This window comes from Anopheles moucheti, chromosome X (assembly GCF_943734755.1).
Source record: "Anopheles moucheti chromosome X, idAnoMoucSN_F20_07, whole genome shotgun sequence".
NCBI classification, from domain to species: Eukaryota; Metazoa; Arthropoda; class Insecta; order Diptera; family Culicidae; genus Anopheles; species Anopheles moucheti.
In genome coordinates this window covers 1753542-1825630 of record NC_069142.1, presented here as the reverse complement: position 1 = coordinate 1825630, position 72089 = coordinate 1753542, and the positions used below count along the sequence as shown (strand labels likewise).

General features: G+C 42.8%; 3 protein-coding genes across 5 annotated transcripts; 1 reads left to right on the top strand and 2 right to left on the bottom strand.

Annotated features, from left to right (window-relative positions):
- The first annotated feature begins 45901 nt into the window (after positions 1 to 45901).
- Positions 45902 to 52453, top strand: LOC128306894 (tektin-3-like). 3 transcript variants are annotated; one of them, XM_053044532.1, is made up of 6 exons: positions 45902 to 46021; positions 50398 to 51225; positions 51311 to 51420; positions 51500 to 51671; positions 51754 to 51890; positions 51965 to 52453. In XM_053044532.1, exons 1-6 carry the CDS (start codon positions 45902 to 45904, stop codon positions 52191 to 52193), a joined length of 1596 nt encoding a protein of 531 aa, XP_052900492.1. In that variant the 3' UTR covers positions 52194 to 52453. The 3 variants fall into 3 exon arrangements, with proteins under 3 accessions (XP_052900492.1, XP_052900493.1, XP_052900494.1); XM_053044533.1 differs by lacking the exon at positions 45902 to 46021 and adding an exon at positions 48808 to 48869; XM_053044534.1 differs by lacking the exon at positions 45902 to 46021 and adding an exon at positions 49105 to 49187.
- Positions 52454 to 53118: 665 nt separating this feature from the next.
- On the bottom strand, positions 53119 to 57173 carry LOC128307046 (xylulose kinase). Its single transcript, XM_053044762.1, has 4 exons — positions 56861 to 57173; positions 56000 to 56121; positions 55115 to 55939; positions 53119 to 54202 (listed from the first exon to the last, which is right to left on the bottom strand). Exons 1-4 carry the CDS (start codon positions 56909 to 56911, stop codon positions 53530 to 53532), a joined length of 1671 nt encoding a protein of 556 aa, XP_052900722.1. The 5' UTR covers positions 56912 to 57173; the 3' UTR covers positions 53119 to 53529.
- A 202-nt stretch (positions 57174 to 57375) lies between these two features.
- LOC128307266 (uncharacterized) lies at positions 57376 to 58234 on the bottom strand. The gene is made up of 2 exons (XM_053045027.1): positions 58101 to 58234; positions 57376 to 58037 (listed from the first exon to the last, which is right to left on the bottom strand). The coding sequence occupies exons 1-2, from the start codon at positions 58111 to 58113 to the stop codon at positions 57679 to 57681; spliced, it is 372 nt and encodes a 123-aa protein (XP_052900987.1). The 5' UTR covers positions 58114 to 58234; the 3' UTR covers positions 57376 to 57678.
- Positions 58235 to 72089: the final 13855 nt, after the last annotated feature.

Sequence of the window (72089 nt, the reverse complement as noted above, 5' to 3'; positions counted from 1 at the left end):
CGGAAAACTATAGCGAAAAGCGAACAACACCAACAAAACTTACAACAGCATAAAGCCCTCCTGCCCTAACCCCCAACCCCTAACCCACTCCTGAGACCTCTTCCCCTCCCCCGCCTGGTTTCATTCGTAATTATTATTAATCGTTGTGATTATTGTTGCCATTTTTCTCATTAGCAGGCGAAGCGGAATGGAAATGACTGTTCGTTCATTTCGCCTGTTCATCCGTCCATCCTTAGCTCTCTTTCTCTCGCACACTCTCCCCCTCTCTTTCTCTCTCTCTCGCATCAAATCGAAAGGGAAAAAGCACTCCGACACCCCATTTGAAAAAAAAAACACCATCGCCGACCCTGACCGAGGGTACTTGACGCGCATAAAAACGAATAAAACGCGAGACGAAAACCAGGCTGGGAAAGTGACGATCGCGCAAGTACGGACATGCTTTTCCGAGTTGGAATTATGCTACTGAAATTGCCGTCCTCCCTACCCTTCACCCTTCCTCCCCCAGGTACTCCTCGGCTCATGCCAAACGTGCGGAAAAGTTTGCGCATTTGTAAGGAACAACAAAAAAAAAACAAGATCGCATGAATGTTGCAAAAGTGCGTTGATGTGTGGCTACTTTGGTGCCCTCTTCGCTCCGTCCGCAGTCAATCCTTCGCAGCGTTCACTTACAGCGGTAGGGAAAAAGGCGAACATCAGCTTTCAGCGCGCACACACACACGTAATACAACCGAGCCCACCACGAGACCCCGAAAAACACACGCTTTAGTAACGTGACCCGAAACCCGGAGGCTGAAAGCTTTTCACCGTATTTGCGATGGCCGATTCGACCGGTGGGTCTTATCACTCCCACGGTTCCCATCACGCACCGCACACGAAACGCGCTTTATCCGCAATGAGTGGTTTATTATGTTGATTGATTATTCGCCAGAGCTTCGCTCGCTGTCGGTTTCCCTCGTGGGCCGAGGACCCGGGACCAAACGGCTCGGTGGTGACGACCCCCGCCGACCCCGGGAACTCGGGTGGCACCACCGCACGGAAGGAGGAACATAATTACAAATTAAAATGACCATTGTTGCGTGACAGAAACGAAACAGTCCTTACGCGGCGACGGGATAGCAAAAGGAACGCGACGGGAATTTTGCGGACGAGGGTGCGAAATACCTTCGATCGGTGGGAGTTAACCGTGTGTGATGCACCTGTGAGACTTGATGGGGCGCACTTGTACACGCTTGGTGGGCACATTGTGTTACGTGCTACCTGGTGTTAGCGAGTATGCGATTTGGTTGCGGCTGGCAAACATAATTCAAACATGATACTTCAAGAACCACCTTGAAGTGTAAAGCGAGTAGCGAATGATATGGATACCGGGAGGTTTAGTGTGTGTTAAATACTTTACGCCAAACGGTATGGAAAAAATAATTGTTTTTTTAAATAAAAAAATAATATAAAAAATAAAATATTTTAATTTTGAATACAATAAATTTTTATTACAATTGAAAATTTTATTATTATTTTTTTGGAATAAAACATAAAAATTGTTTTTTTTATGGACAGCGATTTTAAAAATACTCGAAAGCGAAATAAAATACTTTAATTGCTTAATAATGAGGTTGTAAGTGCTTGCTTTGAAATAGATATGATATAAATTAACGCCACAAACGTTTCAGCTTTCACGCAACAAAAAAGGGTAATTTTTGCATTACGAAAACTCCCTTCTTTTCCACGTAATTTACCTACACATTATAGGAACGTTTTAAATTAAACCATTTTTATGTGCCCTACCTTCCCCCCGCTAAAACGCGCCTCATTTATTCGTCGATTTAAATCAAACGTTTATTATTTTAACTTCCTCTAGCGCACTGCACCTCACCCTCCGTCCGGCGCCGGCCGCTTCGGCACACTAATCGTTTTAAATGGTTGCAGATGGGTTTAAAAATAAAATAATGCTAGTTTGAGTGTGCTTTATGGTAATAGTCTGCGGCACCATCCCTTGCGGGTACCCTTTTTAGCAGCGGGGCATTGCTTAAATATGCAAAACGCAGCTTACTGCAAATAGGAGCAAAGTTAATGGATGATTTACCGTATTCATATCGTTTTGTCTGCAAACATGTATTTTTTATGCACCATATAATTGCCTCAAATAACACTCACGACTAGGTCAGTCTCATTTGCACTTGCATGCAATTACATTTGCTCCTTGCACCGCTTGTAACTCCGTGCTTCCTCATCCGCCTTCCCGCATCAACCAACGAAGGTTCGCTGGTATAGAAACCGGCACTCACACCGAGCGAAAAACCCAATGGAAACGATTCGCATGCGACACTTTAACCCCCGAACGAGCGGTGTCAACCCGCTGGTTCAACTTTTTCTTTGAAATATCGTTGATGCTGATAGTGCCAATACAGAGACGACCATGGCCGTTTTTTTCGTGTTGTTGTTGTTTGAAATGTGTCTTGGTGTACGTCAATGCGAAAATGTGTGCTTCGAGATCAAAAACATATTTGATGGAAAGGAGCTATACAATGTGAAAACGGTACACACAATCACATGGGTGAACCGCATTGAAGCAAAGCCACGGTCGCACGCAGCAAACACCGTACCGTATTGCAAAACCGATGGACGTATCTAATCGGATTTAGCAATCCAGTTACGGTTGTTTTGCTTTGCAAAGCTATACAGCGTGCAACATATTTAGTGTGTTGCATGGATTAGAGCAATGCAAATGAAAATTGCTCTGACTGCTTCGACTGGCGATACGCTGAGAATAAACATATGGAGACGCCTGGTACGTTTGACAAACATATGGAGGCGCCTGGTACGTTTGAAAAAGATATGGAGGCGCCTGGTACATTGTAAAATCTGCTTATAATACTTACTTTTAAACGTATTTTATAATTGAAATAATTCAAATATTAATTGAAATAATAAATAAATATATTTTTTATTTATTTATTTATTCCATGATTACGGCTCTCGCCGTATTATGAAATAAATATATATTAATAAATAAATATTTATTACTAATAAATAAACAATATATTTTTTATTTATTAACCCATAATGATGACCGTATATAGCCAATGCCACTAGCGCGAACCTTTAATATTTTCTACAAAATAATTCCTCCGTGTATATTACCATGCTCCCAGGGTTCTAATTCTTTAATTTGTTTATCATATTTTTTTAAGTTTATATTTTCTGGTAATCTTTTATATTACTATTGAATTATATCTTTAAAAAAATTTTGTTGATTAAGCCGCATGAAAACAAAAATCATCTTAAACTAAAAGACCAGTTGCAAATTTAATCAAATTATATAAGGATTTATTATACTAAACTAACATTCTTATTGAACTAATTGAACAATTATATACCAGAAATCCACACGTAAGAATACACGGTAATCGCTATACCACTGACACTAATCAATCATTCTGAAATCCAAAGCAATACACAAACACAGCTCTCGTCAAATTTGTGCTCTGATGATAAAGTAAAACTCCAAGCAATCGGAAACTATTGCCGTTTGAAGTTCCTATTCCACCCATCGTTCGTACTAGCTTCAACGATCTTTCACAAAACCCCGATGGCAGGGGCAATCTTCCGGCACCAATGAAATGTTTTACTCGATCAAACCGAACACAGGTTCGCAGACCTCCGACCTTTCCTACCTTGCCGATCCCCGTATCGGAATTACCATGGCGACGGGGGGCCTGACCGTTTCACCTCGGTCCGACGATCGAAAGACCACAAGGACAAAATGCCTCACATCTGCAATGCGGAAGTTGTTTGTGCTTAAGGATTTGTCGCGTAAGAGTGTTCGGAGATTTCACGATTCCCGCTTGCGGTTTCGCTTCCTCCATTGCTTCGCTGTCTGCTTTGTGAGCACAAGAAAGCAAAAAGAAAAACAACATTTCCACCAAAGGAAAAGAAAACAAGACATCAGGAAAGCTATCGGGTGATTGAGCCAACGGATGGAACACAAAAGGCGAAGGAGAAAGACAACCATTTAAACAACCTTAGTTGAAAGGTATTTTAACCCGAACTTTGACCGGTGCGCCCGATTGTAGGCCCTCGTACGGAAGCGAACCCCTTTTTCATTTTTGCAGCATCCCCAAGCCCAACCAACCCCTCCCGGAGGCGGGAGACTGTTTTCAACAAACCGACAATCACCGGACCCAGAAGGATCATGCCAAAACAGCAGGAACGATGACGCCGAAGTTGGCAACCTACCAGTGCCATGCATCGATTTCGCTGCGACCAGGTCACCGGCCGCTGCACTTTTTCGCACCAGACTACCGGCACAGTATGAAGCCGAGCCGGCATGCCAAGGTTTCCCGGATGTACATAAAAGAAACAGAAAACTGCAAGCCTGAGGTGAGATTGGATAAATTAATTTCTTACCTTAGCCACGACCACCGGAAAGGGCGCTCATAAATATCAAACTGGAACGGTTTGAACCGTTCCTTTTTACGATTCACGCTCTGCTGTGTTTAGGAGGGCTAAACATGATAAATTTATGCAAGCGAAACGGGTGACAACTGTACCTAATTTACCGAAGCAATTCCGCTAGATCTGTTCATTTAACGATTCTTTCCAAAAACTTTTCAATCAACCTGTCTATTTCAATCACTGATTAATATTGTTCTATGTTGCTAGATCAAATCACGACTAGAATGGGAAAGAAATTAATTGAATTTCCAATAAAACTAACGTGTATTTAATGATCTTTATTTCATTAAATCGAAAATGGTAGACTAATACATTTGAAATATTTAAATGATATTTCTGGGACGTAGTACTATCAAATAACTCAACACCAAACTATATCAAACTGACCTTAACTCAAAAATAACTTTCTAATGAAGGAAAGGCATATGTACAACGGTTGTAGAGAGAGAGAGTAAAGTCAAGAGTCAAGTTCAAGAAAATTTCATGTAACAGGTCTTTTAAAAGTTTAGGGCAACAACTGCAATATTTGTCGGAAAATCAATTTGAAATGTTTAACTCATATTCGTAAGACTTATTCATTTCTAAATTAAAATAATCTTATACAAAATACAAAAACAAATAAACTACCCCAAAATCCTACAACTACATGCAAACGGTTCGCGTGAACCTTAAAATCAGCGATACATGTAACTGTAATACAAACAACTCAATTACGGCTAATGGCATGAAATGAATAGCGGTATGTTTACTCCCAAACGCAGCTGGATCATTGGTTCCATTCTGTGTCTCTCTTGCAACCAACACACAACAGTATCACATTTTTATCTTTTTAATTCATCATCGTGCTTCCGGCCGTTGCTCGCGTAAACCTCGCACATCAAACGCTGCCGCAACATCGCCACAGCAATCGTTATTATTCTCCACTCGTCAAGGTTTAGTATTCAATTAATTTTACTCAACGGGCATCTTCTGTTCTGGCGTTTGATGGAAGAGAGAGAGAGAGAGAGAGAGAGAGAGAGAGAGAGAGAGAAAAAAACCATCGTCAGTTGATGGCACCGAGGTGGAGTTCCACTTTGACCGGCAACTTCGTAAAGGAGAACTCTGCACCCTGTGTGTCCGTGTGTGGGATTCAAACGAGACAAAGTGATGGTATGTGAGTAAACCGAGAAAATTCAATCTAGACACCAACCGGATGAAAACTCGTCAATGCCTTCAACCACTAAATCCATCTCGCATCTCGCATTGCCAGAGCAGTCGGGAAATCTTTTACCGGGCGTAAAACAGTAAAAAAAACATGACTCCCCACCCAAGATTGTCGACGCCAACGGCCTTCCCGAAGCCATCAGTAACAGATTACGAACACCAACTGTGGGTGGCTCTCGCCGGCCTGTCATGGTGGTGCGGGAAGATGATACAGTAACACGTGGGTTGAATTTTAAGGAAAATTCACCCACCATTCCCCGGTGTGCACCCTGATCGCTCACACATTTCCTCCCAACGATTGTTCTCATTTGAACGCCGCGAAATCGGTTTTTGATCTGATTCTTGGGAGCCTTCCCAGGACGATTGGTTTGTGGAGTATTTATATAGATTTGTCGACGTTCTTTCATGCAATGACGAAAAATGCAATGGTGAACGAAGCCTCGAACCCGAAAGAGCGAAAGAAAAACGACGCAAAGAAAGAAAATAAAACACATTCGTCAATCTTGTCCAAAAATCGTGGAAAAGCACTGCGCGCTGGGTAGAACGCGATGCCCACGTGTGGCCTCCATCTTTGTTGTAATATTATTTCTTCGCCTACTCATTTCTCTCTCTCGCTCACACTTCCGCGTAATGCTTGATCGCCAGTGTGTCCAGGTATGCGTGTACGTGTGCTGTATGCCAAATGCCATTTGTTACAAATCACATTAAATATATTCCCTCTTGGATCATCTCGGTTTGCTTTACCACGCGCGGCCACGCTTTGTTTCCATCATCCGGTGGAGGTAATGTGCTAGTGTTGCCGAAAAGGAGCGAGAAACTTCCCACCCCCGTCCCCGAATTTCGGCAAAGGGCGTTTACGGGTGCCGATTTCCTTTGCACAATTCCGCCCGCTTCGGGGGTCTGCGAGTTGTGGTAGAATGATTGATATCAGAAAATTAACTCAACCTAACCGGGGCCCCGGTGGCTTATCAATCCTACACCAGGAAAGGACCATAAGGAGGATTAAGCAAAAAAAAAAACATCCAAACCGAAGAAATCGAAATGAATGAAAAACGAAGCTTGAGGCGTGTATGTGTTCTATAAGTATGAGTGTGTGTGTGTGTGTGTGTGTGTCAAGCAAAACCCGTAAATGGGTGGGATAGAATTCAACACACGACTGCTTAGCAGCTTACCGTCACCCTTATGCAGCCTCCGAGCAACATCGTACCGAAGCGTTCATCCTTTGAGCGCTGAAGACCGGAAGTTTATTCCGACTCACTTACACACTGTCCATTCTACCTGCCCCAACCCTCCTTACCCACCTACCTACCCCCCCCCCCCTCCCCCCCGTCCAATGTTTTCACTAGACTCTTCGCCGATCTCACAACTGCAACTGCCCTTTCCTTTTGCTTTGGTGGGAAAATCGAATAAATTATCCCATTTTCACGGGCGATTGATGTTTCCGTATCGGTTCGCTGGTTCCTAATTTTCCGCTGTGTAAATAAAAACTAAACTAGGGTGCTGCTGTCGGGTGTCCGGTTTCCTTCTTTCGCTCACGTCCTGCTGGATTACACCGGGTTTGCCCGGAAGGCAACGATCCGAACAGCAGGCAGGTGAAAGCTGGAATGCCGGCAGAAACCCGGGCAAAAAGGATGATGGAAAAACAACTCACGTGCTAATCTATATATTCTCGGAAGCCCCCAGCAGCAAGGAAATATTTCCGATCCCCTTTTCCGACCGGCTTATGATAAGCTAGAATTTCGGCCGGCCTCGTCTATCCGTGCCGTATCCGTGAGCAAACGTAGTGTGCCGTCTGGAGCTTTGATTTATCCACATTTCCACATGGTGTAGGCGTCCTGCCAAACCTACCGATCATCAACAGCTGGGTTACATACACAAGCTAGTTTGTCTGGTGTGTGTGTTTTTTTTTTGCTTTCCATCCTCTTGTCCAACACCGTCCATCCCAGTCACACTGGCCAGCTGGCAGCATGTATGCACAGTCAAACGAGCAAACGATTTATATTAAATTATAATACTTACACCGATTGGATCGACCGGAGTGCTTGTGTGTGAAGCGAGACGGGTCACGAAATCCGGGGTTGTGAACACGAGCTTAATCAACTAACTTTATTGCCCCTTCGGACATCCTCCTCGCTTCCCGTTCCATCCTGCATACGCTCACCAAACAGGACGAACGCCAATCGACTTCAGCAGAGATCGATAAGAGCGTGAAGGCGATCAACGATTTTCGCAAGACTCGTTTCACCCACTCGTACGGGGAGGAATATTTTTTTAAGCACATAAGTGCTGTGGCAACTACTCCCACACGATTGGCAGGAATTCATACGCCGGAAGTGTGTGTGTCGGAAACGGGGATCTGCTCTACCTCCAGGCACCGGCTGCTGGTAATTATTTGTGCAACCAATTAGCCTAGATGGGCGAACTTTTGGAATCAGCGCCTTGCGACTGAGTACAACTGGATGCGTTCAAGGATCTTATAAAATGTATTACCAGTCTGACATCTCGTGTACCTAGATGCCTTTTTTTTATTTATATGAATATATTCTACATAATATAAACTTTATTTAAGGAAATAATAGAATTGAAAACAAATTTGAAAATTTTGCGCCTAAAAGTATGCAATATGCTAAACAAAAAACTACTCTTTACGACCTACAATACGCTAGCAGCAGAAAACTCAGCTTATCGTACCATATTCATCACGACGATCACGATAAACGCTTCAAAACAAACTAACCAAAACATGGTTAGAACTAATAAATAATAAATAAGATATAATTCCAATTTTAGTTTTTCTGTTTTGTGTAAATAAACATATTTGGATATTGGAATAAAATACCCACTTTATTATTTATTTATTTTAATACATTTTATTTTATTATTTGACTGATCGATATTTGTTTGTTCCGCCAAATTGGACTGCATTTGTCAATAATCAAAACAAACAAAACAAACATAACAAAATAACAACTCCAAACATATCTGTCCTCAATAAAAGATCATAACAAAATATGGCTGCATGTGTAGAAAAAGTTTCATTAAATACTAAACTCGGCCCTCGGTGCATTGGTTGCGTTTCATTTTTTTGCGTTGAATATTTTTTTCCAACCCCCCCAAACACATAAAAGGTGAGCAAATCAGTATGCCGCGAACCGGGGAAAAAGCAATCACACAGAAAGCCATCCCTATGGCTGAGTCAATATCGGTGTTGTCCTACCGTCGAGGCAGGACTTTGTTTTTCACCTTTCGTAGCATTTCGACCAAGCGAAAGTCCAATAATAACATGTGTCACGGAATGAACTTCTCTTCTTCGCGGCAGCAGCAGTGTATGCCAAATGTGCCAAATGCACAAACAAACAGGCAGACAAACAAACAAACCCGAACTGGAGGCAAACAACAAATGAGCAACCGTTAATTAAAATCAATCAGTGCGAAGTGTATTGGTTAACCAAGGCGGAGGGAAAGAATACGAAAACAGCTTCCACATCGTTTGCCAAAGATTAGCAACAACAAGAGGAGGGGACAAAAGCAGACTACAGTTTGTGTATTATTAGTTTGTAGGTACGCGCTGCCTCACGTTCCACAATGTAGCATCCGTTGCATCCGCGTCCGCGAGGGGCGAAAATATTTACGCTTCCGTACAATCTTCCATCGGCCGGTGCGGGAAAAGCACACAACAACCACAGCCATTGATTTATTTATTTGTTTGCGAACTCTCTGTGGCACCAGATTTGAATGTCTCATATTTTTCTTCGGCCGACGGATACGCTAGACCGTCCGCAGCGGTGAATATTTGGACCCCAACATTTATCCAGGCCAAGCTCGGCAGCAGGAAAAAAGGAAAATTTACGCGCACCGTGAGGACCAACACCGACACCGTCCGGACACTTGAAAAACGGATCACCAAACATCAAAGGGGGCCACCGACCACGGTATGGGGTTTTTCGCCAAACCGAGAAATAAGCATCGTTCGCTTGACAAATCATGATCCCCTGCCGGTATTTTTGCGAACGGCAAAACGGCTTCGGTTTCACTCCGCTGTGGAGTATTTTTCCATTTCCAACGTTCAATTTGCCACCCTAAACCCCTCCCCCCTCCCTCTCCATCCCCTCTCTTCACCCATCCTTCAATTCTACCACCAATCACAATTTGCACAATAGTGATTGAGATCACAATTGTCACGGCACCAGTTTGGGAAACCATCTGCCGCAATATGTTATTTGGCGCTTTTGGCGAAGGGAAAAAACACGATCGTCACGATTAGTACGTGTGTGTTCTGTGCATGTGTGCCGCCAAAAGTGAAGCTAAAAACAAAACAGTTTACGAGAAAAAAATTGTTTTCCTGGTAAACGGTTTCGAAAACAAGTTTGTATTTTCGATGCGAAATAAGCAAAACAAACGAAGCAAAAACAAATTTCTGTCAGCTTGTATTTGTTTGCGATGAAAATAATATTTGGCACAGATTATATTAATTGCAATTAATACACATCGATATGGATATGTCTATAATACTACAATATTTTCCTAAATATCATGCAGATGGGCCGGCACTACGGCCTGGCCGTTAGTTAAAACTAATAAATATTGATGGAATGTATATTGCACAAATTATACTAAAATGTGTTAAACTATTACTGGAGAATATTATTCGTTACGTTTTGCTGCAACCGTCGTTGTCGCAAAACAAAATATAACTTATATAATAAAGATATTGAATCTCCAAATTTCCAATAATCGCCATTGGTACGTACAGGTCGGCTGATAATTGTTTGACCTAACACATAGATGGCGCTAGTAGATTTAAACCCATATTTTAGTTCATTTTTAGTTTGTAGCAACCTTGAAATGAGTTCTGTCCAAAAAAAGTTTTGTTTCATCAAGGAAAAGGTTTGGGCTACAAATTAGTGAAAACAATGGCAACACTTCATGAATTAGATTGCTTGCTCAACGAATTGCTTCCCCAACCATCGTATTCCCCAGATCTGACCCACAGTGACTATTTCCTTTTCTCAGAAGAATTCACATCTCATTATCATTATCTCATCCTGAAATAAATCCAGAAATGGCTCCAACTTCATCAACTTCAAATGTCTTGTGTGTTATTTAACTTCCCTTATCCTACATATCCTAGCCTTTCAATAATTTAAGTCGTCCAAAAAATTGTCCAATCTCGTAAAATAACCCCTTCTTATTTACAGGCTACAGGTTTTGATTCCATCTAGTCTCAGTTATTGCATAACCGAATAATTCCAATTCTACAATCTTCAAATAAAAAGCTACTGAGAAAAGTTATACCGTATCGTTTGGTTTGTCAAATTTGTTGGGAAAGAGATTGCTTTTATTTAACGCTTAATGTCAATGGGCTTCAATATTTCATTCTTGCCTATTCCTTTTTCCGCTTCCGTTGTAATCTATCATTCCATTCTAGTGTTTGTATTTTTCCCCCTTTTCTTATGCCCACCCAAAAATCAACAACGGATCTGTAAAGTAAGCAGGGGGAGTTGTTTTTTTTTTTTCTTTTTGGTCATATTTTCTCAACTCGAAAGAGGGACAAATTGTGCGGATTATCAGAGGGTGAATCAAAATTGATTTCCGACATAAGCTTCGCCAGGTTTGGCGCTCGCCGAGTGTCACACTACCACCACCAGTCTGCTGCCTTACCTGAGGCATGCACGGTTTTGGAATTTGTTTGCGCGCTTGTTATCTCGCGGATTCGTACCGGAGCGTTGGCGCCCGCAAACCATTTGAATACTGTTGGCTCGCGTCGGAGATAAACCATCTTCAAGCCGTAACGAACGAATCCTTACACACACCCCATGCGGCACAGAAGCCGCACCGGCGTTACGACGGCGAGCGCGCACACGGCCAAAGGAAAAAAAGTGTATATAAAATCCTAGCAAATAAAAACACCGGCAAGGATACGTATCGTAACGGTGAAAACCCCTCCGTTGCAAGGGTGTAGCAATCGCCAACGCAGGATCTCGGCTCGATTACCTCGTAAACGGATGAGACGATACACAAGCCTGTTGATCGGCTTGCACGTTCGCTCCGGTTTGGTCGGGAGCTTTCCAATGCCGCCTTCCCACCCACCGGAATACCCAAAAGGTGTGATGATGGAAAGGCATGCGAATAACCAACACAAACGATCCGCTTCTCCTGCACTACCGTGCAACATTTAAGCGGGTGGAAGGTGAAGGCAACTGGCAAACAATAAAAAGAAAAGAAAAATACTTTAAAAAAGAATCAAAACAGATACACACACACTCACACACAAACAAAGAAAAAACAACAAAGCGAGCGTGAATCGCGACTGTTAGGCACGCTAGGGAAAGAATGAGAAGCGGCCATTTTTTTTCCACCCCTGTTACACCTACAACCCCACCGCTTCATCTGTAATCATAATTTTCTATGAAATAGTAAACATTTCATGCATACGGGATGTGATGGAGCGCACTCGCATGCACCGCTGACACGAGCTTGCCTCCATGATCTTGATCTCGGTGCCGTAGATGTGCCTGCTGGGTGAAGAAATGCAATATTTGCGATGCGCGCCATGTGTGCTCCACGAATGCAACTAGCGTTAGGCCCGAAATAGTCCGCTAAGGTGGTTGAAAAAGTTGCAATACTTTTGCAAGAAGTGGAAGTAGCAAGCAAGGAGGAACTCCGAAAATCTGGAGACATTACCAGCACCAATGGTAGAATAGAAGCCATTCCTGGAATGTTTTCATGCCTAACTGAAATATACAGAGGTAGATTCGGAGTTCTCAAACTTCTCTTCTCTTGTGAAACTGGGATCATAAAATTCTGCGAAAAGTTGTTTCAATTGACGCATTTGCCAGGCGTTCCGACATAAGAATATAGAATAAGATTCATTTCGAAAAGGTTCCAAAAGGCTCAATGTTTCGCAAATGTTTCGACGTCAAATAGTCATGCAATGAGCAGGGTACCATAAGAAAACAACTCTCTAATGCGTTTGTTCCTTAAGATTGCGACTTGGGTTCCAAACGCCGGAAATTATGCAATTATGTTTATAAACCACAAAATAGCCTCTTCGTTTGCCTTTTCGATGTCATTCTAGTTCAACATGAAAAGATTTTGAATATTGCTCCCATTTTATCGTTTATTCGTGAAAATCCTAAATATGCTTTCGAGAAGAAAAAACTTCCTTAGTTAATAAAATACGACATGTGTTGTGAAATTTTTCCCACATTTCGAAACAAAATTTTTTTATTACGGCGCTTTGACTTATAATTTGTTCAAATAGTCGCTTTTGATAAAAAAAAAACTCCCGCAACCCTTTTGCACCAACCCAAACTGATCTCCGCCAACGCTACCAACATCGTATCATAACGACATGAAGGAAACGCATCGCCAACACGGCTGACAATCAAACGTCACACGTAGTTTCTGCCACCCCCGAGAAAAAACCAACGTCAGCCCAACCAACCAGCCAACGGCTTACCTGTCTTGCGTCGGCGAAAAGGTTACAGGGAACCCACATGGCCCTGCCGTACACACAAAGCTTGCCGGACCTGGCTGCCGTTGCTGCCTGCAGCAAAAACCACCCAAACCAGCGAATCTAGCTGGCCATACCGAAGAAGTGCGAGGAAAATGGATTAGTTTAAATATTTCAAAAATCACGGTCGAGTGCCGGCCTGAAAATGGGATCGTGCCTTGGCAAAAGATTCCTTGTTGTGCTATTTCGCGAAAGGAAGCCCAAAAGTACAGACGCACTCCATTTATACCTCATAACTTCCGTATGGTTGGTATAAGAGCGGCGCTCCTATGTGGCAGAAGGGAGAAACGATAGCACCTTAGACCTACGATCGAACCTTTGCTAATTTGCTGCTGTCTTGACGCGCCATGCACATTTCTCAGTTATGCAGCACATGGGAACAAAGCTACCCAAGACTATTCTATACTAACAACAACAAAAGACACAGGAATTTCGCTGCACATAGCAATGGTGTAAAACATGATTTTGAATGAGATTTTGGACTAAGCTTGCCCAAAATAGATTTCCTTCTTACTGACACATTTTGGACAGAATTTTAGAATATCATTCGAAATTCAGAGGTAGCCTGATTGGTTTACGTCGTTTTTTATTTAATAGACTAAAAATTAACATTTACCATAAAATAAAAATATGATCGAACTTATACATAATATAAACTATGCTCAATGTTTCGCAAATCTTTCGACATATAACAGTCATGCATTGAGCAGGGTACCATAAGTAAACAACTCTCTAATGCGTTTGTTCATTAAGATTGCGACTTGGGTTCCAAACGCCTGAAATTATGCAATTATGTTTATAAATCACAAAATAGCCTCTTCGTTTGCTTTTTCGATGTCTTTGAAGTCCTAATCGGAAGAGTTTTAAGAAATTTAGTTTTATACATTTATACTCAGTAAACAAACTGCTTTAAAGCTTACTCACTATAAGATATGTTTTAATAATCAAAGCTGATTCATGTATTGTATCTATTGCTACTGTCAGCAGACGTAATTTTCCAAGAAAATATATAAAATGTCACACCAGCATTTAAATTTAAATTGATGCAAAGAATGACATTGCCGTAAGGTCATTGTATGTCACAATTGAACCTTTAAAAGTAGATTACTACTGCCATCGTTACTAGCAGCCATCCCATTAATATACTCGTTACCTGCCACTCGAAGCGATGTCATCGCAACCAGTTCCACGACGCAGCTGCGGGACGATGAAGAAAGGAAAACGTGGTGGAAAGGAGTTTTTTATAAATAAATTTTCTTCATCGATTTCCATAGACAGTCAACCACCTCGATTGGGGAAAGATGAAAATTAAGTCAGACCGCACCCGAGGGCATCGTATTCGACATCATCTATTCAAAACGGATCGCCCTCGCACTTCCCCCTCCCTCGCCGGGACCTCTTTTCAACTCGCAAAATCAAGCTACCACATTCCCCCACCCCAAAACCAATCAATCGGACCCGAATTTTGATTTGGATGACTTCATTCACCACTCGGAACTGGCACTTCGGCACTGATGGTACAAAACAGGTAGCCCGTCCGCCTGTACCGATCACCTTTAACCCCAAACCGAGTGAATTGTGACGTAAGGGGGGGGGGGGGGGGGGGGGGGAAGGATGCTACATTATTTATTTTTATTACGATTTCTTTTGTTTCTGCCCACTTCTTGAACCAATGGATGGGAAAATTTTCCGGTTTCACGAAAAATCAATCACGGTAAAAGCACGCTCACACTGCCCTCGATCAATTTCAATGCTACCACCGGCCAGCATCCCCAGGTTTTGTTTCCGCCTTTTCCAAGGGGGAGAGGGGTTAGGAGGGGGGGGGGGGGGTGGACATTCCTGGTTCGCTATGGTCCGGGATCCCGGCGGACGGTGCCAGTAGCCCGCGGATGCTGAATGAAATAAATCAATTTTTATTGCGGCGGAAAATATTGCTATTGCTGTTAATTCCCAACCGTACGGCGACGCTTCTCGGTGGACGTCTATGTTGTCGCCGGAACATCAAAACCACAGGGTGTGACTTCCGGACCCACGGGATGGCAGGCAGTTACAATCACACTAGCTACGATTGTTTGTAAATTTGACAAATCACTAGTGTTAAAGCTGTAATGTAATATGTTGTTGAAGCTAATAGAAGCATGTGTTTACGCATAAAAACAATCACATCGTGCAGTGTTGATGAAGATATAGTTTATACTCCGGATAATATGTTTTGGTGAGCTTCAATAGCGTTAAATAACCGTTGCCTAAAAATGCTAAAAGTCATAGTTTATTTATTCTTTCAACTATCCATCGAAAAATAATACAAAAAACACTCTCACCGTTCACACACAGCGCACTTATAGCTACCGACAGTTAGTTCAACGTATCGAGTGCGAGTGGAAAATCGAAAACATCAAATAAAATCGAATGGAAACATAAAAAGGGGTTCATTTGTCATTTTGAAGCGGTACGCCTTTAGCAATTCTAAATCGAAATACATCGCCCACTCACTGTGGGCCTCTAACACATTTTTCGGACTCGTTATGCACCAGCGCCGAAATGGAATGACGGAAGCAGGAGCAACAACAACAAAAAAACATCATTATCATTGAAATTAAGCTCAAAGATTTGTGCAAACGATAGGCACAAGGAAAAAAAACGGACGGTAGGTACGGGTGTTTCGATGATACTGATGGGTTTTTTTTATTACTATTATTTTATTTAACGTTACCTCCCCGGCACAACACATTAAACTTTCGTCGTCAGTTTTTGGGGAAACGGTCTTCGGTCCGGGCAGGGTGATAACATTAAAATTTATATAAAATCAATTCACGAATTACTTGCAATCATTATTCACGAAGGTAAACGGTTTTGCAAATTTGTAGGCGCATGGGAAGCCACCAAGGCCGTTAAAACAATCGTTGTTGGAATATTTTATCGAACCGAGCAATAAACGGTATCGGTCGTGCAATCGCCTTGAAAACTGGAGATATTTTTATTAGATTAATTTATTTTTAAACTTCAAAATGGAGTAATTTACGTTAAAACGTTGTATGGATCTAATTTTATTAGGGAGTATGAATAAGGTCGTTCGGAATTTTGATACCAGATGGCGCTGCCAGTATGATATTTTCGATGCTTTAATTCTAAGTAATTTAGATCTTTGCGCTTCATAACGAAGAACTCATACTACCTATTGGATGGCACTATCTGCAGGTCATATATTATGAGCTACTAAAAACAAAAACAAAGATCACAGATGACGTTTACTGTCATCGAGTACAATGGAGGCTACATTGCGTAAAACCTTGGGAAAAGAAAGTGATGCTATGCTTAAATGGAATAACTCCCGTGAAAATAATGAGAATAGTGAGGATTTCCATAATTTTAAAGTTAAGAACAGTCGTGCAATTTAAAATAATCAGAAATTTTAATTTTTAACTAAACAATATAGTTCAATAGGTAGTTTTACAGTTAAACTACACTTTACACCTTATCAAAACATTTATTTTCTCAAAATTCTATCTTATTTTCACACCGAATCGGATCAATGGATCCCGCATCATCAATATTTCATAGTGGCTGTAAAAAAAAACGCAGCATCTCATGCCAATATGGAAGATAAGATTTAGATACAAAATTTTCAAACTCGCAAACACATGACAAACGGCCGATCCGATGGTACCAGCTGATCTGAAAATGATGAAAGAGTGAGAGTAAAGAACACCGAGCAGTAACATTAACAACACCAAGGAGAAAGAAACACAGTACAACGTATCGGAATGACGGAATATCTCCGGCAAAATAAAAAAAAACACTCCCACCCAGAAAAAAGCGGTGGAGGTACGGTGTGCACGTGGTACGGAGAGATTAAGTCAACGAGACGGGTTATATAGCCAAGTGACTCCGCAAAATATTGCATCAACTTGCTTATATTGACATTAAACTTTAATCTACCATACGAACGACCACTCGAGAACGTATCTCAACTTTATTTACGACCACCAACAGCAACCAAACATTTTGCTCTTGCGTCGGGCGGTCGAAAGAAAAAAGAAAACAGAAAACAAGACAAGAAGTAAGGAATGAATAACGCCATGAACGCACGGGGAGTGGAGGATGAGCGGTGGAAACGAAACACATCGCGAAAGAAAATCGTCCCTGTGTGATGCTTCCGTGTGCTTCGAATATGTACGCGAATGATACACGAAAAGTGAATGAAAGGGAGGGAGTGTTTGGGAAAAAGGCGGATGAAGGATATTCCTGGTAAGGGTGGCAAAATGCCAGCGCAAAATGGAGGATGAAGAACTTACGGTACGCGAAACTTGACACGAGCGTAGAATAGAGAATATTCCAAGTCATATTAACCAAACTCTCGCCATTCCCCAAACTAGCTGTCTCTCTCTCTCTCTCTCTCTCTCTCACTCTCCTTCTTCTTCTTCTGCTATTCAATTCGTTTTACACTCTCTTTTGTGCCAGGCGGTTTCCATCCTGCGTACCTCCCACAAGTCGGCGAGTGTTTTGTGTATAAGTAGCCACTTATGTTTAATGCTCTTTTGAATGACACCAATAAAATAACGAAACATCGGTCACGACTGTGGACCGATACGCGTGGAGGGTGTAGACGGGAAGCGCCCGGTGTATGAATATCCTCGAGACGCAGCGGATGATAGCGTGAACGCTCATCCTCATCTCCATTGCGCAAAACGATACGAAAGCGAAAGGGCTCCGGTACCGTGCCGTCGCATCGCAAGCTGGCCCGAGACGAGACGAGCACGTACTCAATCATTTCCGTTTGACTCACGATGAAGCGGAGGCCGCTCAAGTGCGCTCGGGACGGCTGTTCCGTTTTCGCGATCGCTCCGATCGCACAAACCTGTGTCCCTGGCGCTGCCAGAAGCCTTGCAGGAAACGTTTCAGGTAATTGGTACACCTACTTCATGACACGAGCACCGAGCAATCGTCAGAAGCGTTCTGGCTCCATCTCGATCCTTTTTTTTTCTCACTCACTCTCCATACTTGTCCACTAAACCCATTATAGCAGTACACTCCAGCAGAACAAAAATACTGCAACAAATTTAACTCCTACTAAATGCACAGTCTGGTGAAGGATATTCAACATCTTCAAACGCCAATTAGCTGCCACTTGTGTGCCGCTGATGAACGGGCATAAGTTTACGCGAGCGTTGAGAAATCGATCTCCCGGATGAGATGGTGCCATAAATCAAATTAACGTTCCGATCCTTCCCGACTGATTTAAGGTAGCTGCTTTAATTTGCATAATAGCGGACAGTGATTTTCCATTACGAAAGCGTGAATTATCTCTAACGCATGAAACGTTATTAGAAATTAATGTTGCTAAATGCGTTCGTCCTTTATCTGGTCTGCTTCTTTATAGATAGTAGATGAAGCAGGCTATGAAGGATTTGATTACTGTGTAAAAAACGTTTTAAAAATCCCGATCAAAAGTTGTCGGTTCATATCAGAAAATGCACGCGCAATTGCTCCCTTACTTTAACTTAATTTCCTCCTAGCTGTATAGGTAGTCTAGCGTATTGGGGAGTACCCCAGATTAGATTTGCTATCGGTACTTTTCTGTTTAGACTAGTGATATGCATAATGATTCAGGATGAATGAATGATTTAAATCTTTTTAGAGAATGAGCCAATTAAAATCTCCGAGAAGAGTGTTTATTATTTGCACTTTAACTCGTTTACAATGAATTAAATCATTCAACACAATTTTATACTTAACTCTACTCGGTGACTTTTAACTTATGGTTTAAATCCTGAGTTAAATAATGTTTCGAAATTTTTAATAAATTCTTAATCTAAATCTAAATTATTTCGAAACAAAAGCAAACATATAAAATTAATCTTAACTTAAACTAAAATCAAATAAATAGGTAAATATTCATTTTATTATCAATCATACACGATGAATACTTTGATAAAAATAAGTAATAACTAACAACAAATGTTTTTAAAGAATTTTCTAATATCTTCAATATAAGCTCTTCGAAAGGGGGCTTAGGGCCTTTACAAGTGTAAATCCTCCATTGATTCTACTATAAAAATTAAAACTTGCGCTAGATGTTACGTCTAAAACAATCAATTAATTTAGGCTTCGCAACGGCGAGGATTGTTCGCAAACTGCGACGACTAACTGGGTTTTCCTTGGAGTGTGACGCACATACGCATTCGCATACGATCTCATTCTGAAAACAACTTGGGCCCTTCATATTTCTCTTTATTGTTATATCCATAAAACTCCTACCAACTCCAATGCTAAATGATACACAATGAGAGAACCCCAACAAGATATTTATCGAATAAAATGCTTTGCTAGGCATAAATGTGGCATAAAATGAGCAACAATGTAGCAAACTGAACTGCAAGAATATTGGTGCCAGAATTCCAAGAACACTCCTTTTACTCAGCATTGCCAATAAGAGATAGATAATGGACGCTTCAGCTCACTGTACCAATCATCTAAATGCAACGCCTTCAGGCATTTCTGCTAGAAGCGAAGCCGTTATTGCAATTGAAACCAGTGCTGACTATTTGCAAAAACCGTAAAAGGCAATCGCATCATCACGCAACAGTCATGCGGAGCATCGTTCTCGAAATTATTCCATCTTGATTATGTGTCATTATGCCGATAAGAGTTGCGATGCAAGTACCGGAAACAATTTTCTTCGATTGAATGGGTTAAACGTCAGCACTGTTCCGTTTGTTTCAGTCAGCATTTTCCTGGAAGAAGAATATATTGTATTCGTCATAGCAATACAATTGCATTTCCACACGAAAAATGCCCGTTTTTGGGGATGATTTTTTACGAGTTGATAAAGTTAATAACAGGATCATAACATCGCCACACAGTTGCTAAAATATCTAACAGTGCGCTGCAATTCCTGTAAAATTCCAATCAATAAATTCCATATCAGCTTTATTGTGTCACTATTTGCCAGACTGATGAAATTTTTGCGACTATTCCGTACAGGTTAAAATTTTACGACCTGTGTTCACCGACGGTGATGGTGATAACAATTTAATAATGCTGTGGAATTGCGCGAGTGACAAAAAAAACGTCACCAAGCGCAAAAATGCCTACGGTATCGCTCCTACAGTCTACCATCTACCACCCTACTACTCGAATTTGATTTTTCGTCAAACGTAAAAGCTTCGCCAGGCTCACGGGTTCCCTGATAAAAACCACCATAATAACAATAAAAATAGTAACTGCAAAAAAAATACTCACACTCCACACACGATGCCGTGCGTGCACACACGGGCGCGTATGGACCAGAGGTTCGGTAACACGATGTAGCCAACGATAATCATGATTTATGACGATCAAAGTGACAGCTTATTTACCTAGCGTGACAGTAGCAGCACACAACATCTAACCTCACGGTGGACGGTGGTGTCACGAGCCGAGCCAAACGGGGCGGGCTGGATGGGCGTGGGTGGGTTAACCTGAATGTAACGCAACCTACGTACCGGAAGGAATGTTACTGCACGGCCCGACGTACGAGCGGCTGTAGGTGTTTAATCTGATCTTTACATATTTTACATCTTTCCAAATCTCGGAACCAAAACAATCTCCCAAACGCGCATGAGAGATAGGTCCCGGTCTCAATACGCCTGCCGTGGGGATGGGCTTTCGTTCGGTATTATCGTGTTTTTGGAGATGTTTCAGATTTGAGCATTTTTCACACGCATCGAAGCATTCCTGATGAAGGAGAGGGCGAACCTGTAACGTCTGCGATGCGTGGAATAGCATGTGTCAAAATGTTTCCCATCAGAGATGGGCCCGTTGTCTTACAGTGCCTTTGCCGACCACTGTTGGTCGCAATGAAGGCTTTTTCTCAATAGTGTTTATTTACTTTAGAATGAAATACTTCTTCAGAGTGAAGTATATTTTAATAACGAAAAGAATTGCATTGGCAGAAAATATGTAAAGTTGAAAAGGTTGGTTAGTTTCAAAATAACATCCTGAAGATTGCGAAGAATTACTTTGGAAAGTTTTATCCTTGCAGCTAATACCAAGAAAAGGAAATAATATTTGACAGTGACATTCTGCTTCACCAGAAATCAACTGCTCATCTATCCGTATGAGCTAACATCTTCCATACTTTTGCATCAACCGATACCTCGTACCATATGAAACTTTTTCCTCTACAATCAGGGTTGTCAAACATACTATCAACATTGTATAATAAAAATGCATACTAAAATTGGTGTTAGGCTCGGTAACTGCTGTAACTTGTGGTTTTAATACGACCATGGTAGCATAAAATAGTAAAGAAATGATCAAGGTACAAGGAGCTTTTAACCAGTAAAAAATTATCAGTACTTAGAGGACCCAAGATTTTGTCACATGATATTGATTTTCCAACACGGTAAGCATAAACTAATAGGACGTTACACCAAGAAGATGAAGGGACTAATATAAACAACAATAAAAAAATTTAACTTTTTGTCCTTATTTCGGTCATTTAAAGAGTTAATATTAACGGAATTAATTCTTACTACTTTTTTAAAATTTTGTTTATAATTAAATCTTCTCTTTTTAGGGATGCATATGCAAATTTTTCAATGATTTTGGAATTATTTTCATTTCACAAGCTTTAATTGACTGCTACTAGAGCTACACAAAGTTACCTTAAGACTAACCTATAATAAATTAAATCTAAGGAATGTAGGAGTGTAAAAATAAAAGAAGGAAATGGGGTTAAGAGCGGGAAAAGTTCACGGAGCAGAGAGAGACGAGTCCCCAGACAATTAGGGAAGTTAGAATGTGGCAAGGGCGCTTTATTGTGGGATAATCCTATCCCCAGTATTTTTTTACATTTTGATTCTTTTTTCCTTCATTAAAAAAAAACAAAAAGAGTTCATTCCCTAATTCAATAGAAAAAGTGGCTCAGATTATCATTTTTGCACATATTTATATGCACCTTTTTTGAGTGTCTGATGAGATACAAGAAACCCAACAAAAATTAAGATAATAAATATTCCTTATATCAAAATCTTTTCTTAAAATACTATTCATATTCATAAATATTTATAAAGGTCCAAATACCAGGACTTTCAAAAATTTATTATTATAATTGATTCGATAAATCAATATCCATAGCACACAGGCATACAGGTTGGACAAGCCTGCTTTTACTGATACGATATTCATATAAAATTTATTCAACAGGTCGGTGTTGCCTGCCCAATGTAACCACCGTACGCGTGTGTGCCGTGCTTCAACAGGCGAAAATGCTACAACAACTCACCCGAAGGATTTTAGCAAAGGCAGGCGGATCAGTTACTACGCCTCACGCGAAAACTACTTCCTGACACGAACACCGCGGGCGCCATCTTTGTTGCACGTTTCCTCCCCAAGGGTCCCAAGAGGTCGGAAAAGCTCAACTCAACCGTACACTTCCGTTTGCCGTATTTAGCGTGGAGGAACTCTTCCCCAAATCCTAACAGATCAAGAAGTAAAAGAGGGGGAGGGGAAAACAGAAAAAAGCAACCCAAGGTGACAGAGCGCAAAATGGATGTGCAAGAGGATCGCAGAAACAAATTAGGTTACGATATCCTGAGGTCGGTGCGGTGCCGTGTTGTACGAGCGAGCGAGTGAGAGTAAGTTTTACGTTGATTTTTTCGTTGCCATCCGCATTGCAGAAGAAGCGCCATGGGTCCTGCCTGCGCTGCGGGTCCCGGATCCTGTCCCGGGTTTTGTTGAAAAACACGCCCGCAAAAACGGGAACGGGCTTTCGTCGAAAAACCCCGCACCGAAGAATGGCCCGAAAACAACCGCGGCACCATTACACTTACACAGCGGTGTGGAAAAGTGGGCGAAAGTCGCCCACCAACACTAACGCAACGGGAAAGAAAAACCGACCATTCCACCCCTCCCCTCCCCTCCCCCCCCCCCCCCCCCACGTACTCCTTCGGATGGACGGAAGTCGCCGGAAGTAGGATGAAAATTTATGCTCATCTACATTGGATATTTGCACGGAAAGAAGGATAAGTGCTTCTGCTGTTCATTGCTGTCGTTTATTGCTTCCGTCACGGACTTACGGGTCGCTTACAATGGGCGCACCGATGCGCCATGCTAACGTGCAGCTGTAAACGGTAGTGGGTGTTTGTCTCCCGAGCACCGTGTGTTCGCGGCCGTACCCAACGCATGCTCCCGTTTTCTACCCCTCCCACCGGTCCGGCTCGGTGGTGTATATTTTGTACGGTCTATCCTACATCCCCACATCGCCACAGCTTCAACCGCTTCGGCTCTTTCCCCGCATTTTATTGCTCACGTTACGTTTGTGTTTTTTTTTTGTTTGTGTTTTTTTTTATTCCTGCTCTCTGAAGTCATCCAGCCAACCCAGCCAGCGCCAGGCAGCGCGTTTCTCGCATTTCCGCCCACCGCCCACGGAACGCCGAAGCACCGTTGGCTTGTTGCAGATGACACATTAGTGGATATAATTTTGTATAAGTTTATTTTTACGAGCGATACTTCAAACAACGCTTCAAACGCGGATGCGCATCTCGCCAACCATCGCAACACGAGCCGCACCGGCGGGTAATGGGCAGCCGCAATCTAATCGGCTTATCTAAATCATATCCCATCCAAGGATTGTTGCCGAAGCAATCGTGGCGGCCGGAATATGAACTAGTGGATCGTACGGTAGTGGCATGATTGTAATTTATATTGCACAACAAAACACACAGCGACATCCGCGTTTTTATGTCTGTGTGTGTGTGTTTTTATTTTTACTGGGATCGCGTTGTGTCGCGTTTTTTTCCCTCCTTTCGCTTGATGTCCCTTTCTGTTGCGCTCTGAAGCCAATTGTGTTTTGCCAACCGTGCCTCACATATGTGGAACTATAATTCTTTTCATATTGGACACTACATTGTGGCATTACAGCCTTTTGCTATTCGAGCATTTTCCTGCGACATTGCTTTTAATGGTAATTTTCTTTTTTTTTGTTTTCACCCTTTATTCTAAGCATCTGCCAGATTTGAGTCGTTCGCGTCATGCCGTAAACGATTCGCAGTTGTGACGGTTCAACGAAAGATGGAACAAATACATAAGAAAGTATTGTGATTTGAATAGCGTTTCATAAAAAAGACTATTTAATTTTACAGACTAGAACAAACATCTTAAAGAATTTAGAAATATTCTTAAACTATAATAATTTGTTGATGAACACAAATTTTCAAAGGGTGAAAAACCAAAAAAAAATCCTTTTTAAATAAAATTCTTCTAAAATAGTACGAATTTTTCAGTAAGGAGTCTTTTAGTTCAACAATCGATTCTCAAAAGTTTCATAAATCCTTATATGTTCTGTTCATCACAAGATATTCGCAATCGAATACTAACTGTAACTAGATTATTTCATCGATACAAGATTTCTTAGTTTATAAATGAGAATTCTTTCAAGATTCATAATACATTACGATACGTCCGTGAGAAATAAATAATTTTAGAAGATTCATGAATCTTCTGAATAGAGTGATTCAGTCAGTTTTTGTGATACTTTGTACTACAACATATTTATCCAGCTCACTTACTATTCTCTAAATTGCTGCCTTATTTAACAACTCACGATTTTGATTTTTGATACAAAATAAAATATATTACTGAAGCGAATTACATCACCTATCCTATCTCAAAAGCGCAACAAAAAAGAGTTTCCACTCTGGCTGGCAAAAAAAAAACACAGTTGATACCGTCCGGTATGTCCAGCAATGCGAACCAACGTAGCCGATGCATTTTCAACCAGGCGTTTTGGTGTCTGGCCGAGGACGACGAACTCACGATGTGCAAGTTTTTGGTGGAGAAAAGCCATGAAATACGGTCACCTCTTTTTTTCTTTTCTCAACATGCTAGAAGAGCCAATTTTGGAAAAACGGTGTTTGGCACACGATAGGTGCACACTGGTCCGTACGATGGACAAATGTTTTAATCATGATTAGAATGATAAAACTTTGCTCATCTTGGAAAATAGCTTCAAGCTGTTGGGAACCCAATTGGGAAGGGAAAATGGTTAATGCGTATTTTAAATTAACTGACCCAATTGAAAAATTATCTCATTAGTTAGTAAAAGTAAGAGAAAAGAATAGTAAATGCATTTTAATATATTTTCCCTTTGTGTTAAACCAATGGTTTATATGAAATATTTCATATTATTAAAGCATTTTTCTCTGTTTTAAGAAATATATTTGCCCCTAAACAAATAAACACGATTACACTTTTTTTGGTCCATAAAAGGCAATCAAAATTCAAAACACCGATTCCATTCACCGCACATCGATGCTCCAGTGTTCCACATACCCTCGGTGCGCATGCTGTACGTGCACGGGTCCATTACTCGCCAAAGGATAAAATCCCCATTCAATGACATCAATTTTCCAACAAATGCCACCATTAAGGCCACCGTGATGCAAAAGTGCAAACAGATGGAAGATAAAGTAGGAGCAGGAAAGAATATTAGATCGGCAAACAAAGGGTTTTCGGCTGGCCGGACGGTACCGTCCGAGCGAGCAGGCACGACCGTGCGCGAAAGGCAAGCGAAACAGCGTGTTAATGTGTGTTGATAGTGAACGAGATAGTTGGGCAGGCCTGCGAAGCGAGCGCGAAAATAAATTACGTATTCATGTTGAAACAGACAATATTTATGGCGCTTCTCATATACACATGAAATTTATTCAACATAAATTACCCGGAAATTTATTTTCGTGTTCTACACCGACGGTGGGCCGCTGGGTCCGGTTGCATCCAGCGTCTTTGCTACCCCGTTGCAATCCGCCAGGCGCCCCAAATTCGTGGCGCTAGTCCGTCCTTAAGCGAACGATTATGGTTTGTGGATGTGAAGTGTGCTGAGGATGGAGCGAAATAAAGGAGAGAAGACAAAAATTTCCCGGTATGGCGAATCCATCGAACAGCAGGGGGATCTACGATGCGACCGCCCGAGATCGCCACGCCGGGCAGCAGCGATACGATCTCGCTTTCGTGGCACCTCGGTTCAGGATTTATACAGCCCGTCCCCGGGGCCCTTTGCTCCAAATCCACCCCACCTTTGGACGCCATTAAATCGGATGTCGTCTGACAACAGCAACAAAAAAGTCGTAGACGCTGGATGCGCCGACCGCATAGAATTTCAACAAGCGAAGTGAAATAAATTCACCCCAATCCTGAGCACGAGGATGCAACGCCGGAATGCAACAGTGCGAAAGGGATCTTCCTTGCCTGCCAGCGTATCGGGTACCAAGCCAAACCGGATGGTTGCTTTGCTGGAGACGTTGACTGGCCCCTGCTCATATGCTCGTCCGAAAGGTATCGTACTGTAGCAGAATGTAGAGAAATGTAATTTTCGTATCCTTACCATACGGTTGTAAAAGTAATTGCTGCTGTATTATTGTTGTACATTAAACTAGTAGCCTGGAAAAGGCAATGGATAAGTCCGAGGAAAGTACCTTCCCAATGCGATAACTTGACTTTAATATCTGCAGTGATTCTAGAGAACTCGTATGAAAGACTTGAAGTTTAAAATCTACATTTTACAATAAACAATTATTATATCATTCTATTTTACACACTGCTTCACAAAATAACGATAGCTATTTTTGTGAAGTAGTATTTGATGAACATGGATTTGAACAGGGATTTGTGAAGTAGTAGATAGCTATTTAAACATATTTGAGAGGATGATTGAGTCATCCCGAATAAATAAGAATCCCAATAAATAAGAAGAAGAACCTTTATGATTCATGATGTACACCACGATGTTCATGTTGTTCCATGTTTAAAGAAGATGCTCCATTTAAGAGCGAACAATTTAATCAAATAGACCTATAAATTCACCAGCAAAGAGCAACAAAATGAAATCAGCAAAACAATATAAGAACAACAAAAACCGCAACAATAGCAGAACCAAATTGAAATTATACAAATCAAACAAGTTGAAATTACGGTTTCATCAGCATCAGCAGTTCCAAAATCACAGAGAAAAATGATACGCAAAAGCATAAATGATGTTTAATTACAAAACAACATTTTTTAACAAAAAGGAAGAAATAAATGCTATTAACTTGCGAACTGAAATAATACCAACTGTCTCAGAGTTTCATTTGTTTCCATAAGTTTGCTAGCTTAGCAATGCAAAAGCCGCATTTGACAGTTTGGGTTGTCGCGAGTCAACAAAAAACAAACGCAACGAAAACTGCCCTTCTCTAACAAGTCTGCATTATGCCGATTGGTTTTCCATTTGTTTTGACAAGGTTTGTTAGAGTTTGGCAATTGATGTGTAAGACGCTTGTAATGAAGACGCTTGATACTTGAAGATGTTTCTGATTTTTTCAGATACATCGTAAAGTACCAGGCGTCTCCATGCGTAAAGTACCATGCGTCTCCATTTCATAGCAGAGCAGAGTATAAAGTAGTTAGTATATTTGCAACTGATATTTATATTTCTTAATTTATAGTAGAGTATAAATTAAGTTATATGTAAACAAATTCTAGAACGAATCTTAAGGAAAATTGGGGTTTTACCAAACATTTATTTATTTTTCTTTTATTATGTTATCCTTAAAGCTCTATCAACTATTTTGAATAATAACTAATAAACTCTCTGTTAAATTAAAAATTTAGAAGGCTACATTAACTACAAAAAATATATTATTGAACAATTACACATGAACTACTTCAACATATATGTTCAACAACAATTCTGATTTAAACAACTTTCGACTATATAACATCACATCTCCGCAAGCAAGTTTCCATTCGACTGATTAATCAATTGAAATCAAGAGCAGTTGAAAAGGGAATCTGATACAAAACAGGACCTGTATAACTGCACGTCATATTGTAACAGGTGCATAACTTCCTCCAATTTTTTTTTCTTTTGCTTACTCTTGCACCCTCTCGCTTGCAGCACAAAACGCACTGTCCGTTAAGATTGACGCGTTAATGCAAGCGCACTGCAGCAATGTACAGTGAGCGATAAATCTCAATGGAAGAATATAAGATTACCACCTGTCATATTGCATCGATGATGACTGAAATGCTGCGCTCATTGTTTGCTAACCATGCTTGATAAGTGTGGCGTATCGTACGATGGGGAGTACGGAAGAGGAGTTAGGTAACCGTTTGCAACCCAACCCATCCGTCCGTCACACACACAACGTACCATTTGATCACTTCACCCTCCACAATTCCCACAAAAGCATTAATCTTCTCTGGTCTGGTCAATCCCACTTGCGGTGCTGTATGTGTGTGAACGGATAAGCCAAAACCAAAATGTTTCATACATGCCGAGATTGACTTTTGGCTGGCACGGGATTGAGTTGATTCTTTTGCCGATTTACCGGACCAGGAGGGTTGTGTGAGATATGTTGCAATGAGATTGGCTTTTGGGATAAGCGCAAAAACCCCCCGTCTCGCAAACCCAGAACCCACTGTGCGGTGCCGGAGAACTTATGTTTCAGGTTAGATGGCAATTTCTCGCACTGCAATACGGCATCACGCTGGCAAAGAGCAGTCAGGAATGGGAATCTTGATAGTCTTGCGAAGTACGCAAAACCCGGAAAAAAAGCAAACACTTTCCCTTATCGAATGTGTAATAAGCGTTACATCTTTGTCCGCCTGCGAAATGAGCACCGGAGAGCTTGTCCAGTAACGGATGCCCGAGAGAACGGTTTATCGATCGCTCCAGCAGACTACTTGAGCAGCACTTTCGTCACTATCGAATGTGTACCGTAACGCATAAAGTGGCTGCTATGCTACTGACGCACTGGCACTGGAGTCGATGCGTCGGTAAAATACAACCGAAATGGGGTGAACATAGGCGATGCCGCAAAAGTGACGTTTATTGATCCCTGTCACGCGGTGCCTCCCCGGGTAAAGCCGTTGGCATCAGGGCATGGTCGGATAAAACGGAGTCTGCTGTCGGAGATGTGTGCTCCCCGTTTTGGTGCTATCGTTTACATTCGCCTGCCAACGGATGGACGGGCAGGAAGACACACAAACGGTACGAACGGAAGAATGATCGATGACGGGCCTAGTGTATCATGATATCCTGATAGAAGAAATCAATTTTTGAACGCTTTCTCCTCTTTCTCCCGGCATCGTGGTACAGGTGTCATTACTACATTCAACATCAGCTGATAGAGCGAATTACTATAACAATTGTTGACCAACCACAATAACTTTGCCGGCAATTCATATCGGATAATTTGTCATCCAATTACAATTCCATTGCATATAATTGCTAGGAAAATAGTTGTTTGCACAATAATCTGTCACTGGATGATGGTAAAGCTGTCACAAAAGAACGATTATTGCATGTAATTGAGGTTAATACCAACTATTGTCCAATATTTCATACATATATTAAGTCTCTAATGTACCTAAAGAAACAAACGTTAATAATTCCATGTAGTGTAATCACTGTCCTGCGGAAAAGTAGACAAATAAAGGTGTGAGACAATATAGTCCACGATACAACGATTAGCTGTCGAAAAAAATAGCCTGCTCAGTGTGCTCTTTAAGTAGAGTACAGAATGTTGCAGAAGATCATTCTTGGTGAAAATTTTGTTGAATAAAAATGGTTTCATTCAACCTTTTCGGTGCTAATTTATTTCTTTTCTCATAATAATTTTCATTTTTTTTTCAGTTTGACGTACCAATTACTGTTCTTATACCTTTATTGATCAATTCAATAAAAAAACAATTAAAATCGCTGAAATTGCTTGTTAAATAGCAACCCATTCTTATTTGACTCAATCATGTGTCAATCTCACTGAATCAACTCAATCAACAATTATTTAAAGTAGCATTCAAAACTATTTGGGAAACCGTCAAAAAACCTTGGAACGATTTTAAAAATTTATGGAAAACCGTCAAAAAACCACGAGACGAATTCAAAAATATGTGGGACGCTATCAAAAACTTGTGGGACGGATTCAAAAATTGATGGGAAACATTTAAAGAGTTGCGGGCTACCCTGTAACTCACCTACTAACAAAATTCAGTTCATTCATTCATTCTGACTCATTATGCACACGTCTAACTGTGGACGTCATCCTTTCTCAAATAATTCTTGTCAAATAAATCTACACAACCGTAATATATCCGCAAGCTTGTGCCGTGATTAAAACTCTAGCAAACAATTAAAATAAGCTGATTAATTTAATAACAACTCAAATCATTCAGTAAAATCTATGTTTAGCGACACAGAACAAAAAAAAAACCCGTATTCGATATATTATGATTTTCAACGCATACACAAAAAAGAAAGGTCCCCCACGCCAACTTCTCCGACCGTATACCACCGCATGCGAGTAGAGAATGTACCAATTGCCCGGTACCTCGACATTACGTGTAATAGAAACGTTCATCAACATTTTAACTGCTGGACAAAATGTCGCACCAGCAGTACTTTGCACGCATATGCAAAGCATTATCAGCATAAGCGTTTGCAGAAGTCTTTGGACATGGTAAAGTGTCGTGGTAACTGCTTAAATACACCACCGCAGTACTGTCCAGCGTCGATTAGTAGTGTTCAATGTATAGGTGTGTGAGTGTATGTGTGTGTGTATGTGCCGTTAGAAGAGGTTGTGAAAATTTACCGGCATTAAAACACTCACCGACAGCACTAACCATTCTCCATCTTCTCTACCACCTTTTACAAGTGAACCTTCCGTTGCGTCTTCGTGCTCGGGAAGCACCACACCCGGTCCAGTCCGGAGAGCGTTTGCTGTCCCGTTAATGTAAATCATGGGATTAACATCGCATAAACATAACCGTCGCCGGGCACATGCGATGGAGGATGGGCAGCGAGGGTTGTCCGAGGGGTTGTCCGTTTCGGGTCTCGGGCCCGGCCGTCTCTGGTGAGTACAGAACGAAAACTATTAACTTAATAGGTTCAAGGAGTGTCGTTAAAGGGATAAACGCCTTGTACCATTCGTTTGCTAACCTCGCTTCGAACTGCCATCCTTGCCGCTACCAGCAACACCGGCCAGCACCAACCTTCTTCGCAAAACTTCATCCCAACCAACCCGTGGCCGGAACCATAAACGCTTCGTATCGAATTTAAATTAATTGTTCCCAATTGGCCCATGTGGGAAAGTGTTCCAAGTATCTTCACCGTCGCCACACCTCCACACACCTCCGATGCTAGGACAAACGCATTACCCGGCCCAATATCGACGATGTTCGGCTGGGCAGGGATTTCGGGGACCGCAAGTTTTATCGAGCAGTGTGACTTAATTAGTAGAGTTTGTGCTCGCACGCTCCCGGCTCCCGGTGCGCATTCATTCCCGCTTCCGGCCATCGCGCCACTTGATTGATTCTTGTGCCCGACCGACGCTGTACAGCGTGGCAGTTGAAAATTGCCATTTTCTGCGAATTTAATGCATTGTTCCCCGAAATGTCCCGTGGGGGTAATGCGTGGGAGGGTTGCTGCGAGTGTGTGTATCGGTACATCGGACAACAAATTCGACAAGATTGCTTCACGGTTCGTCGCCCGCCCCGCACGTGGGGAGGTGGAGACAAAACATGCATATGGCATATATGTCCCAGGCATCTGTCCCACCCTGTGGAGCAATGTGTATGTATTGCTGTACGTGTGATTTGGCTGCAGCGCTACAAAATTGCATTCGCTCATCCCCAAGGGGGCGCCCGATGGACGACAAAAAAATAAAGGGAGGAAATATTTCAAAGCCAAAGGACGCGTCCATATGCTCCTTGCCCCCTTGGGTGATGCTGCTCAATGTGACCCGATCTCGCCGAGCTGAAAGCCTGAGAATGGTGAACACCGTCTAAGCAGGGGTTTTCCGACCATTTGTTTTCACAAAAAATTATAATATGCAGTGGCTTATATTTTATAGTAAACCTTATAGCTTCTAGGCTTCAATTAATATAATCAATGTCTGTAAAACCCCACTATTATAATAGATAGATATTCATTTAATTTCCCCTCAAGATATTCATTTAATCATCTTTCGAAAAACCCTGCATAACGCGGAAGAAAAAAAGCGCTTGACGAACGAACGAATTTTCCGCTTCCCAGAGCATCCACAACGTATCCACCACATGTGTTTTGTATGTATTATAGCAAACGTCGGAAAAATATACTAAAAAACAACATCCCTCTTTTACTGAGCGTAAGAAACATGAAGTACAAAGACGAATAAAAAAAAGAAGCTAAAGCATCTTAAATCCGAAAAGCTTACCATTTCTATACGTCCATCCACGTACCAAAGGTTGTTTATATATATATTTTTTTTATTTTGGTGCAACGATGCTGGTGCTCGGTAGATTCTTTCAGAGCTTTACGCATAGCTGCATCTCTGCTGCAGCTTGTGTGCACACTTGTGTAAAATAATCCACCACCGCTGTTTACGCGTATAGAGAAATAACGAACGTTGATGCAATATACGTAGTTTCTATGATTACTTATTTTGATGTGCTTTATTTTTGCACAGATTATTGTTGCGCATTGCTAAAGGCTTAGCGATCCACAAAGAAGGATGTGCAGTCGTAAAATATGGACATACTTGCCTTGTAGCTTATTTTTATTTACTTTATTATAGCCTTTTTATTAAATCAAACACCTCCTGCACATGCTAGAATTAAGAATTGCAGTAACCGTAGGGGCGCCGTTTGCGAACAACTTTCTTCGGAAACGAATATTAATAAAAACAAAATCATCATCTCAATAGTGTATTAAAAGTAGCTTGCACCCACACAATGAAACGTAATGTTCAAAAGTTAGTCGAAGGTAAGAGAAAGCAGGTGTCAGGTAAATTAGGAAATTTATAATGTTGATCTTTTACATGCGGAAAAATATAATTTTTAAAGTTCTATACTGTTACTGATACTATGTTATGACTGAATTTAATTTTCTTACAAACTTTTTCCTATGATTACTTACAATGGAATAAATGTATCTAAGAAACATAGTAACTTAGAACATTAAAATGTGTCTTAAGTGTAATTTTTTGAATGTCTTTGCATGAGTGTTATGTACATGAATATTAAGTACAGGCAGTCCCCGAGATACGCTATTATAGCGGAACGCTATAACCCTGGAAAAATATTTATAAATACTTATTTTATTTATTTATTTATAAAAAAATTTTATAAACCGCGTATCTCCGAATCCGCGTATAAGAGGAACCGCTTATTTCGGGGAGGTTTCCAGCTGCTACTGGGAACCCGCTGGTGCATCCGACACCATCTACACCTGCACATCCTAGCAGACCCTTGGCAGGAGGGCCCCATTTCATTCGCAACTAGTTGAAAACTCCAATAAAATCGAGTGTGAGGTTTGATTGTTTCTCAATTAAGTAACATCGATACGGTCGCTGTATGCCTCCCGTGAGAGGACTCGCTCCAACAGCGTGCGGGGCCGGGTTCCACATGCAACAGAAGGGGGCACATGTTGCCAACAAATCGGTACCACCACCAGCATCAGCCCACCATGTATTTGCCGGGTGCCGTATGTGCGAGGGTTCATAAATTTGGCCAGCCGTAGTGTGAGGGAAAAACTTTTCCCACCTCCCGCTTTTTTCCACACAACCGAAAAGCGTCCAGTAATCGGTGGAAAAGTTCTGGTTCCCGTAGATTCCTTTACTTCGAGTTATTCTAGCACTGCAGATAGCACGGCACAGGAAGTGTAGTCGGAGTTCCACCAAAGTTATCATGTCACACTATAATTTCTCTTTCATTATCTTTAGTTTTACTGGCTGTGCGTGTGTGCATGTGTGAGTATATGGGTGTGTGTTAGTGTGAGCGTGTCGACACACGCTCGATGGACCTAGCGGAGTCGGTAGTTCCGGTCGAGTTTTTAACCAATGTATCGATTGGTTTGTTTACCGAAGCGAAAAGTTGCTCATTTGCTAGCGTTGCTCGCGTCCGTAGTTGGAAGAATTTGTCGGCAAAGTTTAGACGACTATTCGTTAAAGTACGACGTTCATTAAAGATGGGCCGGTGGTGATTGAAGAAGTTTTGTGGCCACGAATTGTGGTTCAATGCGCGCTCGATGCACCGAGTACGATGCACCGATGAAGCAAATAATCACGAAGGAATAGATGCGGGACTCCGATTGGAGTTTCAAGAAATTGATTTAATGTTCTTCTGAGTTCCAATATCCAGGGGTCTTATCATGTTGAATTTCTCAAAATTTCAATATTTTCTTTATTAGGTGATGAACTCATATTTGAATTTCAACATTTTTAAATTACCATTTTTAAATTTTGAGATTTGAATAATACGATTATCTGTATATTGAGTTGTAATAATATATTTATTAAATATAGCTGGGATTGTTATGTAAACTATTTACTCATAAGACCTCATAAGAGTATCATAAATACCCCTTTGGTAAAAAGAGGCTGTCGGCGAGCTGTCGACGTACTGCAAATCAGTTAATATTCGCCACACTTACCAGAAGAGCTTACCCCAAGGGACGCAACGTCCAGCACCAAATGTGACCCCCTACTTCTGGGCTTAGAAATCACAGAGTTCGTGACACTGTGCCGACATTTCCGGGGGAAAAGGTTTTGGCCACTCTTTCTTCAAGACCACCGGTTCCGGCCGATGCCACTGGAAGTATCCGGCACAGGGTTGAGTGAAACGGGAAACCGAATGCAAAAAAAAGGATTCAATTCGCAGCCAGTGAAGCTGACGTACCGGGGATGCCGTGCCAATGTGTCTCTCGTTACTGAAGGGCTCAGTGGACAACGAGGCCCCATAAATTGTGCTCAGATGTCGTCTGCGCTACAGTGTAGAATTTATGGATTATGACGGTGCCCTTGCCGATGGGATTCGCTTCGTCAGTTTGCTTAGCCCTGACACATGATGATCCCTCGGGCGCATGAAATTGCCGCTGAAAGAGCGAGAGAGAGAGAGAGCAAGAGAGAGAGAGAGAGAGAGAGAGAGAGAGAGAGAGATTGGAGAAATACAGTCGCTTTACATCCATGGCACTACTGTTCTAACGTACACCTCGGATACGGAGCACCAAGTGCAGGATGCAGCCAAGATCCAGACCCCCTTCAGGAAATTTGGACATTGAATCGTTTGCTTCGGAGCTAGGAAGCGATGCAGAGTATTTCATTATTTTATCCAATACCGTGCTTAGGAAAAGTGCGCTTCAACACTTTTCTCTGTAGCGAAGCTGCATATGTTAAGTCGATGTGCGAATCCTATCCGGTATCCTTTTAATGGCTACATCCTTAAACTTCTCTCGTTAGTTTACCCTGTACTTTTCGTGTATATATTACGCTTTTCTTAAGTAACTCGTTAGTATCCAGCAATTATTTCTAGTAAATTATTTTAGTTGTCATGTCTTTAACTTGTCCTATAAAGTTCCTATATGGAAATTGAAACAAAAGGAAATAATGTTGCATTCCAGTAAAGATAGTTTAAATAACGTATTCATAGAAAACCTGCTGTGGAATTTTGCTGCAAATAAAATGTTAGAAAAGTTTGACAAGCAGTTCAACGACTAAAATATCCCCGAACAAACTTTAATATATTCTAGGTATTTGCTAAAATTCCTGCACATCTATGTATTCCTATTTTTAATGATATATTTCACATATATTTAGCTTCCCAAGCTTAATCATTCAGAAATATAAATAAGTTTAAAAAATATATTCGCTTCATCTTGGTACGATAATTGTATCCTTGGTGATGGTTAATTACCCTTTTGATGCAACCTCAATAAAAGCGGGTTGCTTTCTGCTCGCCCAGAAAATTCCTTTTTTTCCGCCCCATTGTGAATGCGTTCACCACGACCGATAATAGTACGTATCCTACTTTCCACATTGCACATTGTGAAAATAATTTCATCGTGAAATAAACATTGATATTGATTCCCAGCGTTATTCATTAGCGTTATTTAAGTTTCGTTTTTTGTTGTTTGGTTTTTCTTCAGCTGCAGCCTTAATTCACTTATCCTTTACAGTGGAAAATAAACACAACGAAGAAATAGGCCGCATAGCAATTAATTGGCCCAGCATTGAAATACATCGCTCAATATATGGCCCATGGCTTTAATGCAACACATTTTTTTTATTATGTTTTGGTGCGTTTTATTTTTAAATTAACGATGCACTTACCTACGACCACGCATCGATCATGAGGTGCACTCGAGTAGTTTCGCACAGACACACTACCAGTCGGCGCTGCTCAAATAATGCACCAACATTTTGGCGACGGTTTTTGCTTGCACGTGCTGCACCACTTTGCACAGCATAAGCAAACAAATGTTTCCTTTTTGTGATGTCAATTGGCTGAAGTTTGGTTTTTAATGTTTCATTTTACTCCTATTTTCAACCATTTTCCGCGGCGCGCCTTCAAGCCCTCTTCCGCAACGGGCATGGCGAGAGTTTAAATTATGCAGCGCTTCAGTTTGATTTCCGCTTGCGCTACGGTCGATACGTTACCCGCGAGTGCAGCCGATAAGGTTTAAAAGGAAAAAAAAGAAAATGAGCAGCCCAGTAAATGCAAATCGTTTCGATTTTGGTGAAAATCCGATTCCATTTCTATCAGCTGTGAGATAACGTACAGTCCTACCTGGCAGCTCGCCCGCAATACTGCTGCCCGTGCATCTCCCAGGTACACCTCCAGCACACCGATTGGCTGCGACCTTGTGTGGAGAAAAGGAAATGGACTCGAAAATTTTCCACCATGTATCTTTCCGCGGGTTCACTTTATGATAAATGCTCATCCGTCACGTTGCATCTCGCCAGGTTGCCGGTAACGGTTGCCGTGACACACCATGGATTGCCGCCTGTCGGAAATGCTTCCAACCCAGCTGTCGGGCAGGGTTTTCGTCAAATCATGGCTTGCCACTGACGCTCGCGATAAATTGACTTATTTATTCGATGATTTATGGCACGGGTCGGTTTGTGTGCTGTGCTGTGTACTGTCGTCTCGTTCTTAGGAGAAGGGCCACACATTTTTTTTATTACAACCAAATATTTTGGAACGCATTCTTTCGAACATCTTAAGGTATTTGAGCACTACATATAAAAATGGAGAAAAATCTTCCAATTCCTTTAGTTTAATATTTAAACTGAAGAATGGCCATCACAGCCTAACTCTGCAGTAGTGTTTGTTACTATTTTATGATAAGTTTGTATTTTTTACAATAAAATACCCTCTATTGCCACTATCTTCATTTTAAATCAAAAAGACACAATAAATATCTAACCATATCTACAGCCCCTCTTAACTTAAACCTACTGAAGGACAACCGCTGGAAACCAAGCTCTAAAGCATCGTATTTGTTTATGTTACTGATTAAGTTTACATCTACAGTGCATGCTAACCTTCGTACGGCGCAGCTCAAATATCTTCCTGACCACACACTGGTGCGGCTTCAAACATCAGGCGCAGCCAGGAAACTCTCGTTGTGCAAACATTATCGAACGTGTAGCGGTGATGTAAATCGAGCTCATGCCGGCCCAGCGCCCGTTTGCCAATTACAAGCTTGTCCGCATTTATACTTACCGGCATCCCCGAACCAGCGACCGGACGTACGAAACAATACCGCCAGACGGTGGCGAATGCGAAAACCGCTGCTCCGGCTTGACCGGTCGGTCCCACACCGACCGGTGGGAAAGTTTTATCCCAGCCAAATCCCGATCTCTAAAACCCGGAATAATGGGATAATGATAGCATACCATTGCTACCGAGGACGGTTGGGCTTGGTTTTGTTCTTTGAAATAAAAGTCTCGGGTCTAGCGTTACGTTCGGCTGTCCACACACCGCCTGTTGCGAGGTGGTTCAAATTCTGAAGATAAAACAGTGTCTTTGACTCCCGGACTCCCGTCCCGGACGCGGAAGGATATCTTTGGAGTTGGTGTGTAATTTTAAGCTATCTATGATTACAGTACACACCGAGATTGTAATACTCGGCTGTCAACTTTGGCTTCTTGCGCTAGCGCAGGAAAACCTCAAACATCCCCAACCTCCGGAAAACTCAAACGGAAATGACGTTCGGTGTGGTGTCCCGAAGGGCATCCTGGGCATCGCCCAACGTCAAAACCAAACCAACCACCAAACTGAGGTTGCTCGTCGAACGACACGCGTACCTTCCTCCGATTTCTACATGTGGTGTATCCGACAGCTCTTAGAGTTCTGACTTTGCCGATTTGTAACTGCCAGCTTGATTTACAAAAGCATTTTCCCTTTGGCTCGGTCCAGAAGGGAAAATCCACTTTCTTGAGAAAGCGCACACCTATCGCCACGGAATGAGACAATTCCTAAGACAAAAACCCCATTAACCTGAGAGGCAAAACGCTAAATCGCTGGTCCGGCAGCCATTTTGCCAATTTTCCGTCAAATGTATTCGTCACACACTCATCGTGGCGCCGGTGGCCATTTTGTGGGCGTATCGGCGCGCTCACCTGAAGCGCCTGAAGATGTGCAACCGTTTCGTACCCCGGCAGCTAAGTGGAATTCATTAGTGGCCTATTGACTGGCTAACTGTGCGAACGATACGGAGCTCCGGGGCATATTTACAAAATTGATGGCTCTGCTCATGACACCCTGTCACTCGGAATTGGGGGGCCCGTCACGGGAACACGGAACGCAACAGAGCTAACCACGGCAAACTGGCAGAGTGCATCGGAACGGTACTGCTGCTTAATTCTCGTACCGTAGCCGAAGCCCGTCGACATGCCCTGGGAAAAGCCTTTCGGCCTCGTACCGCTGTGGTGCAATGGTTGCGACGAGTCTAGCGCCATCCATTTTTGTGGTCCTCCCCCTACCCCCGTTTTACCCGACTGCTGGCAGTGTACGATGTGCGGTTCAATCTGCAACCGAGCGTAATGGGAATTGCTCAATTATGAGGTTAAAGAAATTGCCATTCTGCACCACTAGAGATGACGATACTGTTGTGTCGTCGTTCGCTGAAGAGAACAAGCAGAGTTTAAGGCGAACGGTAAAGAACAGTGTGTAGTACTGCGACAGGCAAGCAGTCAGCGCCATACCAGGGGGGACGGTACACAGAGAAGTGTCACGACTTTCCACACCCACAAACCCCCATCGTTCGGTACACACACACACACACACACACACACACACACACACACACACACACACACACTGTCAAGCTGTCAAAACGGTAGGCAAACGATTTGGAGCCGCGCCGTACCGGCAAGGGCAAATCAGCAGTTTCATCACGTTTGAAGATATTTTCAAGACATTATTAGATTTTCCTGTAGGCTTTACTTATCGTTAATAATTCCCTTCGGTAACCGGAAAACGCTTGCTACGGCGCTCAACAAAAGGCCGAGAGATGTGAACTCCCCGGGATTCCTCCGGGGGATGGAGGCTCTGCCCTTGTTCGGCACCGCAAAAGCGGAAGCACACCCGATTCCGATGCGAGCGTACGTCCATGAGGGGTTTGCCTTTTTGTCGGGCACAAACCCGTGTTCAGGCGAAGTGAACTGGAACACTACAACAGAACGGAGCGGAGTTTTGACTCCGGCACCGCTCGGGTTTTCACGGCTGCACGGGTATCTTCGGTGAAATTGTACTGCTCGAGCCACTGATACGATCTCGCCTCGATCGCGGCATCAGCCTGACATGAGATTGGCCCTCAGGGGGAGGGAAAAGCGAGCCCGGGTTGTGGATGGTGATCTGAAGCAAATGGAAGACGTCGGCCTGCATCTAGCGGGCTTATGTCTTTTGAAGAGCTGCACAGCTAAAAAGCTAACCGTTTTGCCTAAAACGCGAAGGTAGCTTTGGTTTTTGGCGCTCCCGTTAGCACACACCACACACACACCACACACACGCCACCGCCATGTCCCGAGCGCTCAAATGCCGGTGGAATTTTGCGTGCTGTGGAGGGAGAGGCAAAAATCTCGCGACCGTACAACCGCGCGAAACCGCACGCTAGAATCCTCCAAGGTGCCAATCGACGAGCACAATCAGCCGGGCTACCGGGTGAATACAAATTTCATCACAATTTTCCCAATTTTCCCTGCACCGTGTCGTGGTTTTTGTGTGTCGTGGGGTAGCGGGAAAGCGCGCTGGAAGCTGTCAGTTCCAAGGCAATTCAGGAAACACGCGTAACGCACACCGAACGTACGCATTCGCTGCTTCGCTGAGCACGACCTTTTCTTTCGCTCGGTCAATATTTTTCCCTTCCTGATGTTCTCACCCAAGAGTGGGTGGCCTGGAAGAGAGGAAGGGAAATGGGGGAGGCACAACAATTCGTCGGGGTTTGCGGTTCCGGCAACAGCTTCCGTTAAATCGCTTCCACCTACATCTAAAACACTATTCCACCGTTGGTATTCAAATGTTCTCTCCCTAATGTCGAGTTATATGCTGGGATATATGCAATCCGTGTGTACTAACTGTTTGGCATGCAAAAAAAAATCTCCACCCCTTAGGGTAAGTTCTGTTTTCAATCGAATCAGGCAAAGGCAGCTCCCGTACTCGCAACTTCGAATGAGTGCTAACACCTGCGACGATTTCCATCCATAAACAGTTGACAGTATTCTATCTAACTCAGAGGGGCTTCTTTACGCATGCAGCTTGCACCGCAAAATAGTGTGCTGTACCAACATCTTAATTCAATTAAACTGAAAGAGTTGGTGTAACATTGTTGAAATTTTGCATTCAAAAGGAATTTACCATCCTGGTGGGGGAAGTGTTCTAGCTCGCCGTGTACATTTAATTATGGTAGAGTGTTTGAAAAGAAGTCTCAAACAAAGCACACGCATGGTGCAGGATGCAGGCTGAGCAGGTGAAAATTGAATGCGCTCCAATTATCGTAGCATGTAAATTGTACGGTTGGTCGTAAAATAGCCAACTCGGTTAAGACTACAGCTCCAGTAATTACATAATTTATAAAAGGTTGTGTACTCAAATTAGTATCCTTTTTTAACACAATTCTCCAAACCTTACTCAGCATGTTGATGATATTTGATTTCTTATGTTTTGAAGAATTGGCGTTTATTTTTGGAAAACACGACATTGGAAATAATTAGTAGAAACTACTCAATTAAGAAACTCCGAAACAATCCGCTATAACAGCGTACCTCGGGGACTGCCGGTACTATTTTATCGGTATATAGCAATTACGTTCAGTAATTAAGATAAAGATAAGCTAAAACAGTTGACAATGTAACAACAGCATGGTCTGTTAGTCTTAAACAGAAAATGCCTTATGTGAGCTTATTTGTAAGAATAAGGGAAAAAATTGGGTTTTAAATAACGAAAACAATTGTATGTTATAAATGAGCAGAAAGCATACACGTTATCCAGTACGCTTGTAAGGCAGTAACACCTAAGCGGTGTTCTACCCGTCAACCATTACGGTTTGCAGACAGGTGGTTCTGTTCGCCCACGTGTCAATATCTCACCTCTATAACTATTTTCCATCTATCTATATCAGTACCTTCCAGCGACTGGTATGTGCTCCCAGCGGACAATGCAACGCGAAATGTTCCGCCAAGGCAAATTATTTCACCATCTCCACAGCAACAATTCCCCAGCTGGAGATGGATCCACCGTACACCTGCTGTTATATCGACTCCGGCACAAGACAGTATCGGTACCGAAACAAAGATACCTCACCGGGCACGCTATCCACGATGGAGTCATATGGAAGCAACAATGACAGCCCGTAGGCGTGTTTGCAAAGCATGCATGAGGCACGATGGGCGATGGACGGTTTTCGCGTATTTATTTCTTTTTTCTTTACCACCATGGGAAACATCAATTTGTGCACGGAACTGCATCGTGCCCATCGACGAGCCGTGGACACAATTGCCTAGTACTATCCGACCGTGCAACACTCTACCCGGGATGGTTAGTTCCCCTTTTTGCTGGGTGTTTTTTTATACTTCCTTTGGTTTTATTCTCCAATAGCTACTCCATCAGTCAGCAAATGGTTAGCTTTTCGGGGGTGAAAAAAAACAGCTCCTCCCCAGTGCGACCATTCCGGCTTGGGAATTTCAACTTACCAATTGCTGAAAAGCCGGAGAAGTCGGCCATAGCGGCCATACCAAAAGCCAATCTGCCAGAGGGCATCTGTGGGGTGATTCTGGGTGTTTTTTTTTTGTTTCGTTTTCAATCTTTCTCTTTCTGTTTTGCTCTCCCGGTCTTTGCATGCCATTCGCTGTCTTGCATTTCCTGTTCATTATGGCATGGCATGGCGCTTGGCGAAGCGGAAAAACTAGCGAGCGGAAAATAAAAATTTGTTTCAGAAAATAAATCTCCACCGCTTTGTTGCCGGTGGGTATCGGATGAAGGAAACCAGTAAAGGAAAGGGAGCGGTAGGGGTGTATTTCCTGCCTCCAACCATTCAAGCCTTTACCATAACGCCGCCATAACCACCCAAAATGTTCGGCATGCAGCTTAGCGCCACAGCCGAGCGCCCTTTAGGCTAGTTTAATTTTTATTCCGCTTTATTTCGCTCTCCACCTCGGAAATCGGTTAGTAGTATTTGCAGTTGAATGAGCAGCTCACTTTACCGAAATCCATTCAAAGTTGATGTTTTCTTTTTCCTCTTATTCTTTTTTTTACTACTTTGCTCATCTTTTATTATTATATCCATCCTATCTGACGCTGTGTTACAGTGTAGTGTGCTCGACTAATTGTTGGAGTTTGGCTTCTGGAGGGTGTTTTAATTTTATATCTAGACTCAACATTTTACTTCCTCCTGAATGGTCTACCATATGGTTCGTATTACGTGATTCGATTTATAGTACGAAATGTTTGTTTCACTGAATTTTTAAAATATTTCTTTTCTATCCCTTTACTTGATGGATTGGTTTACTGTTTAAATCACTAATTCCTCATTGTCAGCATGTAATATTTAATATTTTCTTTGTAGCATAATTAAATATTTTCCCTGATGTTTTCTCAGCTTGATTAGCAATGAAAAAAAAAACCAAAACAAAAAAAATGTTCATTTAAAATTGAAACAAACTTTATATGATGAACGATTTGGAAATGCTCTCCATGTCTCTATGAAAGAGACATGCGAACGGAGATCCGTTTCTGGAAAAAAAACCGTCTAGACAACCGTCGGATATATCGGACCGCGTAGTTACTGCAATCTGGTTGACTTGCAAAGCATTGCTATTAATCCACTTCAGATACACCTGGGCGATGATATTTTTTTCGTCCTTCTCTCGCTCTCCATCACTCCCAACCACCAGCTATCGAGCATTCATCAGACTTCGTTAGTAGATAATTATACCCGGCAGATGTTTCGCTATCAATATGAATGCCGATACCGCCGGTAAAGCAATTTATCATTCCGATTAACACCTGCGAATGGAACGTATTGGTAGGCGTTTCAATTGGATTAGGTGGGGGTATTAATCGAATTAATAATCCATATCGATTCAAACCCATTTCCTTTCAATTTAAAAAGGATCATTCGTCTGTGGAGATAAAACTTTACCACACAAAAGGGTAGAATCATTCGGAAATATGGAAGTCATTTGGTTGCTTGAAGTCTCTGGTTCTTGCTGGTCACGTCGTGAGAATGACACCGGACGACCTATCCCGTAAACTCCTTTTAGATCGTTCACATGGACTGAGCAGGCCAAGCCCGCTATGCGGTTGTTGCGCCAGATAAGCAAGGTCTCTCGTTGCAAAAATAGCCTCTGCGCAGAAAATGTACATTATAATAGTTCATTTATAACCTTATTATCACACAAAATAGTACAAAATTTGCCACCGACGATATCCCTTTCAAATCAGCACCTTACTCACAAAACTTATCTCAACAAACTTAACAAAACTTAACTTAACAAACGTAATTGAGTAATTCCCATAGAACAGCACATGGATGGAGGCGCCCAGTACTTGGTGCAGAGTAAACTATTATGATTTTTATTTTGTTTCGTTAGAACAGCCAGGCTACGGCCTCAACTTATTTATACTACGTAGCCGGATAGTCAATCGTTGCTACGGGGGTTTAGTCCGGACCGGATTTTTCTCGGTCCTGTCGTGTGAAGACCGGCGCCACTACGAATACACCACCGAACCGCTCCAAACTAGGTTGATTTAGCACACGTACAATGAGTTAAATTACTCTAAATTTAGAAAAAATAAATATTTGCGTAATTTTATCAAACAACACGAACACTTTACATTCTATAGAAGTGAAGAGAGAAATAAGAAACACTGTTAACCATCCAGGAAAACATTCTAAAGTCAACAAAATATGTAAAAAAAAACAAACAGTCTTTTCCAGAGTTACGCGAATAATGCATATGCAGATAAATTCGTGTAACTCAAATTCCCTTTATAATATCGTTTATAATTAGTATTCAGGGATCGATTTCTTCTTTTCCCGTTACGCAGCACATTAATAATTGATTCTTTTACACTTTTTTTCGACAATTAGAATATATTTTTAACAAAGCTAATGTTTGAAATATTAAAATGTAACTTACTTTTAGGAAAATTTCAAATTAAACTAAAGAAAAATCCAATTCTACAGACAAAATTGCAAAAAATGTTAAAATTTGCAGACTCGCGTATCTCGAATTCGCTCAACTCGAGTGTGGCGTAACTCGGGAAATGACTGTACCTGAAAACCACTTGCACAACTGACAGCTTTGTGTCAAATATTCGCCAACGATATCCAGAAAATTGTCCCCAAATGGGCCGGTACCTAATAGGGCTTTCAGCTTTCGCAAGCAACCTGCTCATTTGCCTATCGCCCCTGTACAATCGGTGTGTGTGTGGGTGTGTCGAGGTTTGGCAATTGTTTTCTCATGTCTGCTGCCTGCAGTACACGGACAGGAAGTCAATGTTTTGTCTTCGTCGGTAGGGGAAAAAAGGGTCTGAAAACGCTTACCGAGCAAATATGCAACCTAAACCCACAAGCAGCACTAATCCACAGTACCTCCGAGAGTTCCCTCACAGTTTGGGGCGAAATAGTTTTGGGTCCCTGTTGCAAGTATAACCTCCCAGACCGTCCAGGTAGTGCTCGCACACATGAAAAGTGAAAAAAGCACCCAAGCCAAAACAAAGCGCGCTTTGTGAAGCCGATTTCACCGACGTGCGAGAAAGTGAAGCGCCCACCAGCGCCGTTGCTGTTGTACGGTAAGGGAGTAAAGATATAGATAGGGCGAAATTGTTGTTTAGTCGTAGTTGACCTCGTTTTCGATACGGGCCTGTACCCGATTCGATTCGGTTGCATGCCGCATCGATTGTGCTCTTATTTCGCATAAGCGCGGAAAAACGGCGTGGAAACCACCGAAGCACCGGTGAAGGAGGCGAAGGGAAACAATTGCGGCCTGGGTGGAAGGGGGGGGGAGGATGTGAAAGGTTCACTCGTAAAGCGTAGCACCGTTCGTTGAAAGCCCAGCCGAAGTTAACCGCTTCCGCTTTGAAAACAGCGCCTAAGACCCAGTGGTCCCGAAATATTCCCGTGATGGCAGCGAAGGCGTAAGCATGCCCGATCTAATCAGCTCCACGGTGGTCGAGTGTTTCTAGTGGTGGGTGTTGTTATGCTGTATTCTTTTTTTTTTTTGTTTTTTTTTTATCTTTGGTGAAAAACGTTTGCGGTAAGCTAATGGTTGGGGACAGTTGCATCGGTTGGTTTTGGGGGGTTGGCGACAGGCGATCATGAAGATGCGTAAGCCTGATGTGCTCGGGAAATTGTTTTTACCCACAGTCAACCGGACCGTGTGTGCCGAACCTGTTCGCTGTTTGCAATCACTTTACGGTACGCCCGCACTGCTGTCCCGGTCCCGAATGTTGTGCTGGGAAGGAGCCAGTGACTACGATGCCGCGACGGCTGGGTCATGTCTATCCTCGCAGGCACTGCACGCCAACACGTTCATGCACTCCAGCCGGAAGTCCAGCGTACCATTGGTAAGTTGTGGCACTGTATGTGTGTGTGTGTTTGTGTCTAGTGATACCGTAGCGATGATGGTATCGCCATGAAGATGACCTGGCCCCGATGCCATATCGTACACTAACCGTGTCTTCCTATCTGATCCGGAAAATCAACATTAAAACCAAGTGACCGAGCACACCGATGTGCGAAGGTGTTCGACTTTGAAGGTGTGAATTTTCCCAGCTCTGCTCAAGCTGGTGCATGGCGAACCAGGCCGGATGGGAGGAACGTTCAGAGGTTCGGGCTGGAAAAAGCACGCACTTTGAACCGCGGGCGTATAACGAACACCTTCATTGCACACTGAAGGTACCTGAACCTGAGCTTCTTATTGCTTTTTTTGTGCTCTTCGGTACGCTGATATTGCAATTGAACGCCGAACGTTATAGATCATAGTATCTTCTATTGTTTACCTCCACATATCAAACTAGCTCAATGGAACTTGGGTTACCTCATTCGGGACTTCTATAGAATCTCTTTCAAGCTTTTATAGAACGGCTGATATCCTAGAGAGGGAGAGTGAATTTACATGCGTCACACACGGAGAACCTTGAGAGATATTTGATAAGTTTTCCAAAAAAGTGCAATACAAGGAGATGAATTGTCATAATTAAATATTTGAGCTGTAAGTGAGCTGGAACTCGGGGATCGGATTGTTATATTTGACAACCAAGATCCTCTATTGAATATCGCTCAGCAATCAGCTCCAAAAATTGCTCTTTTTTGTCCAGAAAGTTTAAGTATTAATACTTCATTATTTATTTTACATAAAACATAAAATTTTTTTTTACTGTGAAGTGCTAAAACATTGTTTATAATAAAATATTTTAATATTAGGTGCGCAAATAAATAACGGTCGTTTTTTTTTTACTCGTGGCATTTTTATTTGTAGAAATTGGGTCAATTGGGCACTTATCCAGCAAAAATCAGACATTTTTAAGAACAAGGAACTTTTACTCGCACGAAATAATCACTAATCTGTTTACTCAGTTTGATTATGTCATTCCCGAACTTAGTTTATGACGTTTGTTAACGTCAAAATCGCGCCACAGTCCATAGTGGTCCCTTCGATTTCAAAACGGCCGTTATTTATTTGCGGATCTAATACTATAATTGTGCTACTTCAATGTTCACACCAGTCATCGTTCTTTTCGAATTTTCGAACGTTCGAACACCAATCATTGCCAAAGCCTTGAACGAATTGACTATGAACACTACCCCACAAAGAGCTGCGCCACTATAAAAATGAAAGATGAAAGCCCAACCAAACAGCGCAACTCCACCAACTACCCAAGGATGTGCGACAAATGACAAACGGAGGCACGAAATATGCTGGGGAATGCTTACACGGTGCCTCAGTCCAGCATAACTGTTGCAAAAACTTACAAACCCACACACCGGAACCAGAGCAAGACGCTCATAGCCTTCACGACACCACAACAAAATTGCGCTTGCGGAAACGAAAAACGGTTCCGTTGGTACGACAATGGTTTCGCCTCGTTGAATAAATCCTCCCGCATTTCCTCCCAAAAACCCCACCCTTCGATCACTGTATTGAGTTGTGCTTTGGGGGGGGGGGGGGGATTTTGGATAAGAAAATTGTACCCCACCAATTGCTGCTCACGAGCCCGTGTACTTCCGGCTAGGAGGAGTCAACTTTTGCCCAAAAATTGTGATTTCCCTGACAGTATGGATTATACAAACCGAAAGCAACGCGAATCGAGCCGACCGTGGACATTGGATGGGGGAGGGGGGGGCGAGGGGTGGCTTTTTTATTATTTTTGTTGTTGATTTCCAGGCGCGTTCTGTTTAGGTCAACACCGTGCTCCATGCCGTCCGTCCGTATCTGCACATTTTTGGGGGCAGCTCAGGTTGGGGGGGGAGGGGCGACTGGCTCCACTTGCGAGGGAGCGAAACAACGCACTGGAAACAATACGATACAATCATAAACTATACATCGGAAGTTGCCCGCTCGTTGGCTGCTAACATCCACGGCTCATAAATGGGGGTAGTACGAATATCCATAAATCAGCCCATGGAGGCCTTGCCATGTTCTGCCCACCGGAGCCACGAGAACTCAACTCAATCCATCGGAATGGCGGATCGATTACGTGGTTCTCCTGTTATTTTCTCGGGGGGTTTTTTGTTTCTCCTCCCGTTCGGGGGCCAACACACACACCGAATTCGCAAACCCACCAGGGAGTCACAAAACAAGGCGAGGCATAACGAGCCGTCCGAGCAGTGCAATAAATAGACAGTCTTCCAGTTGATGGGCCGTGTGTATAGGGAGGGCTACGAGTGGAAGGTGTAAGACGAGGCACCGCAAAGTACGCTAGAAATGGGTCCGCCTCGGCCCGGAGGCAGCTCATTCGGCGATTGCCCGTTGGCGAATGCAGGAGGCCAACCAGTCGGTACTCGCGTGACGTGACGATCTCTGTGTATACATATGTGTGTGTCTGCTCCGGGTTCTGTGGGCTTTGTGACGCCTATCCCAGTGGGTTTTTGGTAGTGCGTGGCAAGATGTCATAATAGCAAGAAACATGTGTTGTGGCGAGCAGTGACGTGTACAAACCGTTTGCTATATGCGTACAATTACTCCCCAAAGTGTGGCAGATGCTGCATCCAAGACGCTAATGGACTCCGTCAGAGATACGGCCAGCCCTTACCGTTGCGATAACATTTACATTATAATATCCATCCTGCTGAGTATGCGACTGTGTTAACGTGTAACGCGTGTGCTACCACCACTGCCACATTCAGCAACCGTCGGGCGTGAGATCATTCTTCGATGTACGGCTGCCATCAACCATGGCCTACGAAGTGCAAGTAATTAAAGCGTGCATTTTTTGCACCAAAAAATTAAAACCCACCTCCTCCATCGTAACAACACTCAACGCAAACGAGATCCGCAATCAAGACGCGCTTATTAAAGAATCGCCCCAAAAGATTCAAGGATTACAATGACTTCCAAGCGGATTACAGCACACCAAACGGTTTGTTACCTCTCGTTGAGAATCGTTGGAATGTCTTGGCCCTCTGCTTGCTCTAAACACTGGCATGGGAGAGCTGGTCCGATTTGTCGATGGCAAATAGTCGACGGGTGGGAGTATTGCGGCACCGTCAACGATCAAACCGGCTGCCATGGTAACGTCAAGCAGCCGTCAACGGAACCTGACAGGCCGCCATGACAGTAGTTGCTCCAATTATGAAAATGGGGTCATATTTTCCACCCTCCCCCTCATGCGCTCACTTCTTTCAGTTTTTTGTTTAGGAAATACTCGTCTAAACATGGTCATTTTTACACGAGTTAGGGTGATTTCTTGTATCGCTTGTTTACCCTACGGCTCCAGCTCACCTTGGTGCTTCATCGTTATTTTGTTTTGAAAGTCTATTTTTGATTAAGCGCCAATTGAAGCTTCTCGCACCAGTGGTAGAGACAAATGCTTTCGATAGCCTGTATTGATTAACAAAACAAGCATTCAGTATTCTATTTTTATTGAACCAAAACACGCAGAGCTATTCGTGGACTATTTTTAATTACCATAATATAGCTTCTTCCAGCAAGAAGTACCGTCCCGTGCTACTGAAACTTGGTACCTGTCTAAGTCACTCAGAAGTCCAGGAATATACTCACTGTTTGGAGTTTAAAAGTCAAGTCACTCAAGCAACCAATTTTAGGCCAATAAAAAAGAACAGACTAATTTGGTCATTAGTTTTCATAAATTCCAGAAGATTATTTAATTCTGGAACGAAGTTGACCCGCTGTGCGATTGGAATTTTTTAAAAAGATGCACTACCTGTGACTTACATCTTTCGCTTCTATACCTCAGTACATTCAGTGCATTAGAAAAATGGAAGATTCCTTGTCTCCTTCCCTTGTATCTCTCTCAAATATATTGAAATCTTGAAGTTTTGAAGTAATATTACTGGAGGTCTTGAATAACCTTATCATTTTTTTTCATCAACCATACATAAACAACTTAAATCTTCCATACATCTTCCGCTTCTATATTTCAGTACATTCAGTACATTAGAATAAGAAGATCTCTTGTATCCCACCTCCTTCCCGTGTATCTCTCTCAAATATGTTGAAACCTTGAAGTTCTGAGGTAATAATACTGGAGGTCTCGAAGAACCTTAACATTTTTTGTGTTCCTTCATACATAAACGCCCTTGTAGTACTATATGTATATATCGAACTATCTCTCTCGAATATATCCTTATCTTGAAGTTCTAACACCTGAAAGTTCTAAAGACATAATAAAGACCTTGAAGTATTATATCATCTGCAATCGATACATCTCCCTGTTAACATTGTCTCACTTTTGCTGTTACCTTTTTGTACGGCCTCAAGCCCTGGAGTTCGACGACACACGCAACGCATAACATGGAGCAAATTTCCGGACCACCGGCAAAGACCGGTACGTTCTATCAAACGCCACGTTCGCATCCGTGGCGCCCCACGATGGGGTACGAAGCGGTTGAAGTGACGCCGCTGCATGAGCAACCGATCACCAACCAGCTGGTGGCATCGTCCTACTCACCGTCCGCGATGTGTTCCGATCCGGTCACCTTCCCGAACCTCGTAACCGGGTTCGAGCGCAACCCACAGCATGCCGCACGGGCCGCCCTGTACACGCGCTACACACCCAACGAGTGGACCACTTCGAACGTGTGTACGTACGCGGACGCGGACAAGAACCGTAACTACTCGGAGAAGGTACGCTCCGAGGCGGTACGGTTGATGCGCGAAACGGACGAAAAAACGTCCCAGGGTCAACGCGATGCGGCACGGCGGCTGGGTGAGCGCATCACCGACATCACCTTCTGGCGGAACGAGCTAACGACCGAGCTGGAGAAGCTGATTGCCGAATCGGCCCAGCTGACCGATACGAAGCGGAACGTGCAGAAGGCACTGCAGGATCTGGAACCGCCGCTCCACATCGCCCAGGAGTGTCTGTACCACCGGGAGTCGCGCAAGGGCATCGAGCTGGTGCACGATCACGTCGAGAAGAGCCTTCTGGTGGAGGTGGATAATTTGCGCGCGAGCCAGGAGAAGCTTTCACAGCTGTTGGCGAAGATCACGAAGCAGCTGGCGGACTGTCGGGCCGCGCAGCACTCGCTGGAGGATGACATCAGCCATAAGGAGTCGGCACTCGGTATCGACTCCATCTGTCATCAGGTATACAGGGGGAGGGCAGTCGAAAGTCGAAGAATAATATTCACACGAGCTTAACGTCTCCATCTTCATCTCCATCTCCAAATAGCTCAACAATTATAGCCGAGGCATTAACTACTACGGTGGAATCGAGAAGTACGACCCAACCGTTAGTACACCAGGCACGTGGTCTGGTTCCAGTAGTACACGGATCAACAAGTAAGGCAAACAAACTACCATAACACCTAGTGGTGTATCTTCAGGGTAATAATGCTCACCTTCTGCAATCTTCAACAAGCTCACACTCGGAAAGATCGAAATCCTGTCAACTGCGCAGCGATGCGGAATCACTTATCAACGCTGTTGCCACCTCCGTATGGGACTGTTGGAGCAACACAAACAACGCATTCAATAATCGCGCCTCCGAGATGCTGGAAGCGAAGAGCAAGATGCAATTACATCTGCACAAGGTAAGTCACCCCGCCCACAATTCCGTACATTCCGCACGACGTTCAATTGCCCGCACCGGGTGTTTGGTTTCAAATTTTTTAGACCCAACAGGAAATATTTGACGTTGAGAAGCACATCGAGCTGCTACGGAAGGCAATTAACGACAAATCAAACCCAATGAAGGTCGCCCAAACACGTCTGGAAGCGCGTGCACACCGACCCGGTATCGAGATGTGTCGGTAGGTATCTTCCACAGCACTCCTCTGAAGCTCGCGCTAAGCAAGGACCAGCAATAATCTTTACATCGTTACAGTGACAACGCTCACCTGCGTTTGGTGGAGGAGGTCTGTACGATTCAGGACTCCGTTGCGACACTACACCGCAAGCTGCAGGAAGCCGAGGCGCAGCACCAGCAGCTGCTGCGCACGAAGTCGCAGCTCGAGAGCAACCTGAAGCAGAAGGTGGACGCACTGTTTATCGATCGCGAGAAGTGTATGGGACTGCGGCGTTCCTTCCCCGTTAACAACACGATTAAATATTAAACTCGTCCAATATTTCTAATGGGTCCCCTGCCCGGCTGGTGACCGTTGTGTTCTGCTTCTACTATACACATATGAGTAAAACGTAAAAACAAAACCCCCCCAAAAAAAAAACAACATCGTATCTTATCACTGGTAGCGCACTGAAAAGCGATAGAGGACGCGCGAATTCGCTAAACACGTACGAAAACAAACAAAAAAAAAGCAATAAAGGCCCACATCGTTGAATTTGTTAGATTTCCAGACAAGCAGTACTTTGAGCCGATTTTCGATTTTCCCTCCCCCCCGCAATGTCTAAAACGAAACAACCTACACAACCAATATTAGTAAAATATCACCAGGGAGGGAAGGTTCCAATTATACTGGGAAAAGGCTAATATATTTACCCATCCATTTTGGTCATTCGATTCGTATTTTATTGCGGAAAACATAGATATTGATTACAATAAGGCTTTAGTACTGGTCAAATATAACAAAAAAATAATAATAAAAAATAAGTAACGTGTAATCGTCTCTTAATCTGTCTCGCTCGTTACTAATTCCTAATAAATCGTTTGCGGGTAGTTTAGCGACAACTATTCAGTTACCTATATTCTCCCATACACTGACGTTAGTTTTAAACCACTAAATGCGCGTGTTAGCTATCACTGGATATGGAATGTACATTAGCTAAAACAAAAACTCTAGTGCTGGGAGTGTCGGAATTTGGCCTGCCTTTTCTAATCGCTAGCAAATGGGTGACTTGGCTCAGTTCTTTACATACGAAAGACACGAATGTAATGTTCGTTTTTAGGCTTGTTTCTTTGTATAGCATACTTAATCGTGGTCTAAAAGTTGAACTGAAAAATAGCACAATTTATTCTACACGTTAGCAACGCAAACATTTTAAAGTTAAATAGCTACATATCTGATAGAAATTTAGTAGCGGTTATTTTTTTTAACTAAAAGCTTGGGACTCGAACATTCTTCACATGAGTAGAAGGAGCCCTGTTCAAAACTAAATGGAGTTGGTTAAGGTGAGGAACGTGAGGAATCGATCACAATAGTTAATTTACCATGTAGGTTCAAACCGGTAAAATTTTATCAAATAAATGTATTGCAATTGGCGACATGGTGACATTGGAGGATATAGAAATGATTTCCAAGGTTTAGTACAACAGAAAAAAAGTTATTTGTGTGGAATTGAAAACCAAACATTGTTTGTGTTGCTATCGCGTCACAATAAATCAGCTGTAACTGTTCGATATTGCTGAATCGATTGCAGTGTAATGCAGCCAAAGCATTACAGTGCTGTACTGCGAACTGTTTCGCTTACAATGTATGCACAACAAAACGAACGCTAATCCTGCTGCTCCATCATGAAGCTAACCATAGCCCGGTACCGTTCTTCCATCGCACCGTAAATATCCTCACTGTCCTTGCTCGGATCGCACACGCGCGTCACCGAGTGGGGCAAAAGATTCGCTATGAAGTCGTAGTAGGGTCCGGGCGCATTCGTCACACCCTTGCCATCGCCGCACATATTCTCCCGCGACCGCGCTACGCTCAGCACGTACTTCGCGCGGAAAGCGGCCCCAATCAGTGCCGCCTCGGTCGTTTTCTGCGTGTACACGGGCGCGTTAAACACATCCGAAACGACCTGCAGGATGGAACGATTGGCCGATGCCCCACCGGTTGCAAGTATCTTCGTATTTTCGCCGAAGCTAAAACCCATCTCGGTGGCGTACGTTTTCCGGGTTAACATTTGGCCTTCCACCAGTGCGCGAATTTCAGTCTGCGGCGAACTATACTTCAGCACACCCTTAGCAAGCTCCACGCTAGCAAGGCTAGAATTTTTGTTCCACCTCAGCGAACCCTTCACCGGCGGTAAGATTTCCTTCGAGATGAAGTGTAGCGCCAGATTGCCAAAGTTGCCGCGTGGTGTTGAATCGAGCAGTTCACTAAAATTCTCCCAATTGTCATTTGCTTCCGCACGCTTGAAAATGTCACGTACCAACGACCCATTCCGGAAGCTAAAAGTAAAAGGAAAATTAAATTAATTCACCAACAATATACGACACATTACATTCACAAAAACTAAAATATTTTAAGAAGTGCACGTCGTTCAACAAATTTTACATAATTTGCAAAGCACGAACAACGCAATCTCACAATTAGAAATAAAACTTATTATATCAATTGTTTACAAATCCACCGTATCCACTCAAGGGGAGCAAGTTTTACAACTACTTCTCACATCCAATGACGTCACACTCGTCCCATCGCTGCGTGAAATCATAAAAGCTATCAATCAGCAAAAGGAAAATAATTGTAACAGCAACAATTTGTTTGCCGACAAAACAAAACCAGGAACTCTTATCGTATTGCGTATATTAAATTAAACATATTTTATGAGATGGAAATTGTTTACGGGCTAAATGCTAAACTGAAGATTGTCTTGATAAGATAGTACATTGAGCACTCGTGTCTTATTACTTTTGTGCCATTTACTAAGGACAACCAGTAGGAGGCGGAATTTTTGCAACATGCTAATGGCAGTTATTACATAAAGGTAAGAATCAATGTAAATATTTGTATTTGTTCCATTTTAATAATCATCGATCGAAATATGCGTTGAGACACGAACGATGAAATACTATCAATAGAGGAAAGGTTGTGTATAAGTCATACTTTACGACCAAAGCGAACGATGAAGTGTGTTGGATCAATATTTTACATGCAAGAAAGACGATACGAAAATGGATTTCACTGAAACGAAAATTCCCAATTTCGAGGGAGATTTGAAGATGGGACACAATTGGCTAGATTTCATCAGCTTAGCTCAGTAATTAAACGTTTTGATTAACCGAGGTCCAAAATGTTGTATATCATTATCTAAAACAAGTAAGACTGCATTAACGTTTACAACAATCGGTAATACATACCACAGCAATCCCATGAAACCATCATCCGTTGGATGTACCATTACGTGGCCCTCCTGCAAATTCGAAGGGGTATTCAGCTTCATCATCACCGTGTCGCTTGTACCGAGCGACAAAGCTAACCAATCGTTCCCCACATTCATACCAGCCAATGCTGACAGATTGTCACCGGTGAAGGCCACCAACCGACACCCAGCAGGGAAGTTGTAGCGCTGCACGAAAAACGACCCAACGGTGCCAATCACCGTGGCGGACGGTACCGGTTCTCCCAGTTTTGCACGCAATCCTGGCGCACACGCTGCCAGGCAGTCGTCCGACCAGTCGCGGGTGTTAACATCCAACAGATTCATCCCGGACCCGTCCGAACAATCGATCGGTGCAACATCTCCGAGAAAGATTGATGCCAGGAAGCTGCTCACGAGCGAGATACGTTCCGCGTTGCGATAGCAATCGGGGCGCTGCTGAAAGATGCGCCTAATCTGTGGCCCGGTGAAACGTTCGTAACATCGCGACCCGGTGATCTGTACCATTCGCTCCCGGCCACCGACACCCGTTTCCATCTCTTCACACTGCCGGCCGGTCGTTCCGTCCATCCAGATTGGCGTCCGGTGAATGGTGAAGGCGGAGTCGTCCAACTGCGTGTGAAGGAATTTATCCGCATCCAGATTGCGCAGCGTTTCGATGCCGGAACGAGACCAGTAGAGTGAACCATGCTGCTGTGCGGAACCGCTCACTGCTACAACCGTGCTCAGGTCGGCTCCCTGCACCACTATACGATCCAGCACCATATCGAGGGCCTTTATCCACATAACAGGTTGAACGTAAAATCTAAGGAGGAAATGAATAATGTAAGTTACGAAGTACGAAAATAGATAAAAGAGAACCTACTCATTCTTTGCCGTTCCAGCGTTCACTCCACCGGTGGTACGGAATTCTGGCAGATCTGAGTCAAACTTCACTTCTGCGTGTGCAACATTTTCCAGATTTACGTTCAACAAAACGGCTTTCAACTAAAATGGCGGAGCGAGAGAATTTCAAACTATAGCAACAAATATATTCTTAGACATCTTGCAGAATTTATAGTTATTTGAACTGAGCAAATTAATTTTAATTAGGAATATTTGTGTTAACTTTACTTAACTCATAAAGCTGTTAGCTTTAGCATCATTTAAAGTATATATTATCTTTGCTCAAATCTCGAAACTGCTAGTAATTTTAGCACTGGGAGTTTTTGTACTAAATTTAGTTGTTTTAGGAATGTAGTATAATTTGTTAAAATATTTATCATACTTAATTTAAGCAAATAACACATGTTGAGAGAAGTATGTCAAATAAAGTAATCAGCAGCTCAGCTAAAAATCATGGAATCTTCACTATACTTTTCATCTGCCATCCACAATAAGTGAAATGGAATTGGAAATCTGCCACCGTTCCAAATTTAACTAATCATTATTTTGTTTTTTATTTCACCGTTACACGTCCTACATTGGCCACGATTTATACGTGGACCTCTTATCATTATAGGTTGTTCGATTTTGGAACAAACGGGAAAACGGTGCGCTATAATCTCGTAAAAACAAACGTCGGTGATAGTGTATTTAATTTACGAATAGACTTTTTACAACAGGAAGATGATAAGGAGCGGCTGTCTGGTGCTAGGAGTTGAGTGGCGTGATGATCCCGGGCACCCTTTATAGGGCATATGCGTGAAGGAGAGCAGAAGGTCACAATGAGTCTTGGACCTCTTACCTTTTGAGTGCTCAGGTCCAGTCCAAGGTAAGTTTCATTGTCCGATTGCATGGTTGATTGAGACCAGGAACACGGATGTATCACAGTTGAAAGTTTATCACAGAATGTATCGGATGTTGTTGTCTTCTACCCTATTCTCACTATCCAAACACCGCAGTTGTAATGGGACGTGCACCGGAAATCACTTCACGCTTTTCCTGTAGGAGTAATGCAACGGCAGGTCGCTAGGAAGTAGCTGTTTGATGTAATCGGTAGCTCACGTTTCACCTACAGCTGGAAATGATCTGGCGGTGGTGGACCGCTTCTTCGATCATCGTCGTCTGTTTACATTTTGATGGTTTTGCTGTTGTTATTATTGTTAGCTGCATCGTCGTAGCCCATCCGTCATTGTTCTCTAGACAGCCAAGATCAATAGAGAAAACTGCAAGGTTGTTAAGGAAAAACAGTTGCAATTCAAATACTTTTCTACGAACCGATATCAACGAATAATCATGTAAATTTAGATTGATGTTTGTATTTTTCCCCATTTCATTACTTATTACAAAAACGTCATTCTATGTATTACAATTCACTTACATGAGAAAGTTTTAATCCTATAGCAATGCGAATGAAGATGAATCTTGAATTGATTGAATTCGATAGAATTTGATAAAACTCTGCTTAATGCACGAACTGCGGCTTGAAGCTAGCACTAGCTAGGTAGCATTTATAATATTCCTTTTATTAGCAGTATAGAGACATCGACCTGAACTCGGAAGCCTCCATTATGAACTGCATAACTAGAGCACACACACGCATGTAACACAGCTCAGCTACATTCACGTCCTGGGTCCACGTTCACGCTTCAACACTTCCGGTGTATTAGGGACAGTAAATTTCGGAAACTTGGATTGCTCTTTCGGTGGATTTGAGATCAGCATCGGTGATGCTTTGAAGTGGCAATGGCTGCTCTCTTCCTCTTCCTTCTGAGCCTTCAGCGCGGATCGCCTATTGTCGTAAATACGTGCGTACTGGTAGTTCCGCTCGAATACGTTCAATTCAAACAAAGGCTTCTGCAGATTGTCCTTATCCAGTTTCACAGCGCTCGTTTTCATCACCGGTCCACGGTTTTCGTCCTCGTTATCGTTCTTCACATTATCAATCCTCGACTCTTCCGGACAAAAGCTAAAGACGCGATCTGAAATGAAATCATTTGTAGAGTGAATAACTTTAAATGGGATGAGTAAGAGCACTTATGTACCTTTGCCTGCCATTGTGCATCAATTGAAAATTAGCAGTCTGATGTTAAAACATTCAGCAAACACGCAATTAACGTTCACTTTTGTAAAATACGACCAACGCCAGCAACCAAATAGACGCTATTTACGAAATGAAAATGGCAACCAACCGTTGACCGTTAAATGACAGCAAGGTGCCTAGTGGTTACGTTCGCGAGTGGGATTGTTCCGCAGCGGAAAGATAACCCAATGAACAAAATTTCCCACATACCATTGCTACGCCAATTATTCTTGCTTGTGAGTGTTTTTCCCTGATCTGGATAAGCGGAAAAACCCAAAGAAAAACACACAAAACGATCCGAGGGATTTGTGCTTCATTCCAAAATTTAGTAACTCGCATGTGGTAGTGTCGTTTTCAAGTAGCATGCTTCCGTCATAAGGTGTACAGTGGAGCGCCGTTTATCCGGGTACCTTTTATCCGGCTGTTCCATTATCCGTGCTTTTCAAAAATGACATTTTTATATCGTATCCTGCTTTCAATATTCTTAGAATTCATGGAGAGCAAGGGTTTTTGTTACAGTGATAAATTAGCTGTTCGAATAATAAGCACAAGTATTATCAGCATGATTTCAACTCCAGGCTCAACTGGAGCGTACACATCACCCAGCTGATAAAAAGATGCTCGAAAAGAATCAACTTTCTAAGGACAATCACAGGATTTTGGTGGGGCGCACACCCATCGGATGTCCTGCGACTGTATAAGACTACGGTACTCTCCGTATTGGAATATGGAAGCATATGTTTCCATTGGGCATCCAATACGCAGTTCCTTAAATTGGAAAGACTACAATATCGTAGTCTTAGACTCGCACTAGGGAGCATGAAATCTACGCACACCATGTCCCTAGAAGTGATGGCCGGAGTGATGCCGCTGAGATTACGTTTTGAAATGCTGTCGCTTCGCCTTCTGGTTCGTTCTTCAGTATCAAATCCCTTGATCATAGAAAATTTTAAAGCGCTTATAGAGACAGGTTCTAAGAGCAAAATCATTAATATCTATAATGATTTTGTTACTCAACAAGTCAATCCTAGCGCCCCACAAGCAGTAAACCGTGCTGCCCTTCCTGAGTGCTACAGTTCTATTGTTAGTACGGACTCCTCGTTGCGTGAGGAGATCAAGATCATTCCTCATGATCTTCGCCCGAGGGTTGTGCCGGGCATTTTTGTGAACAAGTACGGCCATATTGACAAAATGAACCAGTATTACACTGATGGGTCATCCTCTGAGGAGGGCACTGGCTTCGGTGTTTTTAGCGAGACCACCGAAGCATTCTTCAAATTGAGGCAGCCATGTTCCGTGTTCACGGCTGAGCTTGCCGCAATTTTTTACGCACTATTGTTAATAGCAGCGAGTCCCCCGGATCAGTACTTCATATTTACAGATAGCCTCAGTGCTATTGAAGCACTGAAAACTCCAAGGGCTGTTAAGAGCCAAGACCATTTTGTAGTTAAAATTGTGGAATTGCTCGGCTCTGTGTTTAACAAGGCGTTTAGAATATCGCTAATTTGGGTCCCTTCTCATTGTGGAATTCCCGGCAATGAGAAAGCAGACTCACTGGCCAAAACAGGCGCCACAGAAGGCGTTTTTTACGACCGATCCATCTCCTATCAAGAGTTCTTACGCACCCCACAGCAACTTTTCCTGTCTCGATGGCAGAGCATGTGGGAGGCGGATGAACTCGGTCGCTTCCTTTTCTCGGTCTCTCCGCAAGTGTCCCTGCGGCCTTGGTTCGGTGGGCTCCCTGTAGATCGTGCATTCATTCGGATGATGTCCCGACTCATGTCGAATCATTTCGCATTGGATGCACATCTACAGCGTATCAATCTGGCTGAGTCAAAAGTGTGTGGCTGTGGGGTCGGATTCCATGATGTGGACCATCTTCTATGGCACTGCGTGGAGTTCGAAACCGCCAGACCCTCCTTGAAGAGTGCAGTCGTGGACATCGGTGGAATCCCGGATACACCGATTCGAGATGTTTTGGCTGGCAGGGACCTGAAATACATGAGGCTTATCTTCCGCTTCGCCAGGGACAACGGTCTTCTCCTTTGAATCCCATCCTTATTTCCACATGAATCCTTTCATCCCCCATCCTTCGTTATTCGTTGTGTGGTCCTTGTAAATAAATGTTTTTTGTTGTGCCATTTTCAAGCCGTTGAGGAAACAGTCGCCTTTGAGGACAGCACCAAAGCCGCAAAAAGGGGGCAGACTTATAGGTGTATGCTTGTAGTCCGTCTTAATCATTTGTTGTCTGTTTTGTTTCAGTTCCGTCAAGGCTTTGCCAATGTCCAACACCGAATGTTGTGTATGTGAAAAGCGACGCAGTCACCTGCCAGCCACGCCCCGAGCCTCCATGTGGTTGCCAAACCACACTAACAGTCATCACAATCACAATCTCATCTACAACAATAGCACCGGACCAAAATCAACACACAAAACAATAGAACAGACATAACGATTACAACAACGATAGACAAACCGACAAACAACACAGACATACTCCAACATCCAATACAACCGAGTATGCCCGGGATAAGGCAAATCGCAAGGAGGAAATGCCTTGGGACAATTGTTATTATCGCTCAACACAAGCGGTGTTGAAAATACGGCATTGCCGTCATAATATAAATTAAATAAATAAAAAAATATTATCAGCATGATGCAAAATCAAGTCCAAACGAAAATCACAGACGAATACCGAATTCTTTACGAATACCTAATACACTAATAATAATAATGTAACTGTATGTACAAATCTTGAATAAAATTATCTTTGTTTTGATACATACTCCCAGACCATTGAATTGTGTTGTATAAACGAATATCTATATGAAACTTTTATCCGTGTTATTCCATTATCCGGCCACCATTGGTCCCGACATGCCCGGATAATCGGCGCTCCACTGTAGTAATTTTTTTTAAATCGTCAATATACGCACAAAGATACCGTGTGTATCATCAGCCAATAAACCGAACGAAAGAGAGGTAGTGAGGGTCCGCGATAGCAATGTTCTTCTCTTTCCACTGGCGCGGTTCGAATCGGTGGTATTTTATAACAGGTCCATAGTCCATACCGTAGCATACGGAATGGTACGAAGGAGGAAAAGCGACCAATACGACCGCGCCACTATGTTCGTCTCGCTCTTCCCGACGGTGACTCCGGGGCGATGGATTTAAACATTATATTTTGTGTACAACATCAGCTCAGTCGTTCTCGGAATTTGTTGTGCGAAGCAACGCCGCACATTTCACATAGCAGCATCGCCAACATAGCAGCAGTAGTAACATCGCCCGGAATCGACGGTAAGTACCGCAATTGAAGCTGTGTGACCAAACACCGCCAAAACCCCCAGTTGTATTGGCCTATTTTGTATCCTGCAAAATGTTTGTCCTGCACCTACGAAGATGAAATCGATCGAATGAGCCCGCGGGTTGTTATGCTGGCTGTGCAAAGGCGCCTCAGACGACATGCCCCGACTCTAGTGTGCATTCTATGCTGCCCTGTGTCACTGTGCCTTTGCGTGTATTTGTGCTTGTTTTTTTGGGTGTTAAATGTTGAATGGGGACGCGTGAAGACGCATGGACAATAGTACTATAATGCAGCAAAAACAAAACCCGTCTCCGTCACCGTCCCATGCCGTGACCGGGAGTGGCACCACACAAGGGGATTTCGTTTGGGATTGTGCTCGTGTGCGTGCGATGTGTGCGTTCGTGTCCGTGGGGTCGTGAGTGAATGGTATTAAACCGTGCACCCTGAAGACTGTTACCTCTTCGGTCACCAAATATAGGATAGTGGAATTTTTCGTGGAGAATTCCGGGTGGGGTGGTGAAGATAGATATTGGTTGGCTTAGAGAATTGCAAACGGGGCGCATCCACGCGGCCTCGTAAATATTCATCCTCGGCAATAATTCATCTTCCCATTCGTTCTTTCGCCCTTACCCTTATCGTAAACTCTTTCTTTGCGTCGCCCTTTTTGAAAGACTCAGACCAGCACTCCTGTATGTGTGCACACCTTCGCTGGTGTGCGTTGCACCGTGCGTATGCGTATGTTTCGTGCGTATTGGGGAGGTTTGTTTTTTTTGCTTTCTTTTTGTTTACTGTTGGCAGTATCATTTTATTTTTGGAGCGGGCTTTCACATGATTTCGCACGAGAGTCACACACCAGAGGCTGGAAGCTGGTATACATAATTTTTCTTCAATTCTGCGATCACCACAGACCTGGCGAGCGGACGCTCCCGGTGTATAAGCTGCAGACGAAGGTATTGAGAATCTTGGGAAAGATGAACTCGGTCGCTTAAGTTGTCGCTATTTTTCCATGAGAATTCGGGAATTAGGGAATTCTCGTCTACATCATTGCATGTTCGGAAAATTCACTAATTCATCGACTAATTTAATGCTTCCAAAACGAATACTCGTGTGATGATCTAATGAATATCCACATTATGAAATGGTCGCAAATCCCGCAAAAACGCATAGCAAAATACCTACATTTACAAACAAACCGTTCCCTAATGCGTCAATGTTTCCCCTTTCACACACCAATGAAATCACACCAAATATGGCGTTAAAGGTTTGACGGTCGCTTCTGGCGGATCAACAAACATAACAAAAAAAAGGCAGGGGCAGCTGCTTATCTGCTTGTTCGATCCTGTGGAGTTTTTCAAAAATGTAAGGCAAACAACGCATTATACGAAAAAGTGGCCATGCCTTGGGGAGTGTTTTACGCTATCAAAAAGCAGCTCTTTATCGTCCATTATCTTTTGCGGGAAGTAGAATCTTTTTATATAGAAAGAGGATGATTCTCGGATAAGAGTTTGCTGATTTGCAGAAATACGAGTCCGCCCATTCGGGAACTGGTTACACTTTGAAAGACGTATTTGTATGATTAAAAGGATCTCTTTGTGTAGAATTTATGAAAGAGATAAGGAGACGTCACGTATCAACTACGGTAGTATTGTTTACCTGCAAAAATTAATGTGATTAAAATGAATCGTATCAGTCCAAATTGCTACAACTGCGTTTGTTCTTGTGTTAAATTTGAAATGGAAATTCGAGATTCAGGCTAGTTTTACATTGAATTAGGTCGCGTTTTGGCTAGTGCTGTGTAATGCACGTTTTCCAAGGAGTTGTTCCTATATATCTCATTTACATCTTAAGATGTCTCTCAACCCTGAACAATAAATTAATTAGAAGCTCTTCATATCCGATTGCTTGGTGAATTTCTGTCTATTTCTGTCTCGTATGGATAGAATCATTATTCATTGAAGATTTATGAATCTTTACTGTAGAGATTTTTGAATCAGAGTTCAGAGTTTTGTTTGTGGAAAGGTGTACAAACAAAACTTGGTTTCAAGAAGTATAACTTAAACAAAGCAGGAAGGCTACAATCACCATGTATGACTGATGATAAGCTACATCTTTCTTATTTTTTAATAGACAATTACAATGCATAAATCAGTTGTTGTTCTCTCGAACTTTTAATGCATTTTTACATCATTTACAACAGTTACTTTCTGCTGGTATTCATCTTATCAGTATCAATTGAACTCTGTTGTGTTCTCGTTTCTTTCTTTTTACTGCTGCCCCATTGAAATTTGCTAAATATCCTCCATCATTCCGCACAGAGCAGAACCAAGGTATACGAGTTGGTCTGGTATTAAATGGTAACTGCATCTGATGCTCCGCTTCGGATTGGCCCCTACGGGTTGCAGGATTGGATGGAATATTTTCCCCTGGCATCCTCCTATCGCCTGTTTCCAAGCACCCAGCGGGTGTTGCTATTTGTTTTAGCAATTAAATTTCAGCTTTCTGTTCAGCTGATTTCTGCTCCAAACTCGATTTCTAGAGCACGCGGTGAAAATTCATACACAAACGCGGTGCCCAAAGTGGAATGAAAATAATCTTGACCATTTTCCCCACCCGGTGCCAAACCGTTCCTTTCTTAAGGTGGGTGGCCGCTGGCATACGGCGGTGGTAATGCGTTTCCTTTCAATCGGGCAAATATTCGGCGGCGGTTTTGCTGATAAGTTTCTTTTTCTTCAAATGCATTTATATATGCCGTATGCGAAACCTTCAACGATTACTAAGCAATATTTCTTTCTTTTTTTCTTTCATCTCTTCTTTCTCCTATATGATGCTGTTCTTTTTGTCTTTCCTAGGAACAATATACGTACGTGCCAAATATTTGAGTGGTAGCGAAGGGAATTCATAGTCGAAAAATTGTTATTTATTTGTCACGAAAAATCTTATCTGTTGTTTTGCCTTTTTATCGAAATTCGCTGTGCATAATTTTAATTTATAAACTTATTGTTTGACTTTGAAGGAATTTATTTACCTGATTTGATCTGCATTTTATTGATACAGTATCTCTGGTAAATTCCATTTCCGTTTATTATTTGTTCTATTTATTTGCATGGGTTTCCCCGGGGTTTGAAAGTAATTTTTCGCACAAAGCGTAATGATGAATATTAACCTAAAAAAGGTTAATCAAAAAAAATTTTAACTGTCTCTAACGCCACTCAAAGCATATCAAAAATTTCAAGAAATTCAAAGAAAAGAAGGATTATTTTGCAATTAGCAATATTGGATCCTAAATATACATATCTATCTCACTTAGCACAGACCCGTTTGCTGAGCGCGGACTAACTCTGCAATCAGCAAAGACAAAGCTACACCTGCTTACGCATCCTATCCCTAGTGAAATATGGTCCTCTGGCAGTGCTACAAGCGATCCAGCCGGCTCCTCGCACACACGTAGTGAACACAGTGGTAGTGGTGCCCGAAAACAGAAAAATAGTAAGCGCAATCGCAAACAGAATCCTTCAACCAACCCATAACACACACGCCCCAAACCCCGAAGAAATACTCGCCGAAAGATTGCGAAGAAGCAATCAATCGCAGCGGTGCGAAAGAGATAACCTAGCTGCTTGAGAGTAGTTCAGGGGGGCCTTGGGGCCCGTCGCGTCCATCAACCGAGAAGCGAAAGAAGGAGACCGAACGCACGCCGGAAGCCGAACAATCAACTAGACTCCCGGGGCACCCGCACTCTGCCACCTGACCGTGTGGCCGTGCACGTCCGTCGGTCCCGTTACGGGTGGACCGGCAATTCGCTTCGCCTCCCATCGACAAGTGACCTGTGTACGTGTGTGTATATGTATTTTCGTCGTGTCGTGTGTGTGTATGTGTGTGTGTGTTTGTGTGCGCTCGTTCATGTACGCGGTGTAGGCGCGTGCGTGTGCCTTTACCGCAGCAGTGAGTTGCAAGCGTGTGCGTGAGGTCCAGCAGTCAGCTGGACCCCATTCCCAGAACAAAAGATAGAGCAACGAAAGAAAGGGAGAGCGAAAGAGCCGCGTGAGCGAGTGTAAGAGACGAGCAACATCAGCAGTAGCGGGTCGGTAAAAACGCTGTAGTTCGTTGCGCTGTAGGTTCAACTGTCTGAATCCTCTTCGCTACAGGTGAGTGACAATGCTGAAGAGCAGCTTGATCGATTCTTCTTGGTGAAGTGCCTAAAGGAATGGCAAGATGCCTGTGCATCTGCTGAAGAATATATTCCTAGTTGAATCACTAGTATGAAAAAGTTCCATTAAATTCAATCGACCATATTTCCCCGCTACTTTAATTAAAGATAAACGTTTAAAACACTAAATATTGAAGATATCTCGAGGAAATAGCTAGTGAAAGTTCTTTAGGAATAAATTGACCACCAGAAATGGAATGGCCCTGTGAAAGTTCGGTAGAGTCACGAAGCTACTGAAGTTATAACATTTCAGATGCACAGAATAAGCATTTCTTGATCCTAGAACAATGCTATCTTAATTCCTACATTGAATACACTTTATCGGTTACTATTTCAAAATAGTCGCTAGTATCTGTAATGCGCTAATAACATTACAGCCATGAAGGTTGGGAATGAATAAGATAATCTTTACAGAAATCTAGACGACGTGACCTTCCCAATTATTATAAATTTCTTAAAGCCTCACAAATGCCTTGATAACGTGACTTTTTGACTCGCTCGGTGGATTGATGTTAACCAAACAAAGACGTCGTGTGTACCAAACATGCAAAACTAATTAAAATGCTTGTTAATGAACCTCGAACACATGTCGCTTATACCTATATCAGTTGTTTTAGTGGCAATGGTAGTGTAAAATTATTGAAAACTGATTCAAAACAGTAGATTGTCTAGCAATGACAATGATAACGCTGTGTGATTGATGGATGATTTCTACCGTTTGTTGTTAGGATGTCGTAGACAAAGCTTGCTTATTGGACATGGACGATTAAAGCGGTACTAGATAAGCAGGGCAACATTACTACCCTTTGAAAATACAGGAATTTTATGTTCCAGAACTATACCAGCATTAGGGTTAGCTATAGTGGTAAAAACGTGTCTGTAATAATTGCACAAAAGCGTTAGGCTGTCCGGCAAACAATCCAGAAATAGTGTATTGTTTCACCAGCAGGGTATATCTACTGTTTAGAACTTGGGACGCTTCGATGCATGACACACCACAACTCAGCTTCTATGGCGGTAGACGCCGCTATGCCGCCCCGTAGAATAATATTTTCCACGTATCAATCTGTCATGCGGGACGCAGACGAAATGTGATGTCCTTAATAGGAAAACCTGACTGCCACCCAAGGTCAATGGCGTATGTCGACTGTGTCGGAAGCGTCGGGTTGCGCGCTGCGTCCGCATTGATCCCTTATCAGCTGTTGCAGCGTGGTGTTTTGCCCGTTGCGAGCTGCATCCGACTCCGTCAAGATTCCGACGGGTCCGAAGTTCCGCATTGTATTGCCATCCCCCTCGGTACGTCTATGCCCTTTTTGAAGCGGCACACGGGCAATAATCATCGCCGCAACCTAGACATTCCTATCGTCATGCTTGCCGTTCTTGATCGAAAGATACCGATTAAAAGAGCGTAACGATGGTAACCCTGGTACAGTCGGTACACGGCGGGCACGGTCGACATTTAAGGGTGGAAGATGCCAGCGTCCTTCGATTGACTTCGAATGTTCCATTTTCGAACAAGGCTAAAACACAAAATAATTCCACGAACTTGGTACCGAACTTGCGAAGGTTTTTTTTGCATTAGTCCGGGAACTGGGACGAATCTAACACAAATTGAACTCGATCTCCCCCTCCCCAGGCAAAACTCACTCCCTGGAGGAAGAAGGCTCTGAACTATGTCAAGGTTAGGGTCATCTGGTAGTTATTACGCTTGGTATAAGGTCCGCTTTTGGCGGACGTCCTTAAACGTCAGGACGTGCGACACGACTCTCCGACATGTACTGTTGATGATGTCCACGCATCACGAGTACTGTCAATGTAAAGATACCCTTTTTAGGACATTTCGACGCCCATGCGGGCACGTCTATACCTTCGAGTGTTTCAATATAATTGCTGCAAAACAATAATATCTTTCGCAGTAATGACTAGCATCTGCAATAATATTTCCCTGATGAGGTTTTAGTTCGATTAATTCACCAAGGTTTTAGACCACTATTTGTCGCTTCATTATTTGATGTAATATTTGATGTGGAACGATAGATTCTTATCAAAAACAATATTTATCTAAGATTTGTTGCTAGTTTTGCTCAATGAACCGAGTATTTTTGTTAAAAATCTTGTTTTAATCTAATAGTATACGTTAACATGATAAAAAAATTGCCAGCATTCCTGATGCTGATCAAACACCCTCCCCAGGGCGTGTGTATATGTAATGTGTCCAACCCGATACGATGCATGTGTGAGTGTATGTACGAGGTTTATTTCAGATATATACTCAGTTAAAATTTTAATTACCACCCCCCAGTGCGATTAGATTGCCCTCCGTGTGTCACATCAAGAGCGTTTAAATTCGAAAAGAGAACAGAGAAAAGTGACGCATATCTCCTCTGCGGTCCGTCCATTTTTGATAAGATTGCCATAGCTGCTTTGTAAATAAACCATTAAATCTGACGTTAGCAAAATGGCAAAAGAAAATTCCGAAGGAGTTGTAGAATTTTATCGTAACAATTGACGCGATGCGATGCGTCGTTCATCTTTATCTGCTTCCCGTCTCAAATTACGGCAGTGCGCACCATTTGCTCGGTGCGGAACGAAACACTAACCACACTATATGCCATCCATGTGCATGTCAGCGCGTCACTCAATTGAGCCGTCGCTCTGTAGGACGCTTTGTTTGAAATCCTTTAACCAATTGAGGCGAATCTTGTCGACACTTCCTCGCGGCGGTTGCATCGGTCGAGAGAAGGCCGAAGCTTATGAATTTATTGCCCAATAAAAATCGAACAACATCATCGTCGCGAATAAATAAAAGACCCAACAGTTGGGGGATGAGGTGAGCATGAAAGGCTCACACCCGCCCGAAGCAGTCGCCCAGTGCGTAGTGGTGGAAGCGAGCGGTGTGTGGGTTTCCTGTTTTGGACACGGATGCGAAGGTCATGGTACGGCTCTGCTGTTGCAAACGTTTCGTGCCGGTGTGCACTCGCTCGGCGCGAGAATGAGCGCTTGATGTAAGGCACTCCGGCAGATTCCGGCGAGTGGGAAGCGTAGAAATAGGCAATGGCAAACAGGTTTGCAACCGTTTGGGTGTTTTACCTGATGCGACTAATAGAAATGAAACCGCTTTCGGTTGTCCAACGCGTTGATGTCCTGTCGAGGTTTTGCTACGCAATTTATAGCCTACCAGCAGCAAGGCAACCCGAAACACACCTGATGTCCGCAAACGAAACACGGTACGCCAATAAACGGATGATGCTACGATAATACGATATTCTGCAACGAAACGAAGAAGTAGACATTGAACGAATGTCTCCACGGTATCTCGCATTGATTGGCTGGAATCAATAATCAGAGTTTTCAATATGCATCAACTAACTGGAAATAATGCTTTTGGTTCAATTCTCTACCCACCAATCGAGTTGGTGATCAACAAACCTAGAAGTAGTTGATGAATTCCAGCACACTCTGACCAGAAAACTCCTGACAAATGTTTGCACCAGTTTCATCCGTTGTCTATGACGTTGCCGGTAGCAGTTTTCGCTCGTCGTTCGGACGTCCTGCCACGTCTCATTCAACATGCAGCGAACGCAATCGTAACGATGCAAATAAGTTTTAATGAGTAACGCTTATGCACTACACCATCAGGGATCTACCGGGAAAAATGCTGCTGTAGTTTTGATGCCTAACGAGAATTAGTTGTTCCAGCGGAATGGAGGTTCGCGTTGCAAAAGCACGTTCCCGGGGTGTTTTAACAATCAATATTTGCAAAATAAAAAGGATTCCTGTTTACAGTGCTTCCTCTCGATAATGCTTGCACGTGGAATGTACAACTCGACTGCACGAGTGCAGGGCGAGTAGCTGTCATTGGCAAACAGTGGTATCCTTAGATTTAGATAGGTTTATACTAAAATTATTTATTCAGATCCAATAATCAACTTTCAAAGGGCACTGTCGCGTTCGTTAAGTATCTCCAGAATGTAAGATCGTGAAGTATAATATTTGTTTGTTATTATCTGCCTACTAGTTTTGGTATCTCCTCCAGCTGGGGTCAACAGTATTTAAAGTCATCTTCAATGTCTGAACAACATGGATCTGAAGGAAAAATTTACTGACTCGTACAATCAAGTCTCTCTAACGTGCCAGCTGAATGGACCGCTATCTCAGAGAGACTTGCAGCTGTACGAGACAAACACAGCCGTTTATGTATGGTAAAAGTCTTCAACAATATTCTGTAAACGCAACCATCGCGAGCTGTCAATGGCAAACACCAAAACACGGCTAACTTAGGAAGACATTAGTGTACAAACAGCACGTGCAGCTCAAAGCATGCCATCTTAGAAAGACTTTACAGCTTTGAGAGAAATAAAATGTATTGAAAATAAAGGGACTGTCAAAAAATTTAGAGAGACTTAGAGAGTTATCTTTGAGGGATACTACATTAGGGAGACTTGACTGTATTTAAATTTTTCGGAACAAGTCATCATGCTTATTCTGATCATAGTTCTTCGTACACTTATTTCTCGAGGGAGTTCTAGACTCTGAGTTCCGAGTTCTTACATCTGAGTTTACTGAGACAAAGAAATTTAGCATTTCTAATGTACTATAGAATCTCAAATCTTCCAAAACTAGTTGAACAGATTACTACCAATATCTATTTGAAGTACTTGTTGAATACACTGGAAAAAAGTTTGAGATATTTCAGAAGTTTTAAGATCCTATCCTAGCGAGACATTATCTCATATTGGAGTTGCAGCTCAGCCGTGTGTTACCCTCTATACCAGAGATATGCAAACATTTTCCGCGGGTGTCGCATTGATTGAAACCATTGTATTTGTGAGACAAATACTCAGCAACTGGCGGTCCTTTCGCCCGAGATTATTATTTGGTCACAATTTATGTCTTTCCATTTTACTAACTTACTAGCTTATTTTACTAGCTAGACTGGAGACTCTTAAAGTCCCTATGAGATCCTCGGAGAGTAGTTTTGGAGTCCTCTGCTCTACACTAAAAGGCTTACTTTCTAACGTCTGTTTCTTTTGCCGTAAAATGGATACGATGTGTATAACTTAATCGTTCATTCGTAATAGCTGGCTTTGTTACGCTTTTGATGATATTTTGTTCTGGGTTTATAATGGTCCTATAAATTATGTTTAATTCTCTAATCTCACCTCCTTACCACCCCCGGGGAAGATGCGTGTACCGATGTTGCGTAATCCTGTCACCCGGTTGGCCGATGTTTTGCCACGGTTTATCGCCTATCCTACTGGCGCAAATATGTTGGGGGTTAAGGGGGATGGGAGGAGGGATGGGAAAAAGGAAGTCGCGTGCGAAAAAAAGGCCCCCCGCCGCATAAAACTAAAAGACGAGGTTAAAACACTTCAACGCAAGTGCATCCTAAATTTAGGACACACATTCATTCTTTGCTCACGTTGCCCACATCCCGCGCACACTGTTATGGTTTGCCCGCCTGGTGAAGGCGTGTGTGTGTGTGTTATACATTAAACCGGACAGTGAAGAAAATTTAATTCCGCGGTGTTTTTGCCCGCCCCACCCCACCCTTCCTCCATGCAAAGCACACTGTTATCCCAGATGTTGTTCCGCCCGTACTCCGATCGATGGATTGTAGTTGGCCCTTTATATTCTGGTTGCTCTTTTGCGGTTCATCCTCTGAGTGGGACTACCGTGTGGACTTTGCAAAAGCAAAATAAAAAGTAAAACCATCGGACATATGCTCTGGGGGCGCTAGAGATGTAAGACATTTGCCCATTCCGATGTCCAAGTCATCTAGCGCGTATAAATCTCCGAACGCGCACGCACACATGGACAGTGCGTGGCTTAGTCGTGGCAGAAAGTTGTTCGAGAGCTCTCGCTGCTAAACCGCGCGGAAGCACGCATTCATGTAGTCGCCGCTGATTGTACCTAAAATTAGGCGAGCGGCAAACGTTTTACACACATGTACTTTGCGATTTCGCGGGAAAATAATTCGACCACGGATGGCCGCCGTTGTCTCTCGCTCTATCACTGCCGTGTGTTGCGTTGCGACCCATCGGCGAGATGTGGGTCGATAGTCGGTGCCCCCTTACCCACCACCCACCCACCACCCCAATCCTGCTTTCATCCTCTGTATGCTGCAGTTGGGGGATGAGATGATGCGATACGGAAACTATTTTGTTTAACCGATTATTTTAACGACTCTTCGCCGCCTCGGAAAGTTTGCCTCACACGGCGTGCATTTCTTGTTTTCTGGGTGCTATTTTGTCTTCATTTCGCTCACGAAAAATTACCGTGCTGAACCCTGCGCGGGTTTTTTGTTTTTTTTTTCGGTGGCATTTCTTTGGCTCGATTATTGCTTTCGCCGGCCAGATATGCACACACACACACTCGTGCGACAAATTACAAATTTATTCACTGGCGCCAGGCTTGAGGTTGAATTGTTGGGGTAT

Excerpts from the sequence above, each read along its gene's own strand:
- LOC128306894 (XM_053044532.1), top strand. The coding sequence starts at position 45,902 with ATGTTGTGCTGGGAAGGAGCCAGTGACTACGATGCCGCGACGGCTGGG. Across the intron at positions 46,022-50,397 it reads GGAAGTCCAGCGTACCATTG|CCCTGGAGTTCGACGACACA; the intron begins GTAAGTTGTGGC and ends TACGGCCTCAAG. Across the intron at positions 51,421-51,499 it reads AGTAGTACACGGATCAACAA|CTCACACTCGGAAAGATCGA; the intron begins GTAAGGCAAACA and ends ATCTTCAACAAG.
- LOC128307046 (XM_053044762.1), bottom strand. The coding sequence starts at position 56,911 with ATGCAATCGGACAATGAAACTTACCTTGGACTGGACCTGAGCACTCAA. Across the intron at positions 56,122-56,860 it reads TGGACCTGAGCACTCAAAAG|TTGAAAGCCGTTTTGTTGAA; the intron begins GTAAGAGGTCCA and ends CCGCCATTTTAG. Across the intron at positions 55,940-55,999 it reads GCTGGAACGGCAAAGAATGA|ATTTTACGTTCAACCTGTTA; the intron begins GTAGGTTCTCTT and ends TTTCCTCCTTAG.